General features: G+C 33.3%; 2 protein-coding genes across 2 annotated transcripts; both read left to right on the top strand.

Moving 5' to 3' along the window:
- Positions 1-1,764: 1,764 nt before the first annotated feature.
- Positions 1,765-11,990, top strand: LOC128551113 (interferon-induced protein 44-like). Its single transcript, XM_053531538.1, has 5 exons — positions 1,765-1,922; positions 5,620-5,811; positions 7,324-7,464; positions 8,210-8,381; positions 8,772-11,990. Exons 1-5 carry the CDS (start codon positions 1,848-1,850, stop codon positions 9,035-9,037), a joined length of 846 nt encoding a protein of 281 aa, XP_053387513.1. The 5' UTR covers positions 1,765-1,847; the 3' UTR covers positions 9,038-11,990.
- A 29,583-nt stretch (positions 11,991-41,573) lies between these two features.
- On the top strand, positions 41,574-59,549 carry LOC128551209 (interferon-induced protein 44-like). Its single transcript, XM_053531830.1, has 5 exons — positions 41,574-41,944; positions 53,747-53,938; positions 56,678-56,818; positions 57,616-57,787; positions 58,790-59,549. The coding sequence occupies exons 1-5, from the start codon at positions 41,870-41,872 to the stop codon at positions 59,053-59,055; spliced, it is 846 nt and encodes a 281-aa protein (XP_053387805.1). The 5' UTR covers positions 41,574-41,869; the 3' UTR covers positions 59,056-59,549.
- The last annotated feature ends 12,540 nt before the right edge of the window (positions 59,550-72,089 follow it).

Raw genomic sequence — 72,089 nt, 5'->3', positions numbered from 1 at the left:
CCCGCCCTATCCTGACTACGTTCCATTACCGTCATTAATGTGAGCACGTGCGCACGGTGTCGTTTGATCTGGCAGACGATCTTAAAGCAGCAGGCAGAGGCGTAGGAGTTCAGCTACCACAGTCGTTCCGTGAGGCGCGGCGTCCATTACACCCCGTTATGGAGCAAGCTATCAAAGACGACAAATCAGGCAGATTTGTAGGGAAAATTATTTGCAGATAATGTCGAGCTTAAACCAAAATCCCCTTAGAGGTGTCACGAAGAGTCATCTATAAACATTGTGTCATGGAACATAAATGGGTTAAAAAGAAAATCAACCAAATGTCAACTTCAGTATTGTATACATGTACTCTTCTGTTAAAGATAATATTTGATGTTTACATGTTTACGGTGAATTTATATTCTACCATGCTACCCTTGTACTTTGTATATTTGCTAGAAACAATGTAAATTGTTTAATGCAATAAACTATTCGTATTCGTATTCGAAATATGTTGAAACAATACATCTTTTATAGAACTAAAATTTCAGCTCGTGACTTTCAATGCGTGTTAAATCAGCTACTTATATAAATCAGTTGGCTAAACAAATGTTTCTTAACTGAAAAAGAACATAAACAAACTTACTGTTTCTTAGAAGATATACAAAAACTGTGATATAACACCCTCCGAACTAAATCCTTATAAATGTATACTTTAAAAAGACTTTTCTTAACAATTGGAAAAGAACAAATCGACGACTTTAGAAACAGTCTACAATCATCTCGATGTTTTCCAGCTGTGCACTCGATTTTTATTCTGTATAGAAGGCATGTCCTTATTACCGACAAATATATTTACAGTTGCGTAATTAATTGGACATTTGGTATAACATATTATCCACAACATTTAGCACGTAATGTTGGTCCTTCTTTCATTTGTTTGAGGTAATTGCTAGTATAATTATGTTTCATTTCAATACAATACAACTACTGTTTAAACAGACAGGAAAACGTAGATATTATTGCATGTTTCGTTTTAGAAAGCTCGGGTAAATTGCACAAAGTTATCTGTGCAGAAAGCTATTCACAAAACCTGTTTCCACTAGGTTCAAACATAAGAAAAGTCCTAACGTGAGGTGGTGCTCGACAATAGCTAAGGATAAAACTAGATCTTATATGTTTCAAGTGAGGATGAGATTTCAATTTTGTATGCGTATCCGAACGTGTAGAAAATAATTGTCATATTACTGGCATTTATTTCAAACGACCTTCTTTCATGTGCAGAACTGAAAAACCAAAAAAAGGAGATTAAATCGCAACAAATATACAAACATGTATCAATATACCAACAAGACATTAGCTAAAACGGCTCCATACAAAATGGGTTTAGCTGCTTCAGTTACCGTTTTTGTATGGTTATCATGAAAAAACATATCATATGTATGTTTGAAAACAAATAAATGAACGATCATCCAATAATTTATATTAGCCCTATAACAACACTAATTTAACAGGTGTATTGTCGTTTAGCTACTGTTAACATTTTTGTGTTGTAAATATTCACTGTAACGGTTTGCCTAGCTTGAAGTCACATTAGGTAATGAGTGAGCACTTGTGGTACCGTATATTATACGCTAAGATATATTATTGAACTTGAAAATTGTTGAAGATATCGATATTAGAAGTAAACAAACTGTTTCGATTGAATTGGTAGACTATTCGCAAAGTGAATATACGTCATTTTAATTACACAGATATATTTAGTAACATTAAATATCTCTTACAAAGTTAGTGTTCTGGATATATAACTCATTTTCGTACGTTATAAAGCTTTCAATTAACCGTGTAGTGTGTTGAAGATCAAAGCTATGTTTCGGTATTTTCTGAAAGAATTTTTGAGAAGCCCATGGAGAGAACCTGGTCCAAGTGAATGGAATGAAAGTGTAAGACGGTTAAGTATTTTATACCAAACGCGAAGACCGTTCCTCAAATTTCAAGTTTGCTTGAAATTCAGCAAATTTTTAATGCTATAAACTGTAAACTCGCTGTTGTTCCATCATTTTTGTCTATAATTATTTTTATTGATTCTTCATTATCGTAAACTCCCGTTATACGTTAACATATATAGCTGATTTGTTGTTACATGTCCATAATATTGTACATAACAAACCGCTCATGCATCCTTCTAGAGTACATGACTACCCAAGATTCCATTCTGGATACTCACATTCATCTGTGTAGAAGCAGTGATCATATGTAAGTCAGACTAATTGATTCTACTCTTTAAACATAACCATTTTAAAATACATTTTGTTATTAAAGTGAAAATACAATGTTGAAAGTGATAATTTTTCTCTACATTTTTGAAAACAACTATAATTATATTATACGAAATATTTTGATGTTGCTTTTATAGTTTAGGTTTAAACCCACATAAATGATAGACAAACATCAATGTGTCTTATGTATGTCTTTTGAGCAAATCCTGTCTCATGTACGTCAAAAATGTATGTCAAGGAGTTATACTTATATGACTTTAGCCGTGTGCTCCTTCGTTTTACACAATTTAAATTCAGCTGCTGATAGTGAATATAATTTGTATTCCTTTCATTAAATACGTTTAAATTCACTTTGAAAGATTGAACAAAATACAATGAAGTTAAAGCGCAACAGTTTGTCTGACAGATCGTTGTAAATATGAGCAAAATATTTATTTAATACAAATGTATATGATCATTTTTGTCACAGAGAGAAGCACTTAATGACCAAAATAAGAATTTTCTTTATCCCACCTGACCGGAACAAAATATGTACAGAATTATTTTAAGAAAAAAAAAAGAATTGATAACTAAGATTAACTCTTAAATCATATCACAAATTTGACTGCTCGGATTTTACTTAAGATGTATAGGCATTTATTAGTGTTACGATTTCTCTCGATGGTTTAACACAAATATATTTATCGCCATTTGACTTAAAAAGTTTACAATGCTTAAACCATCTTTGGTGCAACAAGAAGGTTTAAGTATTTCTAATTTCTAACTAAAAATGTACAACTGACTGCAGTAAAACTTGTCACTGCAAAATGCGTTATTTAAGTGGACAAGCTCTGTACTGTAGTATTCGAATACTGCTTTGATAACAATAGTATATTTGAACTTTTTTGTCATTATGTATTTTACAATTTCAATACTCCATATTCTAGTAGTCAGGCAATACTGGTTTAAATATTTGAATGTGTCATTAAAAAGTCTTAGATAACGTTTGGATTGCGGATTCATTATTGAATCAAATGGTGTCTGAAAAACTTAATCTGAAGAAAGATTTTCTTATAATTGTCGTATATAAACTCCGAGATATAGATAATTATATGCTTACATTTCAAGCTGGGCGCAGCTGGGTCCTGTTGTGGAACATAGTTTTCTTAGTTTTCACATGTAAAGTATAATATTAATTTATTTGGGAACTTTTAAAAATGGCGAACTTTAAAAAAGATACCGGGGAAACTAACTGTTCCTGTTTAGAGTTACAAATAAAGTAAAGTTATTAGTTTCTTATGCTACCTTGTAAATAGTTTTTACCTTTTTTTCATTCCTTTATTGATAAAAAGGATGACACGTCTGAATAGCTAATACCCCAGTCACACATACGGCGCGGATAACTACGTCTAGCCACAGATAGAAGCGTAGCAATCCGTATCGGACCGTATCGATCCGTACCTGAGACGTACCTTAAAGTAGTAACCCGTATCAGTTCGTACCAATCCGTACAGCTCAGGTACGGACCGATACAGATTACTACGTTTCTGTCCGTAGCTAGACGTAGCTCTCCGCGCCGTATGTGTGACTGGGGTATAAACGAAAGTAATTTTGCTAAGTTGTCTTTAATATGCATTTGCTTGAATGAATATCGTCCAAAAGTAGTCTTTGTCTATGTATGTACAATGAAATGAGGTTTATTTGAAAAACATTCTAAATATCGAAAATTAAAACTTAATAACCAGTGAGCCCGGTCTTGTAATCAGCAAATATAATGTTTCTTGAAACGCATTATTTAATAAACTTAAACCTTGTTGGTAAGTAATGACCGTAATAGTATAATATAAATTTGAAGTATTATCTATTATGATATATACTGAAAATCTATAGAAATATTAGGTTTGTCTGATACGATATATATTTACGATTAAAGATTATGAAATAGTCCCGTTCCACTTGTACATCACCAAGTATAATCTCGTGAACTGGTTGCTTATAACCGTTCAGTTTCAGGCATTTCGTGAATATGCACTGAACATGCTGATTTTCCGTTATCTTCAAAACGCATGAATTTGAACTCCAAGCATATTAGCTATGAGCTATGGTAATCAAACCTTACATTGATATGTAAGAAGCACTACGAAGCACTAAAACACTTACACTGGCACTAAGAAAACTCATCACCTTTGCCAGAACAGAAAAGATACATTGAGGTAATTTCTAGTTTTCATCATTTACTTACAGCCTTTTGTCCTTTACTTCAGGAATTCTTATATATCCCACACAGCAACTTGAATACCATCTTCCCGACGTTTTCATGAGAAGATCTGGCTTTCCCTCCTAGTTTGTTACAATTGTTGCTGCTTCAATGCAAATAACTACGTCCCAAATATCGCTCACTGTTTTTGTCGAGTTTTGTCAGCTACAATGTATTCCCTTACACATTCAATAAGGAAAAAACCGTAAGAGCACACTTTGTCCTTACTTGTTAGGAACAATGGATCACATTGCCTTGCTCACCATTGATGCCTTTAAGACAAATACTCTTTAAGACGTGTCACTGAACAAATGACAGAATTGTTAGCTGTAAGTGTTACATTTATACTTGCTTTGAAAATATCCGCTTTCGAATTTTAAAACTTTAACATGCAAAATTGATTAACGCTTTGATTTTCGGCAATATTTATGTCACTGATCTTAAGATCTTTTACCTTATCACAAACATCACAAACAACCCCGCCCCCACTATTTTGGCTATTTTAAGTGCCATAACTCTATAATAAGCACTAAGATACTCAAGAAGAATGCCAAGTGTACAAGGTCACATTATGATAGATACTCAAGCAGGGTTTCATGAACTTACCTTGAATAGTTCTTTAGCTAGCCACATAATAAGGTGAAAATTGCTATTTTTCACTATATCAGGGAATCTCTTTAAAAAAGGGGGTAGAGCCAACCAGAAAATAAGAGTTGTGCAAGTGTATATCATGATAAAAACTTATGCAAGTTTTCAACCATTTATATTAAATACTTTTTGAGATAGTTGCGTTACAAGGTGAAAATGTGCATTTTTGACTATTTCAGGGGCCATAATTCTGAAAAAGGTGGCGGAGAATAGAGGGTGCGCAAGTTCATATCATGAAAAGACCAAGGTTTCATCAATTTCTATCAAATGCTTGTCGAGCTAGGCGCGTCACGAACTTCAGACGGACGGACGGACGCCCGCACTGACGGACGGACGGACAAGACCATTTCTATATGCCCCCATCACTCACTGGATGGGTGTGGCACAAAAGGGTATATTTAACATTTTGTTTCATGTAATGGTAATCATGCGTGAATATTTGAGGACGTATGTTTAAACCGGTCATTTTGTTTGCAGATGTATGACGAATTACTAAATGAAATAGGACATATTAGAATCAACGAGAAAGGACGAAAAGGTGGAATACTATTGTGCGGACCGAATCAAACAGGGAAGTCATCACTCGTAAACACAGTATTCACTATATGCAATGGTCGGCCAGCAAACGTTTCAACAGCGATGTTTTCGCAGAAAAGTGTCACTTCCAATGTAATTGTATTCCGGTCATATCGATACTTAATTAAAAATCGAAGTACAGTCCAGCAGTATAACGCTCACATATGTATATTATTAAATAAATACTAATATTTCATTTACATTTCATACCTTTCATGTATTAGATAACTAAAAGTAATGTTTACAAAACGGCCTTTGCTTGGTATATTCTGAAAGGTAACCGTGTTTTGCACTATTTTGCATTTTTTAAACAATTTTTACCGTGCCGTTTTTTATCAATTTTGTATAACTTATGGCATCTCCTCAAGCTCAAGTAGAGACATATTTCAAAGTGATAGCCACTATCCAAAACGTTTGCAGAGAACTCATTTTACCATTAATTTTAATAAAAGAAATATCAAACTATTGGTAAACAATTATAAAACACAAAATAAAAATGTCATTATCATTTTTTCTATTGTGCCTCAAGTAAACGGATTTAATGAGACAGAATTCATACTTCAACATTGAAAAAATAAGGTCGAATGCTGTGTTTCTGTTTTGAACTTTGCTCACTCAATTTAAAAATAACCTTAGGGCAGACGTGAAACCTTTCTTCCACAATATATAATCTAAGAGTGAAAGCAAAATAGAGAACTTTCACCGTAACTCAATATTTTTAAAGATGTGTAACCCTGCCCCTTCTGTTTAAGTAGTATATTCACTTTGAACACCAAAGTGATCACTTATAAGATTATTTTTTTTTCATTTTTGTACAAGAAATCAATAATAAGTCTTGAAAGAAGTAAAAACTTACTAGAAAAAAAGGAAAATAAGGGAAAATTTGGTCCCAGTAGGGCTTGAACCTACGTCCCCCTAAGAATTGCAGTAAAAGTAGGTTTATGGTAGGAATTGAATACTCTTCAAAAAGGAGGTTCTTTATTAGTGATCTAATACCTTAAATGGTATACGCAAGATGGCGGCCAAGTGGTTACGGTCGCTGACAACCAATTACTTGCCCCTCACTAAGTTCGGTTCGAGCCTCACTTGGTGTGTTGAATTCTTCACGTGAGGAAGCCATCCAGCTGGCTTGTGGAAGGTCGGTGGTTCTACCCAGGTGCCCGCTCGTGATGAAATAATGCACGGAGGGGCACATGGGGTCTTCCTTCATCATCAAACCTGAAAGGTCGCCATATGACCTGTAATTGTGTCGGTGCGACGTTAAATAAAACAGATCCACTGGTAAAGTCTCAACTCTAGTCCTTTATAATTTACGTATAAACATTGAATGCCTGCTTTACATAAGTATTTTCTATGTTCATTACATTTAACAAACATTACGTTTATCATTTCATTATTTTGAAATTAATATGGTCTATTTATTGATAAACAAATGCCAAGCATTTGAAGCGACAGAAGAACAAATATAACAAACATATTAATGGCAGGCAAAATCAATACTTATGATTTCTTTTGATCATTTAAGAACGTATTCGTTATTTCGTTATGCTCAAATGTAAATTTGTGGTAATTTCTTAAAATATTATTTTATTATATTTTCAATAGTATTTACGCCTGGCCGCTCACGGGAGCTTGAACAACTTTATAATAACAGACACTAAGGGCCTTTTGGAACCAAAAGGTAGTGGCCTGAATGTGGATGATGTACTTTTCAGCTTACGGGGGAATATCAAAAATGGCTATAAGGTATAATTGTACATATATTTTTAAAAAATATGTCTGTTTCTATTTTTTTACACAAAACGTAATCGAAACAGATGTCATAATATGAAACTCAAAAGAATATGTTCAATCTTTTATAAAATACTATTTTACCGTAGCTACTGTATGATCTAAAAATCTCTATCACACACATTCTTTGTCTGTTAACGTTATTGCCATGTTTGCATCAATATAATTCCTTAGGTACAGTCGCACATGATACACAGCTAGAGTATCGAAACAAAAACAACATAAAGGTCATATTTGGTATTTGACAACTGGTTTTACTTTCTTATTGCTCTACTAGTTAGACTAATATAGAAGAGACTTAATTTTTTCATGTATTGAACGGATTATTTTTGTTCCATTTTTCCTCAATATATCTTTCCCTGCCCTTTCACAAACCTACTTCCGCATATATTCAGTCTTGTTCGCTGACCTAATTTTATCTCTGGAAGTTTTCGAAGCTGTATGCAAGTTTCTATGCAACGCATTATAGATTTCAGGCAATAGATATCAAATTAGCAATTGTATAATAATAGTGGTCATAATAGTTATGCAATGTCTCTGACCTGCACGTAATACTACGCTGGTGGAAAGTATGATACTGAATCAAATCAAAATTAAAATATCGGATAGTATTTTAGTTTTACAATGGTCAAAACGTGATTATCTCTATTTTTATTTCGCCGATTATCCATTTTGTTTTAACAATGATATTGTATTTTAGTTTGAAGATCACCCAATAGAACGTGAAAACAAGGACTTCTTCAACGCATCCCCAAAGAAAGAGGACGAATCACATTGTCTAGTTTTTATCGTTGGTGTCGATATGCTTGAAACATTTTCTATGAAGTACTTAAACAAAATAAAAGAGATTGTGTGTGATATGCAGGAAAGCGGTAACTATTTTTGTAGTGGATGATTTCGTTTCTTTTGTAAGGCTAACATTAGAAACACGTGATCTCATGATTTACTTGTCTATGTTTTGATGGCGATATGTCGCTCGTTTAGTCTAACGCTTTATTTGAAACATTTAAATTGTAAACACATAGTCTTAATTGGAAATAAATATGATTAACAACAATTCAACAACAGTATGTATCTACTGCACTCGAAACAAGTCATGTTTTGATATACTTGGCTTACTGTTATCTTCATAATGCGTTCTTGTTAGTGGTTTGATAGAAATCTACACTTATCAGATTATGTACATAATAATAATCAAGTTATTTTACTATCTTAATTTCGTCGTTGACGGTATACATACACACAGTTTTGATCATTTGCAGGGTACCCAATGGTCCTTATTTTGACGAAAATGGACAAACATTACCCATACCTTCAAACAGATATTACATACATGTTCAAAAGTAGCATTGTGCATGAAGCAGTTCTCAAGGCGTCAAAGATATTTGGAATTCAGGAAAGAGACATTCATCCAGTCGTTAACTTTACACAAGAAATCCGTTTGAATAAAATAAAAAGCATTCCAGTGTTACTTGCTCTCAGACAAATTTTGCATTATGCCGAAGACAGGATTCACGCAAGTAACTAATGGAAATCTTCCGACAAGGAGAAGAAAGTTGACATGTGTGCCAAAATCATGAATACGTAACACATATGGCTGAAATTCATGATTCCTTGTGCATAAGTGTCTGTAAAAAAGTGTGTACATAACATTTGACTAGTATATAGGCCCGTGTATATCATATTTGTTCAATTAGTTTTAAAGATATTTATTTTCTAAAGAAAAACTTCCTATACGATCTCGAACCATCAGTTTGACTGAATAAATGTAACATAAAGATCGAGGATCATTTTAACGTTCTAATAAGTGTAGTCACATTGATACATAAGTAATGGTTAATGAATAAAAAAAATGATCTGTCGATTGTTAATGAATTGCATAAGTAATGGAAGTAATGATGAGAGTAAATATAAATGATCCTCGATATCTTTTAAGTTGCGAAAAATCATACTTTGATAAAATATTAAATTTGTGCAAAGGTATTAATCCAAAGGTATATATATGTCGAATGATCGTACGGTTTGTACTCTGCAAATTAATATTTTGATAGACTCAATGTAGACTGTCATATTTCAAGCAAATATATTCGCCAATCGGAAAATTTAATATCTGGACAAAGTTAATGGACAAATGTAACATTATAGACGCATTAATTTGTATCACTAACATAATGTTAAGCCTTTAAAGTTTGTTTTGATATGATGTATTTGTTTGTTTGTTTTCATATATTTGTTTTTTTTGTAAAATCGATATCATCAAGCTGTTTCTTTATACTTTTCATTTTTATTTTGTAAAATCGCCGTCGTAAAACAACTGCAATAATCATTGTAGATCACAAAATACTCTGGCCAATGTCAAGCCTGTAAGTTTAACGAATACAGAATGTTATTCCTTATCAGTTATGATAAAAGAAATTTGTTTTCATCTGACACGGGGTTTAAGTTTTTTTATGTTAACGTTACGTACCTACCAAATGTTGTAGATGTTTGAAAAACAATTACCATATAACTGGAATGAAACAGATTATATATAAATTGCAGTTACTAAATTATTACTTGAAAGGTAATTGAGATTAGAATAAGATATTATATACAGTGAGATAATACCTCCTATCATATCTGATTGGTATATCCTACATATAAATCGGCTGTAACCACCCACGCTATAAAGAGTGGATAGTCTACAAATGGGAGGGTGTTGTAATGTTAGTGTCTTCATGTTAAAACTGTTCATCCCCAATTTAATAAGCTAAATATACGTTTCCTAGTTTTTGCACCTTCCATTATTAAGTGACAGCTGTTTCAACAGCCTTATATGACTCGACCTTAATAGTTCAATGTTGGAGTTAGAACTCTGTCTCGTTAAATCCTCTTACCTGAAGGTCTCTAGAAATATACTGACAGTTTTATGTTGTGTTTTATAATTGTTTACATATAATACCGGCTTAAGCGGAACTATATCACAGTAAACTTAAATGTTTGAGATGTTCCCAAAGAACCAGGGTTTTCCTTAACACTTTTTCAAAGCAAGTCAAGTTCTCTACTTTTATAACTACTGCATGATCTTGAAATAACCCAAAAATATACATTTCCCATTACACTACACCTCATTACCAGTAAAGCAAATTCTAGACACTACTTATCATGAGGTACTAAGATTTTTAAAAAGGGTATATTAGAAATACAGGCGCGTAGCTACCTTTACGCAAATACGCAGCTGCATAATGAAAATATGGCAAGCATACACAATTCAATTTGCTAAATTATTTCGTTTCAATCAGTGGTCTATCTCATGCAAAGGAAATTGCTTCATACTCATTAATTGCTTACTTCATATTCTGTTTTTAAAAAGTAGAGCTAATTCAGTTTATATAGCGAACTCATCGGGACATGCATAAACATATCACGCATTCCTTACCAGTAGGAATTATTTGTATGGCAAACTAATAAATTGATTTAACATCCATTGAAATTCACCAATTGTCTTTGAAGTTTTATTACAATTTATCTATAGTTTTGTTCTTTTTATTTTTTATTTTATTTTATTTCTTTATCCTACTACTTGATTACTTATTTTGTAATAATCCTGTACATGTAAAATATTGCAGTCATACGCCGTCTATGTTAACGGTTTAAACAGACAAACTTTGAATTTAAAAATAAAATTATAACACAATGTCAAAGAAAATGAAACAAATGTTGGCTTTCAAGCCTAAAAGGTATTTTGAATAGGATATTTTAATGATATTACAGACATAATTTTCATACATAATAATTATTTTAATTTTAGTTATTATCAGACGTCAAATAATCTCTGCTATATCTTATTATTGCACTTAAATGTATACAATTATCAATTAGTCCATGGTCACATTGTTATAGAAAATAAAATCCTATCGAAATCAAGTAATTATAGTACGCTATTGTCCCACAAGTCGTACAGTATAACAGTAACATCCAGTTCACAGTGAGATAAATATCTTCTTTCTTTTATAACTGGTGATCACATATTTTAATGCCCCATTAGGTAACTAAATTATATGTATTTAATTTCAGTGTATTTAATTTCAGAAGACCTAACACTACATTCCTAAAAATTATCAGATCAAAATTTCAGTGTAATGCTTGGTTTTAGATTTCGTTTGCATATATCAACTATCAAGCTAGGATTTTAATATTTGTTTTATGAATCAATATGATAGTTCAATGTCTTCACAATGCTAATGTTAAGCCTTGTATAAAACTTCTGAAAAGGGCTTTTTGGTTCCTTATAGCTTAATATATGTTACTCAAATGTGTATTTTAATAATGGGACATGGAAATATGTTCCTTACAAACCATGTCTGTTTACCTAGATCAAAGAAGGGCTAAATATGATATTTTGGGTGAAGTTAGCCCATGAACTTTAGATATGTTTAGAAGTATGTTTTAATTTTTCAAAGTAATAAAAAAACGTTTATAATGTAAATTATAAGTTATTATAATAAGTTAACACTTTTCGAAAAAAAAAAAAAAAAAAAAAAAAAAAAACTGAACAGAGAAAAGTTAAACTTTTAGCACATATCTCTATTTCATTTCTTTTCACTTGAGCACCTATGGTAACTTATGTCACAAACATAGCCTATTGTCTGTTTTTTAACATCTATTGTTATACTGTATTGACAAATGTATGTAGAAATTTGACCGTTTAATAGGTAGGGTTATATTTATATTGAACACATGCAGTTTTGTAGCTGTCCTCAAAATGTTTGGCATGCACTGGCGTAGTTTGCCTTTTCAGTTGTAGAGGAGGTTCGATAGGGAAGGTCTATGCCACTGAGGGTCCAAGGCTGACTAGGGTCAAGCATTTAATGTGATATTCGGGCACGTTCTAAATGCGTTATTTGCTTCTTTCTAGGTCCCTACGGCATGTTATGCACATTTAGCCTGTAATTTATAATACCTAGCCAACATATTTATGTGCTTTCTGTTACTGTGATTAACAAAATAGGAACAAAAAGCTTCATAAAGATACTTGTAGTAATAAAATACCGACTGGTCCAATATATCAATGGCACAGAACTTCACTAGCTAGTGTATGTAGATCTTCCTAGGGTGCCAGTGTTAGATTTTGAAAGTCGTTATAAGAATTTCTATCGGCTTCGGAATAAGTTTCAGACTTGTAGATGAATTTGCGTTAATTCTGAAGGTGTAGGTGGTAGTTATTGGGGCCAAGTGTTAGTTCTGGGGTGGGGTGGGGTGGGGGGGAAGGGTTAGTGTTAGGTCTGGAGGCACTAGGGTCAGTTCAGGTGTCTGGACTGTTAGAGTTTAGGATGCTGAATCCAGTCGGTTTTGGTTCGAATTAAACAAAATGCTGTTTTTATTATGCATTCTAGGTGCGCTATAATTGTGTCCTACAAAGGGGAAATAGGCATTTGCATCACAGTGGCACTATCGCCATAGACGTCCGTCTATATCTGCTTTCAATGTCAACTATTTATTTACATAGTGTTGTCTATGCTTGAAATATGTACAAACATTTAATAAAGCTGCTGTAGATATGAAAGGTTTAAGAAGCAAAGGCAAGAAAGTTCAAAATGTTTTGTGAAAATTTCATTTGCTGACATCCTGTATCTTTTTTCTTTTTTAATCTTTCACCTGTGATCGAGTACCAATTGTGCAGCATACTTATAAAATGTGCAGCATACTTATAAAATGATTATTTACAAAGGATTGCTTATGAAATATTTTGTTGCGTAACTTGTGGAAAAGATGTTTAAAACGGAAACTTGAATAATATTCATATTTCATTACACATGAGAAGGTAAAATGTTTACGAAGTCGCCTTTTTTTCTTTTGTTTACAAACTTGTAAAATTTAGTCGCTATTTCAAGAAATGATATTTAACTATCTTTATCATGTTATCTTAGAAGTTCAGAACTAGGTCAGGTTTTTGGATTGGCAATCTGAATGGGAAAATGTCCAAGGTCCTTTGCATTTTTAAACTATAAGAAAATCAGTTTGCTACACAGAAATGTTTATTAAGTAAAAAAGAACATGATCAATGTAACTGTTTCTTAGAAGATATACAAAAACTGTTATATATCAGCCCCGAATTAAATCCTGATGAATGTATACTATCAAAAGATTTGTCTTAACAATTGAAATAGACACAAATTTTCGACTTTGGAAAAACACTATAATTATCTCAATGTTTTCCATCTGTGCACTCGATTTTTTCCCTGTCATTTCCTCATTGACGGCAAACAAATTAACAGTTGTGTAATAAAATGGTCATTGGTATTGTAACTTTATCGACAAAGTTTAGCACGAAATGTTGGTCCTTCGTTCATTTATTTCAGATAATTGCTAATCTAATTACGTTTTATTTCAATAAAACCTATATTTAAACAGACAGGAAAAATTAAATATTCTTGAATGTTTCTATTAAAAAATCTTGAGTTAATTTAACACAACCTTATTGAGACAAAGTTTGAACTTACATTACCTGTGCAGAAAGCTGTTTCGCGAAACCTGTTTCAACTGGGGTAAAACAAAAGAAAAGTCCAAGCGTTAGGTGGTGTTCAACAATAACTAAGAATAACACTAGGTACGGCGATCTCATTTGTTTCTAGAGAGGTTGCAGTTTCATACTTGTATGCGTATCCGAAAGTGTAGAAAATAATCGTCATATTACTGATATTTATCTGCATCGACCTTTTTCCATGTGCAGAACTGAAAAGACCCATAAGAAAATTAAGTACAAATTGTGCATTATACTTATCAAATGACTATTTACAAAGGCTTGCTTATGAAATATTTTGTTGCGTAACTTCTGGAAAAGATGTTTAAAACGGAAACTTGATTAATATTCATGATCTTTAAATAAATGATTAACAACTATTAAAGGTCTTTCTAGCAAATCATGCCCTATAAATGGCAAAACTTCATTTCAAGGAGTTATTCTTCTATGACTTTAGCTGTGTTCTTCTTCGTTTCAATCAAGTTAATTTCAGCTGCTGTTTCTGAATAGAACTTGTATTCATTTCATCAAATACTTTTGAATTCGCTATGACAGATTGAAAAAAAAAAAATGCAAGGAAGTTAAAGCGCAACGGCTTGTCTGACAGCTCGTAGTAAACATGTTTGTAATATTCATCTAATATATGATCTTTTTTTTTCACACAGATAAGCACTTTATTGACCAAAAATAAGAACTTCCTTTATCTCAGCTAACCGGAAGGTAAATATTTACAGAACTTTCTTGAGTAAAACCTCATTACTGAGAATTATTCTTAAATTCTATATAGCTATCACAAATTCGATTGCTGGGATTTTACCTAAGATGTATACGCAGTTCTTAAAGTGTTACGATGTATACCGAATGTGTGACAAATATGTCTTTATTGGTATTTAAAACATGAAATTCTATCGGTGCGATTAGTTTATTTAACGACTTGCTAGAGATTTCGCGCAACTGTCTGAAATTATTTGTGATCGTGTGACATTCTGTGGAAAATTTGAATTAGTTTTAGTTGAAACAAGAGTGAAAGTCAGAAGAATAAATCCAGTTTTAAAGAAAACGATACAGATAAGTAGTAAGGAGACCTTATGGCTTGTGACAAGGAGGATACTTTTTGAGAATGTATAGACTAATATTCTGAACGTTGCTCAGAAGAGTAGTTTCATTGACAGAAATATACAGTGATATTTAGACATTTATAAGTTCATATTTTCCCGAACTCAATGGCTAAGTCACGCAGAGGAATACGGCATGATTGCAAAGAGATGTATAAAGTAACCGCATATATGATTTTGAGCCGATCGAGTTTGTGACCGACTGGAACAGGTGGGAAGAATGTTTTTCTCTATTTCGCTGATCGAATAATTAAATAGTGACGGAGAGGATGTGGGTAAGTGTAGATCAGCTAGATAATCTGGAAAGAGAAAATACCAGACTCAAAAAGTTACAAGGGAAAAAGAGCTTAGCCAAAAGCTTAAGAAAAATAGAGCAGAAGTCAAAAAAGTAAACATTAACCTTCTATCATGCCTTTCGAACAAACTGTTGACTTAATTGTTAAAATAATGTTCGATTGTGTGCTTTCAGGATTTGTAAGTATTCGTTTGAAAGCTTGTCTTTGTATTTACTATTCATTCTGGTTTATGACAATATAATATTATCAAATAAATAAATATGTACATAAATGATTTAGTAAATAACAGGTACTCAGATTCTTAGTTATGCGTTTGGTCCTAACGGAGAAACCTTTCTTTTATAGTATTAATATTTGTGTCATGACATATAATTGTGAAAAAATTTATTATATGATTTTTCCTTTCCCTTTGGTCAATTGATAAACCAACTATTTTAAAATAAACATTCTTGATTTATACCATTCACTTTGACACTCTTTATGTCAATATGACAACAATTAAATAAACACTTTGTATTTGCATATAATACCTGTATTTCATGTGCAAGTGTTTAACTCCTTTTTAACTCCTTTGTTGTATTTGCAGGAGTGCGACAAGTAATTGTTAAACATTCTTGATTTATACCATTCATTTTGACACTCTTTATTTCAATATGACAACAATTGATTAAACACTTTGTTTTTGCATATAAAACCTGTTTTTCATGTGCAAGTGTTTAACTCCTTTTTAACTCCTTTGTTGTATTTGCAGGAGTGCGACATGTGATTGTTGTAGGGAACTCCATTGTTAGGAATATTTCACTGATCGAGTGAGTAAAGTTATATTCTTTTCCAGGTGCCATCATTGGAAAATTGTCCTTTCTGGTCAGCCAAAAGAAAGTTCCTTTAAGTATAATTATTCATGTTGGTTCAAATATTATCAGTAATCATCATTCTTGTATTCTATGTCATCAGATTTTACTAATTTATTTGCTGTCATCTGACATGAAAATCCTGCATTAAAATTTTTGTATTCTCGATTCTTCCTCGACCGATTGGCTGCTGAACTGAACTAAGTTCATCCGCTCCTCTCGTCCTTTTTGTTTTAAATGACGAGTCAAAAAAAGAGAGAACGGTTTGCCAGATTGGATGGTTGGCTACATTTGAATCTGAAGGCTCTTATTGGAAGAATTTTCGAGTTTTATTTGTCATGAAATATAATTTTCAGATATAAATTTAAGGAATATCTGAAAAAAAAAAATTAAACAGACACATTATATATTTCACAATTTTGAATGTAATATTGCCAACCAGTAGATGCTAACTAGAATACTAGACCAGTAAAATTAAGGAAGGCACTTGAATCCTCTTAGGAAAGTGTTGAAATGAAACCAAAAGTGTAATGTCCGTGTAAATTCAAAAGTGATGAGGCGTAATGAACAGTTTCTAAAACATAAGACACAATGAATGCACCAAACAGTGAATGACATATGACTTATCTTATGTAGTCTTTCTTTTATCAATAGATCGTTTCGTCTCCTTTGTAAAACTTAGTTTAGTTACTTGTTTGGGTTTTTTTTTCACAACTTGTTCTAACACAGTTACCAGCAAGGAATGGTTTGGGATGAATCCTATTTTTGTTTGTATACAATAAACCATATTATTAAGATCAATATGAACCTATTTTTCAATCAATCAATCAATCAATCAATCAATCAATCAATTAATCAATCAATCTTTGGAAATCAAAATTTCTTTAAATGATGGCAGGACTGGTCACATGAAAAAATATAATATTCATATAACATATTTTATTAACGAATTGCAACATACTACACACGTCTGAACGTCTCTACACACGAACTACTTTGATTATGCAACTCTCAAATAAATAGCAATATAACAGTGAGTTCTTTATCGAATTTTTGAAAATTAATTTTGAAAGTTAATTAAAAAAAACATATCGTGCCTGTTTAATTTTGTTTTGAATCATTAAAAGATGCCATGCAGCAGATTCCTATTTACTGAATCCTAAAAAATGGTAAATTTCTCGTATAATTATGAACATACACAACGGTCAGTTTAAGTTCTGCTGGACTACTTAAAATATTGACATAATAATATATCTACACATACAGGTATATGCCTTTTTATGATACTGTTAAATACTATGAAGCTTCAGCCTCAGTAGACTGTAATAACTTCCGTTTGAAGATCATTTTGAAATATAAAACGCAACAACGTTAGAAATCAAATAATCGGACAAGTCAATAGACATGCATTAAATTCTCGATAATATGTTTTCCTACACTTACACTGCACTTTACAACAATAATTTAAAAGTACTGATTTCACCAATTAAATCACTTATTCTTAGGAAATATTACATAAAAGCATCTGCTACTGAGCACGTAAGGTTTCACTCAGTCTCTAAGTGCCATTCTAATAGGTGCATGTGCTGCCCTCATCTTGATACTAACTCGACAATACGTTCTACTGTTCATAACAGAAATTTCAGTATAAATATTCATTCAAACATTTCATGAAATTCCTCTGATGTTATATATGTTCTTACAAGAAATGCCCATAATTGTGGTATACAGTATGTTTGGCAAACGAAAAGATCTCTTAAAACCAGATTTTGGGAACACTGTTACAAAATTCGTAACAAGAATAAATTTTAAAACTTCTTATACTATCATTTTCATAAAACTGGACATTCGGTTAAAGATGTTTCTGTTCAAGCTGTTGAAAAATTAAAGTAGGGATTAAATTTCTACAAACACCCTTTCCATTAGGTTTAAATGATAACATATATCAAAAGGAAAATATTTCGAAAGATTCCGGAATTGATTTATTCTCTATCTATTCCCCAAGTCGTGCCCTTAAAAGTTAGGCTCTTGTTGCTCTGACTTAAGACAAGTTGTTGAGTACATCTGTGTAATTGTAACTTAAATTTACCTTAATTTTATGTTTTGCTTTATTTATCTGTTACTTTTGCAATAATGTTAGAGCCTTTCTCAGCGGGAATTTTATTTACATTGTGTTGTTTAACTTGTTGATAATAGGGTAAATGCGAGGTTTAAACCCCAATTTCCTTTATTTAGGTTACTGACCGTTCCAAGGCGGTGCCCCTATTTTCAACTGGTTGTTTGTCTGTCTTCTATTGTCTGTTGCGTATGTTTTCTTGTTTGTTGTTAGCGTTTTTCCTTTGCCCCAATCCCCCTGTTGCCCTCTCTTTCCCCTAGCATTTAAGCTACATTTTGCATCCCCTACCCCTTTACTTTTAGTAAGTTTTTGTGGCTCCCCAATGTTTTGGCAACCGAATCCCAAGACGGTACTTGATTGTTTTTCCTACGTGTGTTGGTGCGTTTGTATGCTTGCGAGTCTATAACGGTGCCCTACTGTTTTCTTATGTGTTGCCTGTTCGTTTTTCTATGTTATTTAGTTCTTATGCGTGGCTTGTTTGTTTTTCTATGTTATTTAGTTTGTGTATTTATCGTTGGTACATGGCTGTCTGCGCTGTTGTTGTTTGCGTTATGGTGCGACTGTTTTTTTTAAAGAACATGGCATTCCCTTGTATATTCGTCCTTGTTTAACTTTTCCCTTCGGCCACCCCCCCCCCCCCCCCCCACCCCCAACCAACCCCCGACCACATTTCGTCCCTTGCCATTACATAGCCTACATCAATATTAAGCATAATTTTATATGTACTTGTTGGATGTTTGAAGGAAACCGTCTGAAATATTTTTCCATTGCAGCTTCTTTTTGGTGTGGGCCTACTTTGTAAATGCGTGGCTCTGGGGCTGTGGTTTTGGTGCTCTGTGCTTCCGGGGAATCTACCCTTACCTTATCTTTAGTAACAAACACTTTAAAGGCGTTTAAAGGAGTTGTTAATATGCAAACTTTAGCGCAGCTACTGAGTTTCTAAATGTTGACGGTATATGATAACAGAGCTATCGGTTTACAAGTAAGGAGGCGGAAAAGTAATGAAATGCAGATATAATTGTTACTGTTTCTTTTACATGTTGTGTGCGTGTTAAAGTGACAGTTAAAATATTGTGTACAGAAAGTCATATTTACCATAAAACATAGACTATCAGAAATAAGCTAAGAAAAATATTTGTCTGAATATTTTGTTTAGAGTTGAGTTATGTTTGTAAAAATATGCATTAGATTTACATTGTAATATATAACATGAGGAAATAGGAAATATTTCTTTCAAACGTATTATAGGTTTATGTTGGAATATCTAAAACCATATGTAGTACATTTATAATTTCTTATGTAGAGAAGTAAAAAATAAAGAATATATTTTTGTAAAAACACACTTAATAATTACTGAAAGTGTTACTAAAATAATCATGAAGCAAGAATCACATTTTACCTAATGTTAATTTCTTAAGAGATAAACAGATGGAACACTTGAATAAGGCGGGGTGGAACATAATGAGTTTGCTACAAGATATAAATGATAATGAAAAATTCAATATCTTAAGGAATGAAGTGAATGTTTTAATTATTTCAAATTTGAAATAAAAGTTTCAATATTTTGAAGAATTTAACAAATGTCTAAATATAACAATGAGATTAATATTTCCTAACTGTGTTTTGAAATTGAACGTATAAATCTAACATATTCTAAATAAGACATGCATTAGACGTATGTTAGAAATAATCTTTTTTCACTTACGTAATTTACTGTCAGCATAAAGGCAAAAGCGACTATATATAGAAATGAAGCAGCAATTCAACCGATAATTGAAGAATGACATGCATTTGTTGTTCTAACGTCTAATATAAGTGATTTTGGATCATCACTGATTTTATAGTTTAACCATAAAATATTTTTTCTTAAAAGTTCTGCGCATTGCCCTTTATTTAATGTATGACTAGTGATGCTCGCAACGACTGAATATCTGCTGATCTGCCTGAAAGGGATATCTTCTTTTCTTAAGACATAACGATAGTCTTGAATGATGTAGATAAAATGGACTCTTTGAAAATACAAAAAATATAACAGTCATAACACGTAAACTATCAAAGCAATAATACAGGCAAAACTGGTATTTTCAAATTTGATTTATCGTATAGATATATCAATTGCTGCCGCAAATAAAATCCAAACGACATTAACAAAAACAAAATGATTCAGGAAGCATTTATAATGCAAATATTTTGTTACATATTCCTGGCTAAAAGCTTTTGAATACAACATTTTTATAACACTGCAGACGTCAGTCGTCACGCATAATAATTAAAATGTTATTTTCAGATATCATAGATATATCTTATAATTGTACTTAAATACTTAAATGTATGAACTTATCCTTTATTCCATGGTCACAAAGTTATAGAAAATATAATTTCATAGAAATCAAATAAATACACCTAGTTAAAGCCTTCGCGTATTGCCAAGGTTTGACACCGATACAAGTCATACAATATCACAGTATTTGACAACCAATTGAAATATTTTTTTTTTATAAATGGTGATTAACTACTTCCGAAATGCATTACGTCAAAAACTTTTAAGGTCACCGTGGTCTATCACATTTAAGCAACTTTTCGTGAAATTTTTTCAGTTTTCATTTATTCTGTTGGAGATTTATTCAAGGAACAAAGTGACCCATTATATGGAATTATATCATTATACATGTAGGAACAAAACATTTCATTACTTTTTGAAATTTTGTAATTACATCCCTTGAACATAAAAATATTTAAAAAGTGTATTTTAATGTTTATTTCTTTTGATTTCAATATACTTTATAGTTTGAAATATGTATTTGATACATATTAGGATATTTCAACTTCCTGAAACGTAAATAAATTCCACAAATTCGTTTAGTTTTACAGGCTGTCTATCTCGAATTCAAGTAACAGGACTGCACACTATATTTGCTATCAAATTTTGACCTCTTAGATCTTCCAATGGACGTGGTTTCTCTAGGCAAACGACAAATATGGGAATTTTCGTCAACAAATTAGCAGATGACGAATATATGTCGTAGGTGTATCATTTATAAGTATTGTGTAGAAGACAAGTCACTTCTCTATAGCAGGCACTGTCACGTGATATCTCATAGAAATAGATGTACACTTCACGAACGTTCTGCAAGTAAATAGTTTGCGCTAACTAATAACTGGCTACTTTACTGGAAAAAGGAAATTAAATCCAATACAAAGTACATGGTATGATGTCTTTGTTCATTCTTGATACAAGGAGCATTATCATTTATTTTATCACTTATAACATTATGATAGTATTTATGTATATAGTACATAAATATGTAAATGACACAACTTGAATTGACAGTTTATTCTACTAATATAAAATATTAACATTTAACATTTGAAACTAAAAATTGGCACACCGGTTCCTTTCCTAACTGTTAATTTTCAGTGTTGTTATTTTCGAAATAAATTAATGCTAAAATGATCATTTCTCACTGCAATTCTCATCAAAGCTGTTCAATAAAATGTTCAATATGGAGAGCGCAGATCTATGGATCGCAGGGTTGTTAGTTAGATTTATGATGGATTTTGAAAAGATTTGAAGAAAGTCATTGTATCTGGTTCATTGGTAGAAGTTTGCAGTTACTAGCGGAGAACAGGTTTGTTCTTGTTCAGAATCGAGAAACAGTGGTTTGGTTAACTAAAGAAAAAAAACCTGTAAATATAAGAAACAAAATCCATTTTAATCATTATATGAAGAGATGGAATTGTTGCCTTGATTTTACGTATGTACATACTTATCACTATAGATTAGAAGGAAATGGATCTTTTTTTAATGAAATGAAAAATACGACTAATCGAACGCATGTGTGTGTTGGGGTTTTCTAGTTTAACGCTTGCTATTTTTTTCATATAAACGATAATAAAATAAGCGCCATTATGCATATTATTCGAGACGTTATTCCACCGAGTGACATCATACTGACACCGGATTGACAAATCTTAGAACTTTTTTAATGCTGGGTACCAAACGAATGAACTATTGGTACCATTTTTTTTCTTGTTTTCTTGTCTTTGGTATGATGCTGTCAGATAGCCATAGACACGCACCGGATGTTAAAGTATACTTAAGCCATTCAAAGCTTGATTTATCGAAAATATAAGAGCGAAATCGATGTGATATCGCCCAAAGAAGTACAAATGTTGGAAGTAGTATACTTCATGCATGGCTGCCGACAGATAAATACTTGTGACAGAGATATATTACGTGAATGACTCTGCTTGCTTATCCCTGAAAACATTTGAAAAACAAAATGTTACTTCCGGAACGAATTTTGTTAATCAGATACTGGAAATTAACACGTCTGAAATTGTATATTTCAACTTGAAAGAACATGTATACAGTAAATATACAAAATATGCTAAACGAGCGAATAAGATTCTGTTGGACAAGTATGAGTAACTTATGAAATTCTGTTCAAAGTAACATAGATTTAGTATATTCTATAAGATATATATGTATATATATATACCATACATTTTACAGGTAGCAACCTGCGTCAAGGGAACGTGCTAGCTAGCTAAAAATACATTGTCTTCGCACAGCCGAATACCATAAAGCTCCTTATTCACTTTATTGGGTCAGGTATATCGAAATAATAAAGCGCAATGGTCCAGGAATTACTAAACCATGCTACAGATAGATCATCTGACTATTTCGAACAGCACCTTAAATAACTACATCATTGTTGAAGAAGGGATTTTTTTCAGAAGATGTCCACAACTGCAATAAATAAAAGTTACAAAATAGCACATATTCTTTGTCATTTTTAAAAGTTCTATCTAAATTTTGCTCATTTTTTTAGTAACTAGTTCTGTACCAGAAAAACATACCAAATATATGTTTCACACTGCAATTATCAAAAATATTTCACCGTGATATTTCACTGACCCATTCAAGATCATGTAACAGATTTCCTTATAGGATAACCCTGGACTATAGTTCCTTTTATTGACCGGTATAAAGTTCCATACATGTTTACGGAAGTAAATTGAAAAGTAACGAAAGCAATTTTTGAATTTATTTCCGTTGTTAAGTAATAAGAGGCTTCTAATAACTTGAAGACACTTCTGACGGGCAAATAGTTTTAACTATATTTTGTGTATTGTCAGGCAGGTTATTTAATAAATTTAATAAGTGTGCAATATAAAGAGTACTATCAACTTCACCTAATATCTGTAGAAATTACCTTGTTCTTGAAGGGCGTAATCTCATCCTTATTTACTCAATAATTGAAAAACTAAAACACTGAAATAGAGTAACAAAATAGCACACTTTCTTTGATACATGATTAGCTGAAAAGAATGGTAATGCCACTTTGGAGTCACACAATCCTGTTTCTACGTTTCTTACGAAGGAATTTAGAAACAAAATAAAGTAACAAAGTCTATGTCATATTGCATACAGGTACGAATTTTAGAAGCGGTAATCATAGTTCCCTTAATACTGTTTAATACATATTTCTTTATAGCTGTTTCCGCATTTTATAGCGTTACATAATGATTCTGGAATTTCTTCTAACCTTGTAAGAACAATCTGTTCTACTCTTGTTCAGTTATATGTAGATTTGACCATTACGTCAGAATATTTCTGTTCACAAAAAGTATCAATACTTAGAAATCAAAAGGGGGAATTATTGAATTCATAGGAATTGTTGAATTAATTTCAGTGCTTATTTCAGGTTATAGACATTTTCTGATACAATATTGTTATTGTAATGCGAAGATAATATATAAACGCCTCTACAAAATCATTTCATGTACTCTTTAAATAATAGTTTCAAATTGGGGAAGTAGTAAAATTGCTTGAAGAGAAAGCAATGTTTTATTGAACTGAAAAAATATGGAGAATCAAATCAAAGATTAAGTCCCTTAAGCGATACAATCTGGCAAAGAAGTCACACAATTAAGTTTACATTATATTTAAGTTTAAATTAAGCGTAAAACAGTAACTACATCTGTACTTTTTCAAACCTAACTGATATATTTACCCGGCAAGTTTCTGATTTTTTCACTTTTCTGCAAATCAACATTTATATGGAATTTTCATCAACTAAATATACTATGTTTCACTTTGAGGCAAAATATTTGACCATGTTAAAAGGTAATCTTTCAAAGACATATACAAGAACGAAAATGTAGAATATTCTAAAAGGGTTTAACTGCAGCCCATTGTATTCTTTTACCTTAAAGCAGATATATTTGAGAGAATTATCTTGTGTTTCTTATCCTTCAGATTTTACTTACTCTTATAAGCCAACGACAACCATCAACAAGAACCTGTAAAAGTAAATGTCAGTTCTTGTTTGCAAATTTTAAATTAAAATAAAATACCTTACAATGTGACATACAACACCTGAGGCATCTCACCTTTTTTACGTCAAGTAGGGTAATTATAAAAAACTGATCATAGACGTTGTATTCAGCTTATTATTATCTTTTGTTATTCTAAGCTAATAAGCGTGATAAAGACATACATTCTGTAATAAGTAAATACTCATGAAATACTTAAATGCGTGCTTTTATTAAATCTTAAATAAGAAGAAATTGACCTGAATTACAACTTGTTATTCTGATATAATTTGTAATGGAAATCGAGAAAATCATCCACTATTTTTGATTGCATTAAAGCAAAAGAGTACTAACTAGTATCCTCTGCACGAGTCAAATACGGTGTTGAAGTGGTAATGATTTAGCATTTAGGAATTTTTAAAATTAGTTAAAATAAGAAGAAAATTTTCCCCTGGCATGTACATGACCTATCAGGTGGGGAAAGTAATTGGCAAGTCATTTCTTTCCCCACTAGCCAGTACTTAACCTGTTGGGTTGGGAGAAGAAATTGACCGGTCAGTTCTTTAACGCCAGATATACTTGACGTACCAGTTGGAAGAAGACCATGACCAGTCAGTTCTCTCCCCCCGCCACACACCCCGCCACATCATAATTATATTTGACATGTCAGGTGGAAGAAGAAATTGCCTGGTCAGTTCTTTCTCCAAAGCGAGTACTTAACGTGTCTGGTGAGAAGAAAGTGACAGCTCACTTCTTTCCCCCTAACATGTATTTGACCTATCAGGTCGGGGAAGAAATTGAATAGTCAGTTGCCCCCACCCCCTCTCCCCCAGCAAGAAGTGTCCTATCAGGTGGGAGAAGAAACTGACCAGTCAATTCTTTTCCTCCCTGGCCAGTACTTGATCTATTGGGTGGGGCAAACAAATTGACAGGTCAGTTCTTTCTTAGATATCCAATACTTGACCTGTCGGTCGGGGAAATGAAATCGGCCTGTTAGTTTTTTCCCCAACTAGCTGGTACTTGCTCTGATAGGTTGGGGAAGAAACTGACCCGTCATTTCTTTCCTCCCTTGCATGCACTTGCTCTTTTAAGTGGGAGAAATTGACCGTTCACTAGCCGCTACTTAATATGTCGGGTGGGGAGAAGAACCTGACCGGTCAGTTCTTTTCCCCCTAGCCAGTACTTTTAATGTCAAATGGGGAAATGAAAGTGGCCAGTCAGTTCTTTTCCTTACTAGTTGTTACTTGCTATGTCAGGCGAGGAAAAATTGAATCGTCAGTTGTACCTCACACCGCCACACTAGCTCTGTTGGGTAGGGGGAAATTGACCGGTCAGTTCTTTCCCCGCTAGCCAGTACTTGCTCTGTCAGATGTTTGAAAAAATGACCGGAAGTTTGTTTTTCCCCTACCTTGTACTTTCGCTGTCAGGTTGTGGAAGAAATTGACTGGTCTGTTCCCCCCCACCCCCCCACCTGACCAGCACTTACCCTGCCTGACTGGAAAATAAACTGACCAGTCACTTGCTCTGTTAGGTGGGAGAAGAAATTAGCTTAACCATTATTTTCCTTTAGCAAGTATTTGACCTGTCAGGTAGGGACAGAAATTGAACGGTCCAGTCTTTTCTCCACGAGCATATACTTGACCTATCAGGTGAGAAAGGAATTTGTACTGTACTTTTCTGGGGGAAATGACCGGTCAGTTTTTCCTCGTTAGGAAGTACTTGCTCTGTTAGGTCAGTTCTTTTCCCGCTAGCCTGCTGTTTCTCTATTAGGTGGTGGAAGAAATTGACCGGTCTGTTTCCCCCTAGATTATACCTGACCTGTAAAGGTGGGTGGATGGAAAAATTGACCGATCCATTCTTTTCTCCGCTCCTCACTCAGCACTCAGGATTGTCAACAACAATAGAAATTGCAAACAAAAAAGTAGTAATGACCATATACAATAACAAAGAACAATGCTTGTTCAAGCACCTGGATGCAGGATCTGGACAAACAACATCTTTAAGCACCTCTCCACTGAAATGGTGCCAAAGCCAATAGAAAATAATAGAGATGATAGCAGAGAATTTCCTACACAGACTACAGCGACAAGCACAGTACAGAAACAGATGAGTGAAGAAATAACATAAACCAAAATACTTCTCTCTCAAATAAGTAAACAATCTAAGTCAACAAGCTTTCTGAGCTCAGCTGTATAAATAAATCACTAGTCCACCAATTAACAATGATCTCATTAAATTTGGGAAACAGTTGAAGAAAGCTTAAAAAGTATCAAAGAAAAAGGGCACTTCTGTAGATTATGACTTCTTTCAGGCAGAGCTGCAGAACATTCAGTCACCAAGACGAAACATGGCGAAAAAGAGAAGACACAAGCGTGGAAACAGACCAGTCAATTATCAGTTTGCTCGAAAAACAAAAGAATGTAAATATAAACAATGACATTAGACCAAAACAAGCTACAAATCTATTAGTTGCTGGCAAAAGTTGCATATGTAAAGTCAGCTAATGAAACAAGTTTAAAATCAACGTATTATCACAATCTTGGTACAAATAACAACTGTGACCTTGAATAACAACAATAGACGTTCAGGATCCAACGTCTGTGATAAGACTGTCAGACCAAACAATAACAGATGAGACAGAGCCAGATACATTCAATGACTACATGCCCTGTCATAGCAACCAGATAAACTCCAAAATTAAAACGGCCAGCTCCTGTAACATAAGTGCAACAGAACAGACAGAACCAAAAATATGTGCAGAGGTCAGCTTTTCAGACGTTTCTCAGAATAAATGTACAAGTACATCTGACCTACAAGTTGTGTATGATACACAAATAAATATTCTCCAAGATGAATTCAAAAGTGTGATGAACGACAAAATGACACTCAAAAACCAAAACAGAACATATGCAAAGAATACCACAACGATATCTAAAACAGTGCAGTACCTACAGCTGTCAGTGCAAAACACAACGCAGGAGTTGGAATCTAAGAACCAGGTCATTGAGATACTTGATAAACATTTAAAGGAGGCAAACCAAAGATTAGCAAACCAAACTTCAAAGACACTCATGGTAGAGGAAGAGAACCCTAAATTAAAATCAACAAACAAAACTCTTTGCACAGAAAACAAAAAAAAAACAACAACAAATGTCAATGATCAATGGTTTCTCAAGTTCTACTGAAACCAGTCAGGAAATTCTCTCAAAGTTAGGCTAACTGACAGATGAGATGCACAGCATAAGATCAACACTAAAACAGATTCAAACCAAGGTAGACACAAATGCCAAAGAAGTGGATGTGGGTCTTTTGAAAGCAGAACTTCGAAACACAATGAAACAGGAAATTGCTACCTTAAAGCCAGCTGCTGAAGACCGGGGAAACCCAATACCTGTCGATACATGTAAACCGCAGCATATTACAATGCAGCAACCAAACACAGCAGATAAGCAGGAAGAGAAAACAACAGAAAAAAAAACTAATGCATCTCAACTTACTAAGAAGAACATTTACATAATTAGAGACTCTGTCACGAAAGTATTAAATCCTGTTCGTATGTCTGGGGACAAGTACAGTGTCAAAATAAGAATAATCCTTGGTGCTCGGGTACAAGAGGTAAAGTCAAAGCTGCTGTCTCTGACTCAACAAGATAATCTCATAAATACTTGTGACTGTGGCCTCCTCTCCACAGTCAAATCTGTTAACAGTGAGGCAAAAATAATTGTGTCTTCAATTTTTCAAAGAAATATGACAAACTTTCATGGACATCAACATCTGAAACCAACAAAATGCTATGATAAAAAATCTCTGAAAAAAATGATGCACATATGTATTTTATTGACAACACCACTCAATGTGTAACCACCAATACATCTAGCACAACGTCATATCTGTACACTGATGAAGTACACATATCGGCGAAAGGAGCAGCAGCCTTGGCCAAGATTGTGAACACTGGGTACAACAACAACCTGAAGAACCGTATTGGAAATTTTCACCAACCAAACCTTTATCAAAGGTCTTCTATACACAGGACTAGACCCATGAGGCAGAGGCAGCCACATCCCTGAAATCATTGGTGGAACATACCTTCCGGACCATGGAGACCCACATACTGGTACTAGATGACTGCACATCTGATCCGGACCATAAATGGTATACCAACAAGGATCAATCTTACATTGAAGAAGCCTGGTTTGAGAAACATGGAATAAAATTAGGAATTTTAAAATTACACATTTTGTTCTCCAAAATTTGATGAAGTTAGAAATTTACTTGTTGAACACAATGAGTTGGATATCATCTGTTTGTGTGAAACCTTTCTAAATGATATTTTGTTTTGTAGTTTTGTACATGTATATACTATGATATGTCTTGGCTTTAATTTAAACTATATTTTAGTTAAATAAATAGAAATTATTTCTTGAGGAAAAAATAAGTTACGGAGAGTTTTTAAGACTCTTTCACCTGATAATAATTGTATAGCATGTAAAGAAATTCCTTTTATACTACATGTCTTCCTAACAAATGAAAACTTGTATTATTACCTAACAGTTTAAAATAAGTTAATGTTAGTGTTAGTTTAATATTTTTAAGGCACTGGTGTATAATGTGATAAATGACTTATATTTATAGTTCAAGACATTATTGACAATAGGAATTGCTATTTAGCACACCAGAGCCAAAAGCTCAGGTTGAGCTATTAGTGCAGGTGTTTACTCTGGAAAGTCGAATTTTAATTACAGCATTTATATTGTATTTTGTACATGACTTGAAATACTTATTTTCCATTTATGAATACCTTTATACCTGGTAAATCCTTAAAGCTTTCAACACTGCATTGCTATTACTTTATATAGTCCAGTCTCATTTTTTTTAGATATATGAGACATAAGATTTCTGACATTATCTTAATGTAAAGTAAATTTTACATACAATTAATATTTAAACATAATATTGTTTTTTTTTTATTCCCTTCTTCATTTAAAAACCCGTTCAAATTCTCTCTGTTGTGTTTTTCACTCACAATGCTTCTTTGCTTAAACAGTAGACTCCCCAGTTTGCCTTAAAACACTGTACATTGCGAAGTAAGAGTTTCCTTATTTATCTTATATAGTATACCTTATTACTGTTATAAGTCAATTTTCAGTTTCTAATTTGGAAACAGCGCGATTGGACATGCAAAGGCCAATCAATACACAAAGATATGTACTTATTAATTCATGGAAACAATTTGTTCCTATATACACTTTTCCCAAACTGCTCTGTCTCAATGTCTTATGGATAGTTTACATTTTTCAACTTTTACTTGCATCAAAAGAGAAAAGAGTGAAAGTTTTGGAATACCTTAGAGAGCAAAAGTTTGATATCATTTTCCTTCAAGAACTCCACTGCATGGAAAATGACCTAGAAAAATGGAAACAGCAATGGAAAAATGATATATACTTAAGTGGCAATAGCAGTAGTAGTAAGGGGGTAGGCATTCTCCTAAAAGAGAAATTCCAGTATCAGCTTATTGAATACAAAAAGATCATTAAAGGTAGACTACAAATGCTTAATATCAAAGTAAACGATAAAACATACGTTTTAATAAATGTGTACGGGCCAAATAATGATGACGTTAATATCTTCAATAAGCTAGAAGAAATAATAATAGAACACAACAGTGAAACTCTTGTTGTTGGAGGAGACTTTAATGTGGTCCTAGATTATAATCTTGACAAAATGAACGGCAGACAAAATACAAACATTAAATGTTCTAAGACATTAAATGACGTATTGTTGAATAATGACTTGTGTGATATATGGCGAAATTCCCACCCAAATATAAAAAGGTTTACATGGAACTCCGATCACAAACCACCTATATTCTGCAGGTTAGACTACTTTTTAGTCTCTGAAAATTTATTAACACTGTTTCAAAATGTAATATATCTGTTGGTTATAAATCTGACCATTCTATTGTACACTTTAAGTTAGAAAGTAAAAAGTTAGAAAAAGGCCCTGGTTTCTTCAAATTAAATAGTAGTATCATTTTACAAAAAAAAGTACCAAAACGCATTAAGAAAGTCAATTACTGAAACTGCAAATTTTAATAAAGAAGCAAATCCAAACACATTATGGTAATTAATTAAAGGAACAGTAAGAGATGTATCAATAAAATACTCTGTTATAAATAAAAAGAAAACAATGAGGTACAACAAAGACTAGAGAAAAACATTAAAGACTTAGGAACTAGAATTTCTCAAAACCCGTTCGATGAAGTACTTTTGGCAGAACTGAAAACAGATAAAGGTAAATTAGAAGAATTTTTGGATGAAAATTTGAAAGGTATTCTTTTGAGAGCTAAAGCTGAATAGATAGAAGGAGCAGAAAAAATACAAAATACTTTGCAAATTTAGAGAAGAAACAAGCAGAAAGTAAAATAATAAAGAAATTAGAAACAAATGGTCAAGAAATACATAAAAACAAAGACATAATCAGGCATGTCAAACTCTTCTACGAAAATTTGTATAAAAAAGATCAAGCAGTAAATGAAAATGAAACTTTCTTTGAACACGTTAATGTAAAACTAAATTCAGATGAAAAACAGTCATGTGAAGGTCAGTTGAATGAATACGAATGTTTTCTTGCACCAAAGGAAATGAAGAACATGACAAGCCCAGGCTCTGATGGTTTAACAACAGAGTTTTATAAGTTATTTTGGAAAGATATAAAAGGATTTTTTGTTAAGTCAGTAAACTACTCTTTTCAACAGAGTAACTTAACAGAATTACAAAAACAAGGTGCAATAACTCTTTTACCTAAAAAAGGAAAAGATTTGTTAAATATGAATAATTGGAGACCAATTTCATTGCTAAATGTCGATTATAAAATTGCAACAAAGGCTATAGCAAATAGGATCAAGAAAGTATTAACCACAATAATTAATAACAACCAAACTGGATTCATAATAGGACGTTACATTGGAGAAAATGTGAGAATATTGCTTGATGTTATTGAACAAGTAAATAAAATGGATGAAGAAGGTATTATTTTTTTTACAGATTTTCAAAAAGCATTTGATAGTATAGACCATTCGTACATGTTCAAATGTTTAAAACATTTTAATTTTGGAGAATCACTTTTGAAATGGGTCAAATTGTTCTATAAAGATGCAAAAAGTTGCATTTCAAATAATGGACATGTGTCTGATTTTTTTAATGTACAAAAAGAAGTTCGTCAAGGTTGTCCCCTGTCACCTTACTTTTTTATTATATGTATTGAAATTCTTTCTATAGCAGTTACATAAAACAAAGGAATAAAGGTTTCAAATGTAGAGGTAAAACAAACTTTGTTTGCGGATGATGCAAGTTTCTTTCTAGATGGTAGCAGGAAATCATTTGAAACACTAATTAAAACATTAGAGGAATTTGGTAAACTTTCCGGTCTAGAACTAAGTGTATCTAAATGTACAGCCCTAAGAATAGGATCACTAAAACACAGAAATATAATTTTCTGCAAAAGTAAAAACTTCAAATGGTCCTCGGAACAAGCATCAACTCTAGGTATAACTTTTACAAATGATCAACAACAAATTCATGAACTAAACTTGGAACCAAAAATAACAGAATTTAAGCATACACTTCTTACATGGAGAAATGGAATTTGTCATTAATAGGAAAAATAACAGTACTTAAAACGTTTGCATTTCCAAAATTAGTATATCCATTGACGGTTCTGCCAAACCCGTCACAAAATATTATCAAGAAAATAAAAAACTGTATGTTTGATTTCTTGTGGGAGTCAAAACCAGATAAAATAGCAAGAAATGTAATTATTCAAGAATATGAAAATGGGGGCTTAAAAATGATAGATATAGATGCATTTGTAACCGCCTTAAAAGCTAGTTGGATAAAAAGATTAGTACAGGAAAATAATGCAAAATGGCAACAGATGTATAGACAAGAACTCCAAAAACATGGAGGTCTTTCCTTTTTCAAATTCAATTGTGATCACAAACAAGTTCCTGATTTGAAGTATACTTTCCTTAAAGAAATCTTGACAGCATGGTGTAAGGTTACTTATAAAGAGAAATTAACATTAATTGTATTTCAACACAAATATTATGGTACAATAGTCATATATTAGATAATAATGGCAACACATTTTTCTATAAAAACTGGCTTGCGAAAGGTGTTATGTATTTAAAACATATTTTTGACTATAGATTAAAAGAATTCTATACGTTTGATTTCTTGCAATTTGTTTATGATATTCCTAATGGCGATTATTTACGGTACTATCAAATAGTAAAGTCATTGAAAAAGGGTTGGAAAAACAAGCTTATATTAGAAAATTTAAATGAAGTAAAAGAACAAAATTACCTTATCGAAAAAATTTATGAAGTTACAAAAGTAAATAAAATGCTGTATAAGTTGGAACTTAAAAACAAAATACAACCAATAAATCAAAAGGAAAAGTGGGAAATATTATTTCACACAAATAGTGTTAATTGGAATTTTTTTTTTTATCTAACTCTATATTTAAAAGTTTGTACAATTGATACTAAGGTTAGAGCATTCCAATATAAATATCTCATGAAAATACTACCCAACAATGCTTTTCTATTTAAGTGCAAACTAGCCCCATCAAATTTATGCGACTTTTGCTCCATGTCTTCAGAAACATATATTCACATGTTCTGGGAATGTCAATTGATCCAAAAGTTATGGAGCGATATAGGAAGTTATCTTAGTATGAAAAATCTATTAAACACCCCACTAGACTTTCAAACTGTATCTTTGGGTTTCTTTGGAAATACTAGGAAAAATAGGAAAAGTGTTATTAATTATATTCTTATTCTTGCAAAATACTTCAATTTTAGAAGTAAATATAGTAAAATACCTCCGACTTTTAATTTATCTAAACTTTATCTTGAGAAACGAATTAATATCGAATATATTGTTGCTTGTTTGAAGGATAAGTTAGATGTATACCATTCAAAATGGACTGAATTTCATGGTGATGTAGATCAACAGAGACCTTTTGATTGAGCAGAGCAGTTCCTTTTTGAATTCTTCTTCCTTTCTAAAACCTTTTTTTTCTTTTATTTTTCTTTTTTACTTAATCCAAACGTGAATTTTTTTCTCTTTTTTTCAAATACGTACCGCTTACGCCCTTTTTTTTGGCTCTACTATTCGAAGAATAGTTCAGCTGTTCTACTCACCCAAACGTCACAACTTACATCTATATTTTAAACTTATTTTTGTTTAATTCTCTGGATCAATAACCAAACACATTGCGTCAGATTTCACAACTCTGACATGTATATTTGGCAGATTATGCCCCCCTTTATGACTGTGGCATTCCCTGTTTGATATTTGTCTTTGTTTTTTCTGAATTCTGGTTATTAAGGTTTTGCGGGCAAGTCACACCAGCAGAACAAATGCAGATTTTAAATTGAAACTTCACACCTGCAGGTACTGGATTGAAACTCTATAGATATTCTGATACTTAAGGTAGCATTTTACTGCTTTTGGGACAATATTTCGAATAGTCGAGCATTGAAAGTCTTACAGACAACTCTTGTTTCTATAAAGGACACTCCATCATCTCATTATTCATTTAACTTTTTCCATCCATTCATCGATATTTGAAAAACATTTCAGGGATTGATATTATATACTAAATGTATACTTTTTCCTCTTATTACGTTGAATTACATGGATAAATATGTAATGTTAAAACATGTAATGTTAAGATTAATGTATCCATATAATGATCATGTATGTATTACCGTAATGTCAATGTACTGAAGTGAAATAAAAATTGGAAAAACAAAAAAAGAAGTGGATGTGGGTCTTTTGAAAGCAGAACTTCGAAACACAATGAAACAGGAAATTGCTACCTTAAAGCCAGCTGCTGAAGACCGGGGAAACCCAATACCTGTCGATACATGTAAACCGCAGCATATTACAATGCAGCAACAAAACACAGCAGATAAGCAGGAAGAGAAAACAACAGAAAAAAATAACTAATGCATCTCAACTTACTAAGAAGAACATTTACATAATTAGAGACTCTGTCACGAAAGTATTAAATCCTGTTCGTATGTCTGGGGACAAGTACAGTGTCAAAATAAGAATAATCCTTGGTGCTCGAGTACAAGAGGTAAAGTCAAAGCTGCTGTCTCTGGCTCAACAAGACAATCTCATAAAGACTTGTGACTGTGGCCTTCTCTCCACAGTCAAATCTGTTAACACTGAGGCAAAAATAATTGTGTCTTCAATTTTTCAAAGAAACATGACAAACTTGCATGGACACCAACATCTGAAACCAACAAAGTGCTACGAAATCTCTGAAAAAATGATGCACATATGTATTTTATTGACAACACCACTCAATTTGTAACCACCAATACATCCAGCACAATGTCATATCTGTACACTGATGAAGTACACATATCGGCGAAAGGAGCAGCAGCCTTGGCCAAGATTGTCATGGGTGCCTTTAACAAAATTATGAACACTGGGTACAATAACAACCTGAAGAACCGTATTGGAAATTTTCACCAACCAAGCCTTTGTCAAAAGTCTTCTATACACAGAACCAGACCCATGAGGCAGAGGCAGCCACATCCCTGAAATCATTGGTGGAACATACCTTCCGGACCGTGGAGACCCACATACTGGTACTAGATGACTGCACATCTGATCCGGACCATAAATGGTATACCAACAAGGATCAATCTTACATTGAAGAAGCCTGGTTTGAGAAACATGGAATAAAATTATTCATTTAAAATTACACATTTTTTTCTCCAAAATTTGATGAAGTTAGAAATTTACTTGGTAAACACAATGAGTTGGATATCATCTGTTTGTGTGAAACCTTTCTAAATGATATTTTGCTGACAGTGAATTTCAACCGAATAACTACCAACTTTTTAAAAAAGACAGGAAATCCCAAGGAGGAGGTGTACTCATATTTGTTAAAGACAAATTTCCTTGTAACAGAAGATCTGTAATGGAGTGTGAGGATTTAGAGATCATTTTGCTTTAAATAAGACCATTCAAACACAAACCTTTTATATTAAGGTATGTTTATAGACCACCATCTTGTTTAATATCTTGGACTCATGAGTATGAAACATCTCTTGAAAAGTTATTCTGTGAAGAAAAAAGAAACACTTATCCTACGTTACTTTGATATTAATCTCTTGGACAACAATTCTCTGGTGAAATATTGGATAAATTTGAAAGACTCTTTCAATTTGATACAAGTGGTCAAAACTTCTACATGAATTACACACTCAAGTTCAACTCTGATAGATCATGTACACACGAATTTGCCTTGTAATATTAAACGTGCTTTTATACCCCAGCTCTCTATAAGTGACCACTTTCCAGTATGCGTAACTAGGAAAACATCCTCAAACTATGTCGGTCCCATGCATAAAATTATATCATACAGACAAGTCAAACATTTTAATCAAGACTCTTTACTAAACGATTTACAATTTCTAGCCTCGGAGTACAATCAACATATATGAATATATGATGGCCCAAATGATGCCTTTGAATATTTTACAAGCTTATTCCTAAAGACTCTTTATTATCATGTACCAATGAAAACTAAACGTGTCAAACATACTAATCAATCAAATTGGTTTACAAAAGAATCGAATCGAACAAAAATATAATTTTAAATTTAACATACAAAAAACAACATCAAATACAAACATTGGCGTACAACAGTCAAGAAAATGATAAAGAAAAAATGATCATTTTTACAGATACCATTATTAACTCCTTGGGGCCGAAATGCGACTATAGGCGTTTAATTTTCTACCCCTGTAGCGTCGACATCCGACTATACGTGCGTTATCAGGACTCCCCAGGACGGCGATTGACGAGTATAGTCGCGGCAACGAGATCATGCTGATTGCGTCACGTACTTGTTATTTTTTGATAATCCTGACAAAAGCAAAATTATTTTGCATACTAGCTATTATTTCTTAGATGTTACAAGTATCAATTGTGCTAATAATTAGAATCCTTGTTAAAATTAATGTCTGTAATTATGCGATAAAGGAAATAAAAAAGACGAACTCCGCTGTGTTTCGTTCATACTGTATTTCAAAAGTGTAAAATATTGTCGTCTGCAAGAGATCTTTCTTACAATAAAGAAAATATTCAGTATCATGCTAATTCTGGCGTATCAGTTCTGTCGGATGATGATTCCGACGATGAAATTCAATTATCAGAGAAATGAATGGTTAAGTTCAATTATCAGAGAAATGAATGTTAAGTTTAAGAAAGTTGGAATCTTTGTACACTTACATCGAATACGATACATCGGGATAAAAATAACATAACAAAACATGTTTCATAAAATACCAAAAAATGTATGTAAATAATCGCATGTTTGTAAATTTCATATTTTTTCAAAGATGGGTGTACAAATTACAACTTAACTGTCTCAGCGCGTGTCATAAAACTTTTGTGTACATTTTTAGAAATAGATTATACACCAAAATAAACCATCGATATTCACACAACAACGGGTATAAATTTCGAGTAATGCAGATGTAAATACTGTGTTAATAATGTACATGTATTTCTATTTATTGGAATTTAATGTGTTTACATGTGAAAAAAGTAAGAAAATCAGAAATGTTCAAATTAATATTATACGCAATCGATTTGCTAAAATTGTGAATATTTCAAAGTGAAAATATTATTCTATTTGGAAATAAGTTACGGACGAAATTGGATATAAAAATATTTGTTCAAACTTCGAAGATTGTGTAAGTTTAGTTTAATTCACATCCATTTTAATAATATTTCCGTGGTCAATGTTTTAAAACTCTTATCCTATTCAAAAACATTTTGACTTTGCTATTGTTTTTGCTCAAATCTTGACTACAATAGATGATAATTTTAAATGTTGGCTTCTAATACTAATAAATAAGTTATATTCCTATAGAAAAAATAATTTAACTTCATATTTTTTTTTTGGTTTTGTTTGTTTTTATTTTTATTTTTTTTTATTTATTTATTATTTTTTTTGTTGAAATTCGAACAGTTTATGACTAAGGGTCATAATTTTTGAAAATGTTAAATGTGTATTTCCAGTGAAATAAGCCGATGAACTTCATAAAAGTGTATGAGTATGTTTTTTAATTAATAAATAAACGTTAACATAGGCAGATATTCCGTTTAATCAACATTTTTCGAAAGAAATTAAACGCATAAACTTAAACTTTAAGCACACATCTCTACTTCAGTTCTTTCCACCTGAGCACCAATGATACTTTATGCAACAACCATAGACTTTTGTCTGTTTTCTACGAAAGACCCCTGGTGACATTTCAACTTCATTATTTCACGATTTCTGCTTCCTGATTTCACGATTTCCACTTAATGAATTCACGAATTCACGATTTCTGCTTCCTGAATTCACGATTTCCACTTCATGAATTCACGATTTCACGATTTCCACTTCATGAATTCACGATTTCCACTTCATGAATTCACGATTTCGCGAATTCACGATTTCATGAAAAAACTTCACGATTTCTTGATTTCACGATTTCATGATTGCTTGATTTAACGATTTCCACTTCATGAATTCACGATTTCACGATTTCTGCTTCCTGAATTCACGATTTCCACTTCATGAATTCACGATTTCACGATTTCCACTTCATGAATTTACGATTTCCACTTCACGAATTCTCGATTTCACAATTTCCACTTCAGGAATTCACGATTTCACGATTTCCACTTCACGAATTCACGATTTCACAATGGTGAAATCGTGAATTCATGCAGTTGAAATCGTGAATTCGTGAAGTGGAAATCGTGAATTCGTGAATTCATGAAGTGGAAATTGTGAAATCGTGAATTCGCGAAGTGGAAATCGTGAATTCGCGAAGTGGAAATCGTGAAATCGTGAATTCGTGAAGTGGAAATCGTGAATTCGTGAAGTGGAAATCGTGAATTCATGAAGTTGAAATCGTGAATTCGTGAAGTGGAAATCGTGAATTCGTGAAGTAGAAATAGTGAAATCGTGAATTCATGAAGTGGAAATTGTGAAATCGTGAATTCGTGAAGTGGAAATCGTGAATTGTGGAAATCGTGAAATCATGAAGTGGAAATCGTGAAATCGTGAATTCAAGAAGTGGAAATCGTGAATTCAGGAAGCAGAAATCGTGAAATCGTGAAGTGGAAATCGTGAAATCATGAAATCGTGAAATCAAGAAATCGTGAAGTTTTTTCGTGAATTCGTGAAATCGTGAATTCATGAAGTGGAAATCGTGAAATCGTGAATTCATGAAGTTGAAATCGTGAAATCAGGAAGCAGAAATCGTGAAATAATGAAGTTGAAATGTCACCAGGGGTCTTTTGTAGTTTTCTTAACATCTATTGTTATACTGTATTGACACATGCATGTAGAAAAATGACCGTTTAATAGTGAAGGTTATAATTATATTTAATAAACGCGGTTTGTATCTGGCCTCAAAATGTTTGACATGCATTTGCGTAGTTGGCCTTTTTCAGTTGTATTTAGCATCTAGCATTTTATGACACATTTGATCAGGTTCTAGATGATTCATTTTCTTGTTTCAAGGTCCCTTAGTATAGCCTTTTAGTTGTTTTTCAGTTTCCTTAATTATCTGTAGGCACAGGCCAGCTGTGCTACGCCACTGAGTCATGCATATTTAGCCTATATTTTTAAATGCCTAGCAAACATTTAATTGTGCTTTCTGTTACTCCAATACGAGAAGAATAACACATCATAATAATTCATGTAGTTATTAAGTACTGACTGGTCTCATATATCAATGGAACAGAATTTCACTAGCTATGTATGTAGTTATTCATAGGGCGTCAGTGTTAGGTCTTTGACAGTCGTTAATGGTATTTCTGTCGGCTTCAGAATAAGTTTCAGATGTGTGGGTGAATTAGCGTTAATTCTGGAGGTTCTTGGGGCGTCAGTGTTAGTTCTAGAGGCTCTAAAGTCAGTTCAGGTGTTTGGGCTGTAAGAGTTTAGGATGCTGGATCCAGTGGGTTTGTTTGGTTTGAATGAAACCAAAGATTGTTCTTATAATGCATTGTAGGTGCGCTGTAATTGTGTCCTACAAAGGGTAAATAGGCATTTGCACCACAGTTGCACTATTCCAATAGAAGTTCGTCTATACCTCTGTGTGTCGGTTGAAGACACATACTTCCAGTAGTGTATGTCTATTTGTTCATGACTTGCGACAGATGCAGTTGCCTCAAACATGATGACTTTTAATCGACGGAGTAAGATTGCTTAGAAGCAGCAAATCTGATTGAAAAATTCATAGATACTTTACCCGATCAGTCTGCTTTCAAGTTTGACTTTCTATTAATTTCCATAATAATAATGATAATAATAATAATAATATTATCTATGTTTGAAATACTTGCCAAAAAAATATAAAGCTGTAGATATTTAAGCCTTGAAAAAACACATGCAATAAATTTCAATTTTGAATTTTTAAATTTTAGATTTTTAATTTTATTTATTCATTTCTTTTTCAATTTTAACACTTCCCCCTGTGATCGAGTAACATTTTTGTAGCATATGTATAAAATGATTACAAAGGCTTGTGAAATATTTTGTTGCGTCACTAGGGGTAAAGATGTTTAGAACAGAAAAATGTTTAATGTTCAGATTTCATTAGAAATGAGAACGAGAAATGTTCACGAAGACATTTTTTTTTTGTTCACAAATGTGAAAAAAGTATAGTCGAATATCTCAAGAAACTATCTTTATCATGCTATTTTAGAAGTCCAGTCCTAATTCAGTTTTTCATTAATTGGATAGGCAATCTGAATAGAAGAGTGCTCGTGGTCCTTTTTGAACTATCAGAAAAACATTGTATGATAAAAATTAATGTTCCATTGTTCAGGATTATGAACGATAAAACAGAAAAATAACGAAACAAGTCGCAACAATGCATTTGTTATAAAATTAAAATTTCAGCTTGTGACTTTCAATGCTTGTTAAATCAACTAATTATGTGAATCAGTTTGCTACACAGAAATGTTTATTAAGTAAAAAGGAACATAAATAATCTTACTGTTTCTTAGAAGATAAACAATAAATGTTATATAACACTCTTTGAATTAAATCCTGATGAATGCATACTATAAAATAATTTGTCTTAACAATTGGAAAGACACAAACTGCCGATTTTAGAAAAAGACTATAATCAGGTCAATGTTTTCCAGCTGTGCACATGATTTATATTCTGTATAGATGGTATGTCCTCATCGCCGGCAAACATATATACAGTTGCGTAAGAAATTGGGCATTAAGTTATATTACATATAATCGATAACGTTAAGCATGTAAAGTTGGTCTTTTGTCATTTATTTGAGGTAATTGCTGATTTAATTATTTTTATTTCAATACTACTAATGTTTAAACAGACAGAAATAATTAGGTATTATTTAATGTTTCGTTTTTGAAGCTCTAGTAAATTTCCCAAAGCCTACATAAGACAAAGTTTAAACTTTTCTGGTGCAAAAAACTGTTTCGCGAAATCTTCCACTAGATTCAAACATAAGAAAATTCCTAACATTAGGTTGATTTTGAAAATGACTAAGGATAAAACTAGGTAAGACGATCTCATATGTTTCTAGAGAAGTTGCGATTTCATACTTGAATTTCATACCCGAACGTGTAGAAAATAATCGTCCATTTCAAAACAAATAAATGAACAATCTGGTTACTCACAAAAGTTCAATTACACAACTTATTTAACAGTTATATTGTGGTTAAACTACAGTATACACTTTCGTGTCGTAAACATTCACTGTCACGGTTCGCCTAGCTTAAAGTCACATTAGGTTATCAGAGAGCAATTGTGGTACCTTACATTATACGTCAAATATATTATTAAACTTGCAAAATTTTGAAGATATCGATATCAAAAGTAAGGCAAATGTTATATAAACTGTTCGATTTGCGTTTGGTTGACAAACACTATTTACTACCGCGAATATACGTGTTCTGAAATACTCAGACGTATTTAGTAAAATTTATTATTTGTTAACTTAGTGTTCTGGATAAATAACAAACTAACATACGTTATTTACATAAGTTTCAATTAAGCGGGTAGTGTGTTGAAGATCAAAGTTATGTTTCGGTATTTTCTGAAGGAATTTATAAGAAGTCCGTGGAGAGAACCTGGTCCAAGTGAATGGAATGAAAGTGTAAGATATTTTCGTATTTTATACCTATCGCAAAGACCGATTCTAGTAAAGCGTGCAGAAAGGTATGTTATACATGTATAGTAATTAGAGAGGCAAGTACAGTGAAATCGTTATTATTTGTTGGGTTGATTTTTCATTGGATTTGAGTTATCCTGGTTGTTTGTTGGACCAGACAATCTACTGCCTGCTATCCTACTAGCATTTGATATCCAGGATTTTTTTTGATTTTTTCTTCTTTTTTTTTTCATGTCTTTATGTTTTCACCTTTTTTCTCCTAGTTGTTTGTTGCAGTAGATTGTCAAATGCGTGCTGTTTTTTTTAGATATTTTTAAATATATTTTTTCATTTCTTTATGTCTTCATCTTTTTCTCTGTGTTTATGGTTATTTCTTTTAAACACATTCTAAATGTCACACGCATTCATTACTTCATAGTGGGCCTCCTTGGCCGAGTGGTTAAGGAGCTGACTTCAAATCACTCGCCCCATTACCGATGTGTGTTCGAACCTCACTCGAGGCGTTGAATTCTTCTTGTAAGGAAGCCATCCAGCTGGCTTACGGAAGGTCAGTGGTTCTACCCAGGTGCCCGCTCGTGATGAAATAATGCACGGAGGGGTATATCGGGTCTTCCGCCGCCATTAAAGGTTGAAAGTCGACATATGACCTATAATTATGTTGGGTTGACGTTAAATCCAACAAAATAAATGCATTGCTTCAGGTTCTTTTTTTTTGTGGAAACTGAACTTAAGATTGTTCTTTATGACGGACTAGGCCTATACACCACAACAAAGAGTCAATATGTGCACAGCAGTTAATCTGATCCTGACTATAGTCTATCCAACAGAAATAACGCTTGGTATTGATATGCCTGTGATGCTTAGGTCAAGAACTATACCTTCTTTGTAGGTGATATCAGTGACTGTTTCATATTCAGCGTGATGCCATGAAAGTGATGTTATAAGTCGCTTTCCATTCAGATGGCATAGCAAAATACTGCTTGACTCGAAAACGTACTAAAGACTAGCCTAGCTTCAGACAGAATTTTATGCAGCGGCCTGCTTCTACATTAGCATTACAAATGGCACATTTCGAATGTGTCTGCCCACAACTTCAGCACTGATTTACACAGTATTATCTTTAACGGGGTTGCAGTCAGACTCATTCTTCTGTGTTAAATCTTTCCGCTACAGTTTTATTAGTCAAGCTCCAAAGCTCCACAAAGAACGGTTATACATGTTTTATCCAAATATTGTCTGTGCCGTTGGAACTTATCTCCAGCCAGAACCCTACGACCTTGATAAAATGACTGCCTTTTCTTAGTATTAAAGTTATACAGCACACACACACATCTGTCATCACTTATGACAGAGTTATACAGACATGTACATGTACTTGATTAACCAAGTTCCCACTGTAATAAAATGGACCGCTTACTTATACATGTATATCTGTAGCATTCCTATTCACACGTATAATGCATTATGTTCAGCGCAAAGAAAAAGTTTAAATTAAGCACAGTTTGTTTGCTAAAAGATTAAAGTAGGATTTTAATCTTAAAATGTTATTTTTCCTTAAATAAACGGATTTTGCCACTTTTCCAGTTAAAATTCATGTATTAGAAACTTCCGTAAAGTGATGACATCATACTTTTAATAAAACATTTTATTTTTTTCAAAAATAATATTTATACCCTACCCTAGGTTAAACTAAAAGAACGTCTTGATAAGAACGGATACAAACCAGTTTCTGTTTTAATATGTTAACAAACGCATTGGTTAATATGTGATTTGAAGCAATTTGGTTATTGTTTAAATACTTAATGAGAATTTTGCATTCAAAATGTAGGCTAGAAGCATATGAAAGTGTCCGCAGTCCTTTGTTATAAAAGTAGAATACAATGTTAAAAGTGATGTGTTTTTTGTTTTACTATTTTTTGTTTAAAACAACAATACTTAGGTTATACGAAGTATTTTTATGTTGTTTATATAGTTTAAATTTAAACGCACATAAATGATAAACAACTATCAAATGTATTTTGAGCAAACCCTGTCTTATGTATGGCAAAAATGTATTTCAAGGAGTAATACTTATATGACTTTTGCCATCTGCTCCTTCGATTTACACAGTTTGATTTACGCTGTCATTTGTGAATAGAATTCATATTCCTTTTATCTTATACTTTTAAATTCGCTATGAAAGACTGAACAAATGCAATGAAATCAAAGCGCAACATCTTGTCTGACAGTTCGTTGCAAATATTTGTAAAATACTAGTATTTATCTACGGTGGTATGTTTAGGACATGCACTTATTTCTTTAGGATTAAATTATTTTGAGCGATCAACATCTTATCTCGTGCGCACGACATCTTATCTTGAGCGATCAACATCTTTTCTCGAGCGATCAACATATTATCTTGAGCGATCAACATCTTATCTTGAGCGATCAACATCTTATTTCGTGCGCACGACATCTTATCTTGAGCGATCAACATCTTATCTCGTGCGCACAACATCTTATCTTGAGCGATCAACATCTTATCTCGAGCGATCAACATATTATCTTGAGCGATCAACATCTTATCTCGAGCGATCAACATATTATCTTGAGCGGTCAACACCTTATTTCGTGCGCACGATATCTTATCTTGAGCGATCAACATCTTATCTCGAGCAATCAACATATTATCTTGAGCGATCAACATATTATCTTGAGCGATCAACATCTTATCTTGAGCGATCAACGTCTTATCTCGTGCGCACGACATCTTACCTTGAGCGACCAACATATTATCTTGAGCGATCAACATCTTATTTCGTGCGCACGACATCTTATTTTGAGCGATCAACATCTTATCTCGAGCGATCAACATATTATCTCGAGCGATTAACATGTTATCTCGAGCGATCAACATCTTATCTCGAGCGATCAACATATTATCTTGAGCGATCAACATCTTATCTCGTGCGCACGACATCTTATCTTCAGCGATCAACATCTTATCTTGAGCGATCAACATATTATCTTGAGCGATCAACATCTTATTTCGAGCGATCAACAAATTATCTTGAACGATCAACATATTATCTCGAGCGATCAACATCTTTTCTCGGTCATCTTATCAATATCTATTAAGGGGCTTTGTGTGAAGTCAGATCATTAGTAAAAACATACGGCTGCCACCGTTTTTGTTTTTATTTATATTATACTTATAACCGTTTCACATGTTTGCAGGGTTAGACATTTAAATGCGGAAACTGATAAAAAAGGCAGCAAAAAAATCAGTGATGATGCAAAGAAATAAATTTAAGTCCTTGACAAAAAAAATTAGTATGTAGGCTTCGCTATGGAAGCCCTGGAAGGACAATTGATTTCCGTACTTCCCACTTCTGACTTCTAACATTTTGCACTTCTCACTTCCAACTTCTTGACTTCCTACATCCTACTTCTAACTTCCACGCTTCTGACTTCTAACTTCCGCACTTCTGACTTCCAGCTTCCTGACTTCATACTTCCGACTTCCAACTTCCACACTTCTTACTTCCGACTTCAAAAAAAGGAAAGTTGGAAGTCGGATGTCAGGAAGTTAGAAGTCAGAAGTGTGGAAGTCAGAAGTCAGAAGTGCGATAGTTAGAAGAGGGAAGTAAGAGGTCAAGAAGTCGGAAGTAAGAAGTGTGGAAGTTGGAAATCAGAAGTCGAAAGGCAGGAAGTTAGAAGTCAGAAGTGCGGAAGTTAGAAGAGGGAAGTAAGAAGTCAAAAAGTCGGAAGTAAGAAGTGTGGAAGTTGGAAATCAGAAGTCGAAAGTCTGGAAGTTAGAATTGCGGAAGTAAGAAGTCAGAAGTGCGGAAGTTAGAAGAAGGAAGTAAGAAGTCAAGAAGTCGGAAGTAAGAAGTGTGGAAGTTTGAAATCAGAAGTCGAAAGTCAGGAAGTTGGAAGTCAGAAGTGTGGAAGTTAGAAGTAGGAAGTCAAGAAGTTGGAAGTGAGAAGTGCAAAAGTTAGAAGTCAGAAGTGGGAAGTACGGAAATCAATTGTCCCTCAAGGGCTTCCATTCTTCGCCCATATATTAAACGATTTTCCTTGTTTTCCCCTAATTCATACATGCAACTTTTCTGCGCGAATTTATCAGTCGAACTGAAATTTGTTGCTGTTCTAACATGCAGTATGCATCATTGGTTATGTTCAATTGATTTTGAAGATAGGATGACCAATTATATGCATTGCTTTTCCAATTGATGTGATAAACTTGTACATGTACTTGTGGGAAGTTTAAATAACAGCGGAATAGGCTTAACAACTTGTCCGTATGTTTTACTGATGACTTAAATGCACACACAAAGGGCCTTAATATATATAAATAAGATGTCGTACGCTCGAGACAAGATGTTGATCGCACAAGATAAGACGTTGATCGCTCAAGATAATATGTTGATCGCTCGAGATAAGATGTTGATCGCTCGAGATAATATGTTGATCGCTCAAGATAATATGTTGATCGCTCGAGATAAGATGTTGATCGCTCGAAATAAGATGTCGTGCGCACGAAATAAGATGTTGATCGCTCGAGATAAGATGTTGATCACTCAAGATAATGTTGAGTGATAAGATGTTGATCGCTCAAGATAATATGTTGATCCCTAAAGATGATATGTTGATCGCTCGAGATAAGATGTCGTGCGCACGAGATAAGATGTTGATCGTTCAAGATAAGATGTTGATCGCTCGAGATAAGATGTTGATCGCTCAAGATAATATGTTGATCGCTCGAGATAAGATGTTGATCGCTCAAGATAAGATGTTGTGCGCACGAGATAATATGTTGATCGCTCGAGATAAGATGTCGTGCGCACGAGATAAGATGTTGATCGCTCAAGATAAGATGTCGTGCGCACGAGATAATTTAATCTTAAAAAATAACATATGTCCTAAACATACCACCGTATTTATCTGATATATGATCGTTTTTTTTCACACATATTAGCACTTTAATGACCAAAGGTGAGAACTTACCGAAACTAAATATTTACCGTATAGTCTTGAGAACAAACTTGACAACTAAGACTACTGCTAGGATTTTATTATGTAAGATGTATACGCAGTACTTAAAGTGTAACGATGTATAATGAATGTTTAAGAAATACAAGAGCTCGTCAAACACAAAATGTCGCCCCCACCCCTTGATGCATTCAGTAATTGCACAAGGAACAGAAATTGTATGCTTATTTTAAACAAAGGTTCTACTGTTCTGGTTCAAAGTGACCTTGACCTTATACCTATTGCCCTCAAAATAAACAGGGGACATCTGCCAGTCATGATCAACCTTCCTCTTAAGGCTCATGTTCCTAGACCCAACCGTTCTCAATGTATGGTCAGGAAAGTGTTCAACTGTTCCGGATCAATGTAGCCTACTGACCTCAAAATATACAGGTCTCATCTACTGGTCATGACCAACCTCCCTATCACGTTTCATGATACTAGGCCCAAGCACTCTCAAGTAATTCTCTGGAACCGTTTAAATTTATGAATGTGTTTGGGTTTTACGGCGCACTAACACAGTAAAGGTTATATGGCGACAAACAGGACTACAAGTTTTGGTTTCACATTTTATTTACATCGAAATAAAAACATGACGTATGGTATCAAAATTTGCATACCTGTTGGAATCACAGAATTACAGGAAAGCGCAGTGTTAAGACGATATTAGTCGCCTCTTACGATCATGCAAGGGTAAGGCAGTGTTCCAATTCCTTTCATACACAGATCGTCCCAGAACCACATGGAGTGAAAACGGTTTAAATGTTCCGTGTCACTGTAACATTGACCTTTGACCTACTGACCACAAAGTCAATCGGGGTCATCTGCGGGTCACACGTGGCCCGAACGTTCCGAAATTATCGTTCAGAAACTGCTTAACTGTGACCTAATGACCTCAAAACCAATAGGGGTCATATGCTGGTCATGATCAAATTCCAATCAATTTTCCTGATCCAAGGCCCAAGCCTTCTTATTACCCAGAAACCATTTTACTGATCTTGGTCACTGTGACCTTGACCTTTGACCTACTAATCTCAAAATTATTAAGGGTCATCTGCTGGTGATGACCAATCTCCATATCATCTTTCATGATCTTAGGCCCTATCAATCTTGAGTTAGCATACGGAAAATGTTTAACTGTTCCGGGTCACTGTGACCCTGATCTTTGACATACTAACTTCAAAATCAATAAGGGTCATTGGCTTGTCATGACAAACCTCCCTATTAACTTTCATGATCCTAAGCATAAATGGTCTTGAGTTATCATCTGGGAACCATTAAGCTGTTCAGGGTCACTGTGACCTTTGACACACTGACTTCAAAATCGATAGGGGTCATATTCTGGTCATGACCAGCCTCATCTTTCATGCTCCTAGGCTTAATTATTCTTGAGTTATCATCCTAAACAATTTAACTGTTCAGGGTCAGTGTGACCCTGACCTTTGACATACATATCTCAAAATGTACAGGGGTCATTTGCTGGCCATGACCAACCTTCCTATCAACTTTTAAGATTCTAGGCTCTGGTTTTAAGATATGACTGGATCATTAAAAATACTTACAATGTAGATCTATGAATTTTGGATTGCTGATCCGTTTTTGAATCAAGTTGTGTCTGCAAAACAAAATCTGAAGATTTTTTCTTAATAATTGCTATTGTAATGAATATACTCCGTGCATTAAATTTATGCTTACATTTTTAAGCTGAGCGCAACTATGGCTATATATATATATTCATGTTCATTGCTACAAGTAAAGTTACTAGTTCCTTATGCTACCTTGTAATTAGTGAGATCTGTGATTTTCATTCTTTTGTTGATAAAAAAGATGTCACTTCTGAATAGCTGATAAACTAAAATACAGAGTTAATTTATTCGTTACCGCCCAAGTGTATAAATAGTGTTAAAACGATTCTGCTATTTTTTATTTCGATTCTAATAAGCCCTTATTCTAAAAAAGAAGGTAAAATATAGCAGCACTCTTTCTTGACGAGATGTCATTGTAGCGAAAGAATGTTTTAACAGAGCATATAATAATGTCTCTTGAAATGAAGTATTTCATAAACTTATACCTTGTTAGTAAGGAAAGTCTTCTGATAACTCTTTTTTAAGCCCGCCCGCTTAGCTCAGTAGGTAAGAGCGTTGGTCTACGGATCGCGGGGTCGCGAGTTCGATCCTCGGGCGGGGCTTATGTTCTCCGTGACTATTTGATAAACGACATTGTGTCTGAAATCATTAGTCCTCCACCTCTGATTCATGTGAGGAAGTTGGCAGTTACTTGCGGAGAACAGGTTTGTACTGGTACAGAATCTAGGAACACTGGTTAGGTTAACTGCCCGCCGTTATATAACTGAAATACTGTTGAAAAACGGCGTTTAACCCAAAACAAAAAAAATCTTTTTTAACTTTCTGGGGCACGGGCATCAATGCTATGAAAATGTACAATGAATAAAGATTAAACATTGAAGTATCATAACATCAGTAGAGTTCCCGTGCTTCGTAATGAAGTAAACACTGCAAAATGATTTGAAATGTTTCTGAATGACAAGGACAAAAATAAAACGTTAATCAATGATTTTTAGAGACAAATCTCTTAGCTATTCAAAAACAGTGCGCAGGACTTTGCTCATATACTTACTTTCTACTTTATACTTTAAAGAAACTTACAAACAGGGCATGATTGATAAGAGTATTATTTATTCATTCAGCAACATGAGCTAAAGGTTATTACAACACACAGGTATAAATCAAATACAAGTTTTACACATACACTATTACAATCTCGCTCGGTCAATCACAGCAATCTGGCGACCCCGGCTACGGTGACCACGACCTAAAGGTATTGAGGCTTGCTGACATCTCGACAGTTATCATAGAGAGAAATGAGGTATGCGCAAAGCAGAGGTTATTGTCCCAAAGACACAGGAAGTAGGGACGAAATCAAACAGGCATGACATTAATCCGTACTAGTACGAAAGACTGTTAGACAAGTAAAGAAGAACAGCTAAAAAGAGCCGGCTTGACCGAGGACTCTTGAAGCCGGACATTGTATCAACCTTTGATATACTTTTGATATACTAGTATGCATTATTTTGTTCTATTCAGCGATTCTTTTAGTGGGCTCGTATATAATGGGAATTATACAATTGCCAAAATGAGTTTGTTGATTTGAGATAAACTGCATGACGGCCCCCTTAAGAATAGTGCAATGGTCTGCAAACTTCGAAACAAATGCAAAATATTTAAATGAAGATGAATTATATGTATTAGCAAACAGACAAACCTGTACTCAAAGCAACCTCTGGATAAAGACCACTTCTAAGAACGCGATATTGAAAGACTACCTTTTTTTCCATTGGCAATAAACCAAGTGAATTCACTTTTGACAACAGACCACCTCCAAACAAGGCCAATTTCCAAAGTAGTCCTAGTCCTTATTGAAATGTTTGACTGTATGTAGGTACGACATTGAATGGTCATCATATTCTAAACAGATAAGCACAGTACGAATTTAAATATCTTCCATTGTGATATATATATATATATATATATATATATATATATATACTGTAAATCCATAAAGGTACGATGTGTGTCTGGTACGATATGAATTTATTTGCATGAAAGAGTATTGTGCCTCTTGTACAGCACCAAGTAATGAACTCGTATATTGATTGTTTATTACCAGTCACAACAGTTTCAGGCATTTTGCATATATACAAAGAAAAAAAAAGCATAATATATAAACTAAGAGTTCAAAAAATTAGCATACTAGACAATTGTAAATTACTTGTGACTTGAAATATCATCCATTATGATATACACTGAATATCTATGGAAAATACTATGCAAGTCTGGTATATAAATCTGCGAATGAAAGATTATGAAACAGTCCCGTGCCTCTTGTACATCACCAAGTAGACAGTCGTAAACTGACAATTTACTACAGTTTCAGGCATTTCGCGTATATACAATGAACATGTTAATTATCTGTTAATTAAAAAACAATAAACTTGAACTACAAACCTATTAGCTATGGTAATCAAACCTGACATTGACATTGAAGAAGCACTACAAACACTCGTGTTACTTACACTGGCACGAAGATCACTCATCATCTTTGCAAGAAACGATATGCAAATGCTAGCTTTTATTATAATTATTATTATTATTATACCAGATGTATATAGCGCCCTTTTCATGATAAACACGTTCAAAGGCGCTTTACAGCACTCCAGCCACACAGGGCGCGAAATCATCCTCTACTAGTACAGACACAGAGCGATCTGACCAGAGGGACAGAGTGAGACAAAGCCCCCACAGAGAGATCAGAAATCAGATACAGGCTTGTCCGGCTACCTTAGCCTAGCTCGTTGCGAATAGACAGCCTGGTTCTTTAACGTGCCCAGTGTATAGCACTGATACACGCAAGGATTGCCTGGGTTCCTGACCAGTACACCTCTAGCTGGGTGGGAAACACTGAAAAGCGTTTCTGAAAATTCCCGAGTAGTAGATAATATGTTGATCGCTCGAGATAAGATGTTGATCGCTCAAGATAATATGTTGATCGCTCGAGTAAAGATGTTGATTGCTCAAGATAAGATGTCGTGCGCACGAACTAAGATATTGATCGCTCAAAATAATATGTTGATCGCCCAAGATAAGATGTCGTGCGCACGAGATAAGATGTTGATCGCTCGAGATAAGATGTTGATCGCTCAAGATAAGATGTCGTGCGCACGAGATAAGATGTTGATCGCTCAAGATAAGATGTCGTGCGCTCAAAATAAGATGTTGATCGCTCAAGATAAGATATTGATCGCTCGAGATAAGATGTTGATCGCTCAAGATAAGATGTCGTGCGCACGAGATAAGATGTTGATCGCTCAAGATAATTTAATCCTAAAAAAATAATTGCATGTCCTAAACATACCACCGTATAAAAGTGAGAAATGGATGCATGAAAAAAACTCTTAAGGTTGTAAATGTTTTTAGTTATGTTGACTTAAGTTTTACCAAACAATTTTCTATGAGCAGTACGGTACATGAATTATGTATGAAAGGAAAGATAGTTCTTATATCAAACTCAAAGTCTTTCTATGATAACGACAGGTTAAAGAAAACAGTATTTTATAACTTTTTAACACTGAGATATGCCCTTAGTTACTTTATGGAGCAGAAATTTGGGGTATAAAGAAATTCGAAGAATTTGAGCGAATGCATCCCTGCAAACGTTTCATGTGCTCTAGACGAAAATCGTCTAATGCTGCTGTACTTGGTGATTGTAGCAGAAATCGTTTGTATATAGAACCACGTAAACGATGTATAAACTATTGGTTAAAATATCATCTAATGATGTATAATGATTATATAAGTGGGCACAGTAACTGAATATCTGGTGTAAGAGATAATCTGCAAAGATATTGTTTTGGATATGTTTGGGTGAACCAATCAGTTGATTCAGAAAACACTTTTTATCAACATTTATAAAAAGATTAAAATATATTTACCAACAAGAATGGCTTGTATCTGTTAGTTTAAATTGAAAAAAAAAAATATAGTTTTATATGATGTTCAAAGAAGATTTCTCATAGGAAAAGTATTTAGATATATAACACATCAGAATATTTAGGTTTATGTACACAAGTTCTAGAATAGGTTCTAATGACCTTGAGATAAAAGCTGGTCGACATAGAAAAATAGAAAGAGAAAACAGATTATGTAGAAAATATGAAAAAAATATATACATGTATTATAGAAGATGAGTTTTACTTTGTTTTGAATTTTACTCGGAATAAAGAATGATGTATTTACCTAAAAAGTAATATTGTAGTCCAACACGAAACAAATTTTATATCCTGATGTTAAAAAGAAATGAAACTTTGATAAGGGTCATCGCTACTTTCTTATATTATGCTTTTAATAAACGGAAGTCTTATGTTTAGATGCTAAAACTTCAATATGTAACTTTTTAATCAGTTTTCTGATACTTTGTATGTGAATGTGCATATCCTTTGTATTTTGTTATAATTTGTAAATATGTTTGCACGGGCTGGTGGCACTAGAGCGAAAATAAACTTCTGTTCTGTTTTGTACATAACAGTCTGAAGACTACCTTCCCAACGTCTTAATGAGATGATCTGACATGCCTAGCTTTGGTCCAATGCTAAGCTATGTCCCAAATATCACTCACTGTTTTTGCCGTGTTTTGTTAGCAGTTTCCATATACTTTCAATAAGGAATCCCAGTGAGAGCACACTGTGCCCTTATACGTTATTGAGAGTGGATCACACTGCAGAGCAGCATATTGCTTTCTTAAAAACACATACTCATTGAGATGTAGTAGTGGACAAGTGACAGAATTGTTAGCTGTAAGTGTTATTGTATATCTGCTCTGAAAATATCCGCTTTCGAATATTTAAGCTTTAACGCAAAATTCTTTTTTTTTCGGCAAAAGTTATATCACTGATCTTGAACACATAATCTAAATTCTCCGCAACGGAAGAAACCGAAAAAAAGCCATGCAACAATCTATTGATAGCAAAAGGATGTCGTTCTTCACACTGTATTTTCCTCTCAAGATTAGAAGAACATCCGTCAGAATGTCATGAGTTATTTCAATTTAATATACTGCGACTCTTTTTTACAACTCTTAAAATTAATGTAGCTGAAACAGTCCACTTAAGTTAGAAACGGGTGACTTCACATCTTATTAAGGTAATGGTAATTATGCCAGACAATTTGAGAATGTTTAAACCAGTCATTTTGTTTGCAGATGTATGACGATTTATGTGAAGAAATAGGAAAGATAAGTTTCAACGAAGAAGGACGAAAATGTGGAATACTTTTATGCGGACCAAACCAATCAGGGAGGTCATCATTCGTAAACACAGTGATCAGTATATGCATAGGTCGGCCAGCATATGTTACGAGAGCGATGTTTTCGGAGGAAATTGTCACTTATCATGTAATTATATTACCATCATGTTGATAGGTAACTCCAAAACGAAATGCAGTCAAGCAGAATTATGCTCACATTATGTAAATTATGAATTAAATCAATGTTTTTCAAGTACATTTCATACCTTAAAGTGTTATACGCAAGATCGTGGCCGAGTGGTTAAGGTCGCTGACTTTCAATCACTTGCCCCTCGCCATTGTGGGTTCGAGACTCACATCGGGCGTTGAATTCTTCATGTGACGAAGACATCCAGCTGGCTTACACGGCTGTTATATTTCGATCTTCTCAGATCGTTCAGCACGACTAAAATGTCGTGTTATTGGTACTGTTTAGTTTCGTAACATGACCATTTTGGCCTGGGTGGTTCCAATACTCCAGCTTTCATAGCCTTTGGTATTGTTTAATCACCCCTTGGATATGGTGCCTGCTTTTTATTTTTGTTTTTTGACAGTTCCTGTGATGCGCAGGCTCCATAACCTCAGATCCCCTTCCTAAATTCCAGTTTGTTTAGTTATGCCCATTGTTTTCTCGTTTGGGGCAAACCCTTTACTTTATCTTGGGACCAAACGCCGCTCTTCATGGAATTACATGCCTCAACACGTGTATCATTGAAGGTTCCATGTTCATCGCCGTTTGAATACATCTGCGGATGTCTCTAAATTCCTTTTTGTACTTTTAGCATGTGTAAATGTAGCATGCATTTCCACTACCGTCCATGAACAGGCTCAATCAAACAGAGCCTGCAGCATTTTCATTTTTGTCGTGTTGAGCGACCTGTGAAGTTTCTACTTTTCTCTATTTTACAGAAGGTCGTTAGGTCTACACAGGTGCCCGCCCGTAATGAAACAATGTACGGAGGGACACTTTGGATCGTCCTCCACCACCAAAGCTGGAAAGTCGCCATATGACCTATAAAAGCGTCGTTGCGACGTTAAATCCAACAACCACATCTACGCAAGATATTAAAAAGCAATGTATAGAATTAAAAAAAAGAAAAAGACCGATTGTTAAATACCTGTCTATCAGTCGTTTATAATCCACGGATAAACATTGAATGCCTGCTTTACTAAATTCTTTCTCCATGTTGATTGCATCAAACAAACTTTTCGTGTATTCGTTCATTATTTTGATATTCATAAGTCTATTTATTGATAAGCAAATGCCGATGAAAGCGTTTGAAGCGACAGTAGAGCAAATATTACAAACATATTAAGACCAGTTCTCTGTAAGAACCAAAAGGATTTGGAAACTTTTAGTCACAGACTTCCTTTAAACCGATTTTTTCTTGAAGAGAATGCAAGATTAAGAAAATCATGTTTTTCGTTTTTACAATATATGCCTCGGTTACCATGGAAACGATGATGGAAATCCCCAAACTGCTTATTTTTTTTAAAAAATCAGGAATGCATGCCTGTTTTGGTATGTGGAAAGTACTAGAAAGTATCCTTTTCAGAATTGGGAAGACATACGTTTTTCTTTGGGATTACTTTCTTTTATGGGAGGTAGATTTATAGGGGGAAGGCACCCTGATTTCACTTGTAAATGACCATTAACATGCTTTTTGTTATTTGTAAAAAGCAGGTAAAGACATGACTATATTTCAAAATGTTTATAGTTTTGTAAATTGATTTGTTTTGTTTGCAGCTGTGAGTTGTATCTTTTTAAAATGACTTTTTTATATTAAAGATTCAAACAGCTTTGAAGTGAGTGTATGTTCTAGAGAGGTTATCATATTTGGTCATTTGCAATGTAGAAAGCTTGACAAAATGACGTAAAAACTCACTGAATGTTAAAAACTGAAAACATTTAATTGCATCCACTGCTATACATAAGCCTATACTGCTTTACGTAAGTTGCCATGGTAACGGATCATTCTTTTAAATTCTAGACAAAATTTTGGACAGTATAACTTTGCAAAATGTTTTACATGAAATACTTATGTTTTGCTATAATTCTGTATCTGGCAATATAATGTTATTTCAGGTTATTGTGTAATTTAGGCACTGATGAGTTAGCTGAAAATTCATTTTTTGTTCAGTTTTCAAACTTCTCTAAAAAGTTCAAATACGAATGACCCATAAAATTCCTTTTAAAATTGAAATGGGTATCATCGCTCTGCTGAATCCATACAAATATTATATTCAGATGCGTGGACGTCTTTTCTTATTAGAAGTTTAAAAAAAAATATATATATATGCAGATAAATTTGTAAAGATAATGTAAAATCTTAAAAGGGGTATTTATAAAAATGTTGCTTTTATAATTGTAAAAATGTTAAAAAACAATATTTGTTTGAATTAATTACTTTTTATATGTATTTCAGGCAAAAACGAAAGTTAGTGCTCTATTTCAGACATAGAAACCACTATGTGTAAAGAGAATTGAAACATTTTAGTAAAATTTGACTCTCAGAAATTGCCATTTTTCGCAAAAAGGATAATGCTCCCGTTTCCATGATAACCTGAACTGATTCCTATCTTTTCACCATTGATTCTTTATATATGGCTTCAACACACTAAAAAGGGTGCAAATATGAAGTAATTCTGAGACTATGAGTTTCCGAACCCTTCTTTAATATTTTGGTTCTTACAGATAATTGTCCTTAATGTCAGAAAAAAGCAAAATTACGATCTTCTTTGACCACTTAAGAACCTCTTTTCCAGTTATTTTAATTTCATTATGTGCAAATTAAAATTTGTGATCATTTGTTAAGATATTACTTTATCATATTGTGTCTGTTAAAAGCATCTACGCCTGGCGGCTTACGGGCGCTTGAACAACTTCATGATAACAGACACAAAGGGCCTTTTGGAACCAAAAGGTCGTGGCCTGAATGTGGATGATGTACTTAACAGCTTACGGGGAAATATAAAAAATGGCTATAAGGTATAAACGTACATATATTCATAGTAAACATGTCTTTTTCTACTTTTACTCAATTGCGTAAGTGCAGAAAATATAATCTTAAAGCTCATAGGAATATGTTCCATCCTTTATAAAAGACTATTTCAACATAGTTATGCTACTTTCTGATCTAAAGCTCTCTAGCACGCATATTATTTGTTATTGTCATCTTTGCAACAGGTATAATCCCCTGTGCACAGTCACATATAATATACACTGCTTGATTATCGAAAGAAAAATCAACATTACGGCCATGTTTGGCAGAATTTGGCGACCGGTTTTATTCTCTTGCTACTCGCTTTTTTTGGAGAATATAGAATATGACACATTTCTTACTTGTCTGGAATGAAATATTTTTGTCATGTATTTCCTCAATATATATCTCCCCCCCCCCCCCACCCCCTCAACCCACCCACCATTTTCCACCCCTCCTTCAGAATTGTTTCAATATCGTTTGCTGAACTCAATTTCTGTCTCTTTGAAAATCTGCGAAGCTGTATGCAAGCGTCTGTTCAACGCAAAAAAAAAACATTTCGGGAAATAGATATCAAATTAGCAATTGTAAGGTAGTAGTGGTCAATAATACTGGTGCAATGTCTCTTAATTACGTCTAAGAGTACGCTAATTAAACGTGTGATATTGATCCAACGAAATCAAAATTAAAATAAAGAAAAATATATTTGTTTCAGTTTATGATCAAAACGTAATCATTATTGTTTGTGTTTTCTTTTTCTTTCACCGATTACCAATTTTGTTAAAACAATGATATTTTATTACAGTTTGAAGATGATCCAATAGATAGGGAAAACGAATACTTCTATAACGCATCCCCTAGCAAAGAGGACGAATCACATTGTCTTGTTTTTATCGTTGGTGTGAATAGCCTTGAAACATTTCCAGAAAAGTACTTAAACAAAATAAAAGAGATTGTGCGTAATATGCAGGAAAACAGTAACTATTTTTGTATTAATTTAACAATTCTAAAGTGGGTGATTTTGTTTCTTTGGTAAAGCTTATATCCGAAGCATGTGATCTCATGATGGGATTGCCTACATTTTAATGGCGATATGTCGCTCTTTTTATCCTACACCTTATGTAAGACATTTAAATTGTAAACAGAGAGTCTTAATTGGAAATAATTGTGATTAACGACATTTCAACAACCGTATTTTTCTCACTTATCGGACAGAAAAATCTCTATTTTTAGAAATGCTGGAAAATCTTATCTCACACGGGTTATCCCACACTCCTGTGACGGACTACTTCATGCACTGAATATACATATTATTTGTGTAAAATAATTAAAAATCAGGTACCTTTATCTTTTCTCTCCTTTCCTTACAGTGTATTTCTCGATTCAAAATTCAGTACTTTATGATAAGAACGTACCATTACGCTACAAACGATAAAACTAAAGTGGAACTTTGTTATTGTGCGTCACTGAAATATCACGACGTCACTTCTGCTTACGACGTCAATTTCCCGCGTTTTAAATAGTTTCATATGTTCATGCTTGTTTTTGATGTTTCTGTTGTAGTAAGTGAGAAATAGAATCCATCATTGGTGTTCGGTGAAGATCGGAAATCCCAACCCTCGGGCGCACCGCTCAAGTTTTAAACTCGGCACAGCCTCGTTTAAGACTTGAGCGGTGCGCCCTCGGGTTGGGATTTTCTGATCTTAACCGAAGACCAATGACAGATTCTGTATATCTACAGTTCGGAAAAATATGATTTCGTATAAAATTTGCTTGTAATTCTATAACTTAAGCACTCGAAACAAGTAATGTGTTGACTAACTGTTATCTTCACAATGCTTCCCTGTTAGTGGACAGATAGAAATAGACACTTATCTCATCATGTCATATCACATAATAATAATCGATTTTTATGACTATCTAAATCTATTCATTTACGATATATATATTACAGACACACATTGTTTTATTATTTACAGGGTACCCAATGGTCCTTATTCTAACGAAAATGGACCAATATTACCCATACCTTCAAAGAGATATTAGATACATGTTCAAAAGTAGCATTGTACACGAAGCAGTTCTCAAGGCGTCAAAGATATTTGGAATTCAGGAAAGAGACATTCATCCAGTCGTTAACTTTACAAAGGAAATCCGTTTGAATAAAATAAAAAGCATTCCAGTATTACTTGCTCTCAGACAAATTTTGTATTATGCCCAAGACAGGATTCACGCAAGTAACTAATGGAAATCTTCCGACAAGGAGAAGAAAGTTGATATGTTGGCCAAAATCATGAATGCGTAACGAATATGGCTAAACTTCATAATTCCACGTGTGCTTATATCTGTAAATATAATCATTATTTATCTGGTTTCCTCTACTAATGAAGATTACGACATACGTATTTAAGGAAGCATATTATGTAAACAGAAAAAAAAACACAGATATTTTTAAAAGCCATTAAGCATTAGATATATCAATGATACAAATGCTGACTTTTAGTTTCTTTCATTCAGATAGTCAGTAAATCATACTTCAACCGTATATCACACGACTGAAGACAAAGACTGAGGAAATATTGCTCAGAGATCGATGGAGATTCACGCGCGTAAAAATGAATGCTACAAACCGTTTGTCTTTCAGTAACAAAACATGTTCTTTACATTTGACCAGTGTATTTATTATCAGAATATATCTGGGATTAGTTTGATGAATTTAATTTAGCTCGATTACTTCAAGGTTGTTTGAATCTCATTAAGTCCGCTTTGAAAGTACCTTTTCCTGTGCCGTTTAAAAAGGCATGGTTACCCGGTGGGTACGTGACCAACTGCCCTGGAACTGAGCGACTGACGCCTGAACTGATAGACAACAGGTCACCTATTCTAGGGTTGAATTTGACGCAATAGTTAACAAAGTGATCTTGAAAATTAGAGGATTTACAGTTAAAACTGTTGTGGTATGATGTTTCCTTTAATGTAAACAACCAGTGTAGCCACATTGATATCTATGTAATGGTTAATAATTAATAATTTTATCAGTCCATTGTAAATGATTTGCATAATTAATTTACACATTCACGCTAAGCTAAATATACGGTTTATTGCACGTTCAATTACCGGTATTACCTGTTGATTTTGTCAATACCCTGCATTGTAAAACGGAGAAAACTACTTAATTGAATTGGCGTCTTACATGTTTAAAGTATTCTACATGAAAGTGTTGCTATCATTTTGAAAAGTATCAGCTTCCTACCATACACCTAATATCGACAAGCCCCATTTGTTTCAAACCCCATTTGGACCATTTTCTCCTTAATATTCTTTTATTTTATAATAAGCTTTACTTTTTTCAAGACTTATTATTGATTTTTTTTACAGAGTTAGATTTTTTTTATTTGATATGCGATTTTTTGCATTTCAAAGTTAATCCATCTCTGAAACAAAAGAGGGCAGATATAGACATTTTTAAAGATGGTGAGTTACATGCTATAAGTTCTTTATTTTACCTTTACTCTTTAGATTACATATTGTGTAAGAAATGTAGTAGGTTTTAATTTACCCAAAGCTTATATTTGAAGGAAGTGACACAACTTTTTACAGCGCCACAGGACTCGACCTTAATTTTTAAATGTTAGAGTTAGAACTCTGTCTTGTTAAATCCTTTTACTCGAGCCTCCGTTGACATAAAATATACTGACAGTTTCATTTTGTAATTTATAACTGTGAACCTATAGTCTGACGTCCCTTTCATCAAAATTATAAGTGTAATGAATTTTCTGCAATTATTTTGGACAATGATCATCACTTTGAAATTTGTCTCTACTTTACCTTGAGGAAATGTCATATATTATCCAAAATTTATTAAAACTGCCAAGTAAAATAAACTTCTAAATTTCAACACAGCACAATACATTCTCAGCTTTCAGAATATACCAAGCGAATATCATTTTTAAACGTTTCTATTAGGTATCTTACACATTAAAGAAGCGGTATATTCAGTTCAGAATGTAGAATATTTATGCTTGCCACGGTAAAGCTGTTTTGATCAGTAATTCTCTACTTTTTTCAGTCATTTGAGTTAACTACATCATAATGTCGGAAATGCCTGTAATAAAATGTACAACAAACCATGTATTTAGCATACCCGCCAAAAATACGACGTATATTTTGGACACGTTGTAGTAGGTGCCTGGTCTGTCTTTATCTTAAGTTCAATTTAAGTATGTACTAAAAGTTTGCAGAAAGGCGTTTTGAAGTCTTTGAACCCTCATGAAAAGGTATCTCTGATTTTATTTGATTTTTTTCTGAATTTGTCCGATTTCATACTGAATTTTCTGCACAAATATCTTCTATATGAAATCTCTGAATCAATCATTTTAGGAACTGAACATTTCTGAATATTTGCTGAATATTTCGGAATGAAATATTAACTTTCCAGACGTCTGAAAGTGTATAAATAAAAAAGATGAATTATTCAGATGACTTTTTATCTGAATTATTCAGCCATGTGAGTTTGTCAGAACATTTCTGAATAATTGCTGAATATTTCTGAATCAGATATTAACTATTCAGACGTCTGAAAGTGTATAAATACAAAAAAATGAATTTTTCAGATAACTTTCTTTTATCTGAATTATTCCTAGTGCCAAGAGACTGATTTTTTTTTTCAGTCATATGAGCTTGTCAGAATTTTCTGACTTATTTGTAAAAAAGTATTCTAAGACCAAGATGAAACATAAAGTTAACTGGTTTTATCTATACATATTTAAAATTCACGTTTGGCCTTACTGGCATTACAATGGATATTGTGTGTTATAGGTTAGGCATTGTGGCAGACTGTGGACACTTTTCGTAGCGAAATATGGATCACGATTTTAAAATGATTGAATATGTTAAAAGATGTTGAAACATGTTTTTTTGTATCAACAATCATGTTAGCTAATCATGTTTTATGAACATATTCAACCATCAAACATCATTATGCCATAATTTTTATTTCTGCCAAAAAGGTTTTTAAGCCCTAATCCAGTCAGAACTAAAGTAAAACTGATGCAGTGTTCAGATACAGCAAGCAGTCAGAAAAACGGCAAACTTTTCAACCATGTTCAACCATGATTATTCAAGAAAATATTTTTCTTGAAAAATGCTTTCCTATGATTTAAACCCAGAATTTTTGGCTGATTTTTTTTTTCAGATGTAGTCTGAATAGTTCTAAATCTCAGTAACAGAATTTTTCTGAAAACTGGCTGAGTTTCTCTGAAAGCGTTCCATTTTAAGGACAAATTCAGACAATCTGAATGTCCCTGCATTTTGGCTGATTTTTTTTCAGATATTAGTCTGAACAGTTCTGAATCCTGATAACAAAAAGTGTTCAATTTTAAGGACAAATTTAGACATGGTTTCTGACCATATAGTCCGACACATTTATCCAAATTTCAGCTTAATTTCAGATCCAGTTTTAGACCAATTCAGACATATTTTATGAGGGAATCTAAATGATGTTCAGTTCAATGCCGTAATCTTGTAATAAAGAAGTGGCATCATTCTGCAGGTGCTAGACACATAATCGCATGTATAGGTTCAATAACTTTAAGTACATATAAGATTATGTGCCTAGCACCCATGAATCATTTATAATGATGGATATGAGGTTAGGTTTTAAACACCTAGGCATTTTGATCAGGAAAATTAACGAACAAGTTTGAAACAATCAACGGAATAAAGGAATATAAATAGCTGAAAACTAATATTCCTCTTTTTAAAGGTATTTACTTAATTCGGTTTTAAGACTATATTCTATAGTTCAAACCTGAAATCAGATAAAGACATAAACGTTTTCGTGGCGGTGTTATAAGAGCTATCTGAACTAATTAAGTATATAAATATTTAATTTAAAAGTTAATTACTTTACGGACTTGTCCCGTATATACATGGTACTCGTTATAAACGGATCCTGTACTTGTGTCATATACGGACTGTATTGCATCTGATATACGGGATAGTAGGACCTGCATTTGTTGAAACAATGGCGATGCTTTTCCGTATATGCATGATTTACCTAGTATATATATCCCGTATTTTTGTCACAAACAGACTGAGTTTGTTTTTCGTATGCAGGGAATATAGGAACCAGTAAAGATATGTCAACCAGACTTTTCCCGTAAATATATTATGTGTACTATGCGGAACCCGTACTTTTCTTTTATTTGAACTGATTTTGTATTTGGGGTACACACTAAAAAATGACATAGAAAGAATGTAATCATAACTACAGCAGAATACGGAAGTTAGAACAAAGCAAGATAAAGACAGGGTATGAGGGGAAAAAATAAAATTGTCATTAGTGAAAACATGTCAGATTAAAGTAATATAATTGTATTCATCTTAAATATTTTCTTAAAACAGTTTTCCTATGATTGTAAATAATTTTCATTTCCCGTCCAAATGACATAAGCAGACAATGTTAAGTAATCAGTATTAACATCACGCATTTCCTGGTGTTCATTTATAGTTTCTTATTGAAACACTCATGATTGGACATTTAATTCGGCGCCGTTAACGCTTAAAATCAGTGAGATTTGATGTAAGCCAGGATTCTGTACCAAAAAGGGTGTCCAGATTTTCAGTTTGGAGTACGGAGTGCAGCTCGAATTTTTTGTTGACGAAGGATTCAACATTGACGATGAGGGTGTTGAGGCCAGAAGACTGGTTCTTAATTAGACGAGGACTTTGGCCACGGTATTACAATACTTTGTAATATTGTGCTACTTTGGCTTATGCATTTGTCCCTCCCTATCATTTAAGTTATATCTTTTTTATTGAGAATGTCATCTACAATATGAGCTTCACTGCCGATTCATTTAATTAGTTAGGCCAGAATGATGGTGTCAATTTTGAATTAAATATAAAATTTACTAACGCAAATGTTACTATACATTCCATATGAAAAATATATAATACTGCGTAATTTTTTTCAGCCTTTTACAAAACTCATCCGCATTCAGCTCAACGCAGGTAGAAACAGCACACACTATTTCAAGCCTTAGTGATATCATGCTATTGTGACTTACTTGTTTGTCCCTCTCTATCAATTGAAATGCATCTTTGCAATTAAGATTGTGATCTACAATTTTAGGGGTTTTAATGCCGATACAGTTTATTTGTCAGGTCAGGATGACAATATCAATTTTGAGTAATGATTAACATTAACAGCGCAAATGTTACTATACGTTGCATATGGAATATGTATGGTACTTGTTAATTTTTTCAGCTTTCCAAAAACCTCATCCGTATTTGACTCGATAAAAGTAGGAACCGCACACAATATAACAAGCCTTAATGATATTGTGCCACTATGATTTATGTGTTCTTCCCTCTAAAGCATTACAAACATAAGTACTTCTTTTACCCCTACAACTGGGGGGGGGGGGGGGGGGGGGGGGGGGGGGGGGGGGGGGGGGGGGGGGGGGAGGGCTGCGCTGCCGAATTGATGAAGTGTCTAGAAGACGATGACGTTCTCAATTTGGAGTAACACATTAATATTTACAGCGCAAATATTACTGGTTGAGTCAATCAACAATATTTAATCCAAACGGACAAGTAAAATTCGGATGTTTATGTTAAAAAATTGAAAACCACGAATCCATTTCCCCACGAAATTGTCGTTTTGACTAAAACCACGAAATTTCATGCCCATGAAATTAAATATATTTGAAGTATTTGCAGCGAAAATCTTACTATACGTTGCACGTCAAAGCTTTCACAAAACTCATCCGCATTCAACTCAACGCACTCTGCCATTGTAAACATATATGTGTGTCAAATTTATAACATGTATGTGTATTAAGCTTGCAGTCTATAATTTGAGGGACTTCATTGCCGAATCGAGAAAGCAATGTGTGGAGGATGACGGTATCATTTGGAGTAGTGATGTTCCGATTGTCGCCGACAATCGATTGTCGATCATTTAATGAGCCAAAGTCGCCGACATCGATTATGAACTTGCATAATCGATTATTTGACACTTACGCTAGTTTAAAGCATATTCGGGAGTTACGCATCTTTTTGGTGGTATTTCCTCTTTAGGCTCATTTCTTTTTCACTCTTCAAAACGGAGGCAAAGCATATTGCGTTCGATCAAAATAATAATGCAATCAAAGCTATAGTCAAATATCCAGGGAATACTATACCACCAGTTTGGATTCTACAAGATATGTAAAAGTGCATCAGCGAAAGAAAATTAAAAAATGGGGATTGTGTTTGCCGATTATGCAGTAAAGACCGCAAATAATGGTACCCCGCCCACGTTCGTAATATTGAAGGGCATTGAAGTTTGAACCAATAATAAAATGTACAAAGAGGTGTTTTAGGTCTGACAGCATGGTCAGTTTCTCAGGGACTCCTGAGAGACCTAAAGCCGTTTGGGTGCAAATCATATAAATATGCCACATTATACCTCAATAAATAAAAATACTTTTTAATTAGCCACATTGATATCTGCACACAAGGGCTAAAACTTCACACACAAATTACATTTCTCCTGCTAAATATATGCTGATACAGTGAGTCAAGTGAGCTAATGGTTAATAAGCTACAGATGGTTCAGTGTGAAAGTCCGATTATTTTCCGATTAATCGCTCGGAAGGTTTTCCGATTATATCCGATTAATCGATTATCATTATGCTGTCCGATTATCATCACTAATTTGGAGTAAGAAATTAATATCTATAGTCCAAATGATACTCTCTGCTGCATATGACAGATATATGACACTTGTTAATTTTTTCAGCTTTTACAAAACTCATCGGTATATGATTCAATTCACGTAGGAATAGCATAAGATACATAAAGCCTTTGTAATATCGTGCACTGTGACTTATGTGTTTCTCCCTCTCTATCATTTAAAATATATATTTGTTATTGAAATTGTTATGAGTTTCACGTCTAATTCAGTTTATTGATTTGGCCAATATTACGGTAGAAATTGGGAGTATAATTTAGTATTTATAGCGCTAACTTTAATTTACGTTGTACATAAAATGTATATGCCTCTGGAAAATTTCTTTCAGCTTGCACAAAATTTAATAAATTCGACTTAACTCAAGTAGGTAACGCACACGATATAACAAGCCTAAGTAATACCGTGCTACTGTGTGTTTATCCCTCTCTAACATAGAAAAAACATATATAATTATGTATTAAGCTTATGACCTATAATTTGAGGGCCTGCACTGCCTAATCTTTATGCCTTTACGGGAAGGTGACGGTATCAATTTGGAGTAAAAAAAAATATTATCGAGCCAATGTCACTCTAAGTTGCATATGACAGATATATGGCCCTGGTTATAATTTTATTTTTAGCTTTCACAAAACACATCCGTATAGGACTCATCACAAGTAGGAAACCTTTGTAATATCGTCCTACTGAACTGTTCTTTATGTGTTTGTCCCATTCTATGATTGTATTCTTAAGAGTGCGTTTTACAATTTCAGGGGTTCCACTGCCGGTTTTGTTCATTTGTTAGGCCAAGATACCAATTTGGAGAAAATTTAATCTTTTCAGCGAACATGCTACTAAACGTTGCATTTGAAAAATATATGGTACTAGGTAATTTCTTTCAGCTTTCATAAAACACTTCCGTATTCGAATCAACGCAAGAAGGAACAGCAAACGATATTACAGCAATATTGTGCTAATTTGACTTATGTGTATGACCCTATCTATCATTTAAAAGTCCTGATTATATAGATTGTCGTCTAGAATTAGAGCGGTTTTACAGCCGATTCTCTTCACTGGTTTGGCCAATTTCGAGAAAAAAAATAATACAACGAAAACGTTATTACACGCTGCATACGAAGAAAATGTATTTTTGCAGGCCAATTTCCTTTAGCTTTCACAAAACACAACCGTATTCGATTAATCGTAAGAAAAAAACAACACACGATATAACAAGCCTTTGTAATATTGTACTACAATGTTTTATATGTTTGTCCCTCTGTAGCATTGAAAACATATTTAGGCTTATGATCTATAATTTGAGGGGGATAACTGCCTAATCGGTAAAGTTTTTAGTGAGGAAGTTATAGTAACAAATTAATACTTGCAGAGCAAATGACTTTGTTAATATGCGTTGCATGTGACAGGTATACTGCACTGGTCAATATTTTCAGCTTTCACAAATCTCATCCGTAGTCAACTCAACGGAAGAGGGAATAAGAATTGATATTACAATTGGATATTAACTCGATATTAAGCCTTAGAAATATAATTCTGCTTTGGCTTTTGTGTTTTTTTCACGTGTATACGTGCTATCATTAAAAAGCTTAATTATTACAAAAATATTCTCTACAATTTGAGGAATTTCAGAATCAATTTTATCTCACGGTAAGGCAAACAAATTGGTGTAAAATATTATATTTACGGCAAAAAAAATGCTACCATAGGCTACAAATGAAAAAATATTTTCCTGGGCAATATCGTTTCGCTCCGTATTTGACTCATCGCAAGAACGGACCGCAAATTACAAGCTTTCATGATAGTGTGACCTCGGTTTTGTCCCTCTCTATCATTTAAAATATATCTTTGTTATTAAGATTGTGGTCTAAAAGTTGCGGTGTTTCACTGTCGATTCTATCTATTGGTTAGGCCATGATGACGGTATCAATATCCAGTGAAATTCAATATTTACAGCGCAACGCTTAGTAATATCGAAATACTATGATTATTCTGTTTGTCGCACTCTACCATTGAAAACGTATGTTTGTATCAAGCCTTTCTATAATATGAGGGGCTTAACAGCCAAATAAGTTGAGTGCTTAGGAGTAATGACGGTATCAATATGGAGTAACACAATTCTTATTTACAGAGCAAGTGAGAGTTATTGTGATCAGCTGAACAAACGGGTTGCATGAAACTCCTTCTTTAGTAACTGTTACAATTCTTGGCTAAGTTATGGCTGGGTTGTACTACAAAACTTTTACAGTAAGGATTACTTAGTGAACAAACCTTATTAGTACAAACCTGATTGTTAGTAGCTTTATCACCGTGACAAAACATATTTCTTCTACATAATTTTTATTATGCATGGTTTGCTTTCAGTTTTACATGAGGTAAAATAAAGTATATCTGTGTTTGATAACACGGATAATTGAGGAACTTGTTGGAAATTTAAGGAGAGAGAACATTGTACCGATTGTTGAATGATGTTACTATCTCCTTCTTGGCCTCCTCTTTCTATAAAAGCATCTTTGTTGCATTTGCTTTTTATGTTTCTATGGTTCATAACAAGCTCCTTAAAACTTCATTCTCAAAAGGACAATATAACACGCCCTTGTGATTGAACATCTTCAATCTGATAATGCTATATCGTGTATACACAAACACATACTATATATGCTTCAATAGGCATGATTCGCCGATCAACCATCACTCTACTGAGTGAAATTTGAAACCTTTATGCAAAATCTGATTGACTCCGGGATAATGTGGAGTTTATAGGTAGGTAACTCAACCCGCCGCTCAAGACTGACCCGCAAGTTAACGGGCGGTCTGTCGCTCAACCGGCCGTTGGCAGTATTACGCTACTATGACTATTATGTTTCTCCCTCTCTATACTTGAAAACATATACGTGTATTAAGCTTACTATCTATTAGTTGAAGGCCTTTAATGCTGAATCGGTAAATTGATTAGGGGAGGAAGACGGTATCAATTTGGTGTTAAAATTAGTATTTACAGAGTAAATGTTACTTTCCGTTGCATTTGACATATTTATGACGCTGGTTAATTTTATCAGCATTCACAAAACTCATACGTTTACAACTCAACGCAAGTAGGATCCACAAACGGTATTACAAGCATTTGTATTGACGTGCTACTGTACCGTCACATATGTTTTTTCCACTCTATCATATAAAATATATTAATGTTTTTAAAATCGTGGTCTACAATTTGTGGGGTCTCATTGACGATTCAGATCAACTCGATCAATTATTGCTTCATAACATGTTACAGATATATATTTTTATGTCATGGGCTAAAGAATGACACAAGTTTCTGCTTTATGGTGTTGTCATTGTTTTTGTCGTTTCTGAAGAATCATAGTCTTATAAAAAGCATCTTATGCTATGCTGATCTGTCCTGCATGTGCGCCTTACCGGCCCTCTTAATTTTTTACAGACCCTCCCGTGAGACTTTCTGTAGAATATCAAATTTATTTGCAACAGACATTCATTTCTCTATTTTTGCGACGTTATATCCAATAGTTAACAACTTATTTGTTTTGGGTTAACTTTCATGCCGTATTTCAACAGTATTTTCAGTCATGCAACAGCGGACAGTGTTCCTTGATCCTGTACCAACACAAATCTGTTCTCAGTAAGAAATTCTCATTCTCCCCACATGATTCAGAGTAGGGCGACGAATGGTTTCAGACATAATGCCTTTTATCAAATTGTTACAGAGTAAATACGCTTCGCCGAAGCATCGTACTCACGATCCTACGATCCAAAAATCTGCATTCACCCTATTGCGTTAAGCGGGATAGTTAATATATTTATATTTACGGACTTTTGCGGAAATTGTGTGAAAGACAATTTATGTGCTGAATATGGTTCAACATGTGTGTAACGATAACAATTAGGAAGAGGCAACAACAATTCAAATATTATAGAACGATTGCCATATTAGTCTACAGTAACTTATAAGCTAGTTATAGATAAACAAGCACAGTGTCAACATTGTTAAAACTATATGTTCACTAGCTGAACATAAGCTTTTGACTTGCACTTTAAAGAACGAAATGAAATCACAAACAAAGTGAATTCATAATCTTAGAATAAATTAACGCAAAATGAAATTTTGTTCAAATAAGATATAAATGGATCTATGACTTTTTAATGTTGACGTCTAGAATCTTTATCATGAGTTTGATTCTTATAGTTTAAAGAACATTTGTAGCTGCCTTATTTTGATAATGTAATAGAAAATGACTTAGCAATGTTACCACACTATTTATGCAATTCACCCTTTTTAATCTATATAAAAATTGCACCAAAGGCTAACATTGGTTTATCGTAATTAATGGTAAAGATATTGGCAAACTATAAAATAATGTGTTGAAAAGAAATGAAATTCATGTTACATAAAAGGAATGTAAACGCTCGCATTATAGTAACTAGTACGTATGTATTAAGTATAACTCTTTCGGCTTTGGTAATTTTGAATGTAAAATACGACATATGAACGTACAAACACTAATATACCTATGGAGTAGTGAACTTAAGATCGGAATATATATTTGAAATGGTATACTATTGATCAGCTCTAGAGTTTTGTTACTGTCCGTTTCGGTGACAGAATTCTTATTGTTTGCTAACTTAAATATTAATATTCAATATTATCCTTATAAATAGACATAAACGTTGCAAGTAACCAAGTACATGCAGATCTGAGTAAATATTTTTATTAGCCTGATTTCCTTGGTCTTCAGAAACTAAGCCAGTTTATTTGAAAGTAATTTGTAACGTTTGACAGAATAAAAATCAGTGTCATAATTATTCAAATATAATTGATAGTTTTATGATTTTCATTTTGAAGGTTCGGTAAAGTTGAATTAGTTTTACTAACAAATAACATCCACCCCGCGCACATATACTTTACATGTAAATAGGTAACTGTCTGGTGTCAACATACCTATTTATTTTGACAAGTTAGATCTGTTTAAAAAAGAAAAAGATCTTAACAGTAATTACAGCTTTATTAGATATCATGAAGAAGTTAACATGCGAAACTGTTAAAAGACCTCGTTGACAAAAAAAATAATTGAAAATAACAAGAGCTATATTTACAATACCTAGTTTTTGTTTAATTACGAATACGACTTCGTCTGGATGTGTTTAGCTCAAAATTGAATATTTTTAAGACTAAACAATATGAAAATAATTAAAATAACTAGATTACACTAATGCTCACTTTTTACTCTGTAGATCTCTGCAAAATGCAAACAAATGCATTTTACTGATATCAAATGATACATTTTCAGTTTATCATGTTTATGTTCATTTTAAAATATTTGTTCAATAAACAGTCACGTGACAAAGCATGAATAAACAATTACTATAAAATTTATGGTACTGTTTTAAATGTCAAGCTTAAGAAATAGTAATCAGGAAGAAGTAACGCAAATAAATATACAATGACAAGGTTATCACTGACATAACAGTGAAATATACATATTCTGTATGCCTTGTTTGTTGAGAACTTTTCAGATTTATGTTTAGCTATTCAGGTATAAAAAGGGCATAAGTAATTTATTTCAAATTAACAATAGATAAACATGACAAAAGGTTTATTAGACGGACATTTTTGAAAAATACCACTGAAACTTGTAACTTTTGCCATTTTTAACAGTGCTTTCGTTGCTTTGAAATAACATATCTATAACATATTACTTTCTTTGTATTATATTTTTATAACATAATATTCATGGAGTCTAAACAATATACATAAAACGTTCTAAAATGTTAGTAGCATTCATGAAATAAGTTGTAGAACTGAAACCTAGAAAAAAAACTTGTTCAATATTCTGGCTAATCGTCTTTTTATACGTAACACAAGCGCTTACTGAATAATTTCGATTATTCATGTAGACGATGAGGCATACCCTTTCAAATCTATTTAAACTGGGTTGGCAATTTTCCTGAAAAGACAGTCATCAGGAAAAAACGTTTTTAATTTTATTTATAATATTTCTATGATACAGTTCTATTTTTGGTAAACGCATTATAATATGCGTTGATTGAGAGTGAAAACGGCATAGCTGTATCATTCAGTTGATACATTTAAAAAATTAAAATTTTAATGGGGTCAAGTTAGGTCCCATAGTTGTTCAACACGCATCCTCTTAAACATGTCCAATGTATTACATGTACCTACTTTTCATTGAATATAAAGCAGTGCATTGTATCTTTTAATTATTATCATTATTATCGACAACTTAAAGTTATTGAGTTGAATTGAGATGTACTGAGTAAGTGAGTGCACTTGTCTTTTGTAAAATAAAACTTCATTAATAGAAGAAATCATCTTGGCATAAATTACATTTTTCGCATTTTAGTGTAAATTCCGTGTTATGTGATAATTAAATATGATTAACTTCGTTTACGCGATGCTTCTGGATTTGGAATCTATGTATCTTGAATATCGTGTTTAACTGCACTTATTCAGGCATACATGTAAAAAGTTCTAACAGTTACGTTAGATTTCAACACATTTAGTTTTT

Source organism: Mercenaria mercenaria, chromosome 19 (genome assembly GCF_021730395.1).
Source record: "Mercenaria mercenaria strain notata chromosome 19, MADL_Memer_1, whole genome shotgun sequence".
NCBI lineage: Eukaryota > Metazoa > Mollusca > Bivalvia > Venerida > Veneridae > Mercenaria > Mercenaria mercenaria.
Note: the sequence above shows the minus strand (reverse complement) of the source record. Positions and strands in the feature narration are given on the sequence as shown.

Excerpts from the sequence above, each read along its gene's own strand:
- LOC128551113 (XM_053531538.1), top strand. The coding sequence starts at position 1,848 with ATGTTTCGGTATTTTCTGAAAGAATTTTTGAGAAGCCCATGGAGAGAA. Across the intron at positions 1,923-5,619 it reads CAAGTGAATGGAATGAAAGT|ATGTATGACGAATTACTAAA; the intron begins GTAAGACGGTTA and ends TTTTGTTTGCAG. Across the intron at positions 7,465-8,209 it reads ATATCAAAAATGGCTATAAG|TTTGAAGATCACCCAATAGA; the intron begins GTATAATTGTAC and ends ATTGTATTTTAG.
- LOC128551209 (XM_053531830.1), top strand. The coding sequence starts at position 41,870 with ATGTTTCGGTATTTTCTGAAGGAATTTATAAGAAGTCCGTGGAGAGAA. Across the intron at positions 41,945-53,746 it reads CAAGTGAATGGAATGAAAGT|ATGTATGACGATTTATGTGA; the intron begins GTAAGATATTTT and ends TTTTGTTTGCAG. Across the intron at positions 53,939-56,677 it reads AGGAAATTGTCACTTATCAT|CATCTACGCCTGGCGGCTTA; the intron begins GTAATTATATTA and ends GTCTGTTAAAAG.